The 72,089-nt window shown below is 36.2% G+C and overlaps 3 protein-coding genes across 3 annotated transcripts; 2 read left to right on the plus strand and 1 right to left on the minus strand.

The window, feature by feature from the left end:
* The first annotated feature begins 8,987 nt into the window (after positions 1-8,987).
* LOC137737960 (non-functional NADPH-dependent codeinone reductase 2-like) lies at positions 8,988-12,214 on the plus strand. Its single transcript, XM_068477550.1, has 4 exons — positions 8,988-9,357; positions 10,211-10,448; positions 10,559-10,738; positions 11,766-12,214. Exons 1-4 carry the CDS (start codon positions 9,032-9,034, stop codon positions 11,994-11,996), a joined length of 975 nt encoding a protein of 324 aa, XP_068333651.1. The 5' UTR covers positions 8,988-9,031; the 3' UTR covers positions 11,997-12,214.
* A 13,182-nt stretch (positions 12,215-25,396) lies between these two features.
* LOC137736656 (ethylene-responsive transcription factor ESR1-like) lies at positions 25,397-26,713 on the plus strand. Its single transcript, XM_068475891.1, has one exon. The coding sequence runs from the start codon at positions 25,397-25,399 to the stop codon at positions 26,693-26,695; it is 1,299 nt and encodes a 432-aa protein (XP_068331992.1). The 3' UTR covers positions 26,696-26,713.
* Positions 26,714-48,244: 21,531 nt separating this feature from the next.
* Positions 48,245-51,203, minus strand: LOC137737531 (BTB/POZ domain-containing protein At1g67900-like). The gene is made up of 4 exons (XM_068477044.1): positions 51,034-51,203; positions 50,854-50,923; positions 49,452-50,726; positions 48,245-48,965 (listed from the first exon to the last, which is right to left on the minus strand). The coding sequence occupies exons 1-4, from the start codon at positions 51,090-51,092 to the stop codon at positions 48,468-48,470; spliced, it is 1,902 nt and encodes a 633-aa protein (XP_068333145.1). The 5' UTR covers positions 51,093-51,203; the 3' UTR covers positions 48,245-48,467.
* Positions 51,204-72,089: the final 20,886 nt, after the last annotated feature.

The raw sequence follows: 72,089 nt of genomic DNA on the forward strand, positions 1-72,089 counted from the left end.
AGAAATATTATCTCGAATTGCAGATCGAACAATATGCCAACACGAATCTTATCTATGATGTTTATGATATTAAAGAATCATATGGATTGAAGATTATGAGTTGAATACTCAAATGATTTAGACACTAAGAATGATCATTTATCTTCGTGAGGGTAAAGATAAATTGATATTTGGTCTAGAAGTATCATATCTTAGTGAAGTATATGCTTTATTGTATTTTGCACAATACATTGAATGAAATAAAACTTATATATTGATATCTCCGAGAAATTACAAATATGCGCATACACTTGAGTTAAAACAAATAAACAGGATGAAGAGTTCACAAAGGTTGCTCATGTGAAGCCTCAGTACTCCGCAATACCCCAAAAAGGGGAGGCACTGGAGATTGATCATGTGGCACCCCAGTACTTGACAAAACACTATAAGGGGAAGGCATCAGTTGCCTTCGGAATCTAGCAAAGAACCTCTGATGATCACTTTGAATCCGACTTTCGGATTCCTGTAGCTAGTCGAGATCTCTTTTCATGCTCGTCGAGTAATTATTTGCAAGCACGTGTAACACTTTATTCTCGTGCTTGAGCCCTCTGATCTCTTGTTTAAGACTTGCCACCTCAGCCATCAATGATTCAACTTGGTGAGTTCGAGCAAGTAGGCGTTGGCCTATATTGGATACAGAGCCCACACATTGAACATTGAGAGCCAATGAGTCTTGAACGGCCAACTCATTAAACCGTTTTGAAAGGATTCTGTTATTCTTTCGAGTGAGAAGATTCCTAGCTACCATAGTAGCAATTATGTTATTCTTCATTACAAAGTCCCCAACCGTAAGAGAACCATTAGAAGATAAGAAGGACGGACGCCATATACTATCCTGACGCTGCTCGTCTATATCACTCCTAAGACTCAAATCTAAGCAAATGTTAGATGGGTAAACCATTTTCAGAAATGATGAAAGAAAAATGAGGTCAAATAAAATCTCAGAAGTGCAAAAAAGGGAAAATTTCTACAGGTAACAACTTTTTTAGCATACTTTTGAACACAATTGATGTCTCTATAAAAGAAGAGACAACAGAGCCACTTGTTCAAAGATCGAAGGAGCACCGCTCTCCGAATTTCAAAAACCAGATTTTTAGGATAAAGTTCGTCAACATTTTTCAGACGCAATCATAGCTTTTTCGGACAAAGTTGAAAATGTGTAAATCTTATTGTTCTAATTACACCACAGTTGCTAACAAGAGTAAATGCACATCACCACTACTTGCTATTGAAAAATCTCTATATCTGTCGATCTTTGTTCTCCATAATAAGGCAGATTTGCAAGAATACCTAACTCTTCCTTATCTCCGAGAATGCATCTTCAACAAAGCATCTCGAAATACTCAGTTTTCTTCATCTCCGAGAATACCCCTTCAAAATTAGTCACACCAGAGCAAGATTATCTCATATCATCAAGGACGAGGGCAAAAGTATCTTATATCATGCAATCTCCCTGTCCTTTTCTTTGTCCTTGTTCTCACTTGCAGGATAAGGAAAAAAAGAGTGATTTGGAACTGATTGCCCGGAACTTTTGCCTGGTTGCTTACCTTGCTTTGCTCTCGAGTACTCATTTTCAACTATTGATATGATGTTGGTTATTTACACTGAAGCTGCCAAGCATGACAAGTTGTTGAGAAGTAATGTTCTGAATGACCATTCAAATGCAAGGGTTGCATTCCACTACTGCATCAGGGGACAAATACTACAAGAGAAGATGTCACACTTACATATGGGAAAACTAGGGAAAATATCACTTGTACAAGAGGAACATATAAGGCAAGTGAAAATGATACATTGAAACATGTGGAGACAAGCACAACAAAACACGTGCTAGTTCATCCCTGACAAAGCCTAAGATCACTTGTCACATGAAGCTCCTCATGATCAAATTTCATTCAAGACCAAGCCTAGACGACCATTGAAGAAATCACAAGTCCGATTCAAGATCAAGTGTCCACCACCCTTGAATCAAATTCAGCTCCAGATAATAGTAAATTCAAACCTTTTGGAGGAAGTCTAGCAAAAAGCCCTCCAACCTAGTTCAAGAACAAGCTTATGGAAAGTTAACAACAAGTAAAGCACCTCTTTCGGCAACTCTTCTTGCTAAGAGACTGAAGCAGAATGATCAACGATCAGTCTAAATGATTTGAAATCAGGGGGAGATACTCATCAAGGGGAGCATTCACAACAAATCAAGATTTTAACGAGTCAATCGAAGACTTATGGTCATTCAAGGGGGAGTGTTGTGAATAATATATGGATGGCCCACATGAATAGTTTGTTACTATTTATTCACAGTATTTTCATTATTCATTTGTGGAAAATTTGTAAAATGAATAGTGTTCTCTTTGCTTATAAAATGAATGAGGATATAGAAGCCAGATAGGCTCACAGAAGAGGAAGAGAGAAAAGAGAAGAAGAGGAAGAGAGAAAAGAGAGGAAGATGAGAGGGGATAATAGAGAGAGAGTTATTTTGTACTCATATTATTCTAAATTATAATAGAAGCACCACTGATGCTCCGAGGACGTACTCCAGTTACACTGATTGTAGAGGAACCTCGTAAATTTTGTATCTTATTTTATTTATTTCACTGCACACACCATCGATTTTACAACAAAAAGAGATGTGAGCACTGCATGTTATTATCTTGAATATCGTGTGGGTAAATTAGTCAATAGATTAAGATATAATTAAAGTGGCTTAAGGTTTGATCATCCTCCTGCCCTACCCCCACCACGTGTGGTTCTTATTATCTGGTCCTTGTTCGAAATTGAAATGTGGCACTAGAGGCCATCGACTTTTGACAAAGAGAGAAAATAACGTTTTGCAGTGATGTGCGGAAAAGTGGTAATAGATTGTGTTGGATCCCACGTATAGGCCACGGAGAGCAACAGCTGTGAGCTGTGTCTCTGATTCTGCATTCTGAAATGTATGAAATTTTAAGGTCGATCAAACGGATAGGTTGGATTTTTTACCATTTGTTTGGTGTAGACTACTTCCAACGGATTAGGATTCGATTGAAACGTGAAAACAGAACATACAAGGGTCGATGGTGTCGTCCAGGGCCGCGAATAAATGGGAGATTGGATTACTAGATGTTAGTCACGCTATAATGGTGATATATATATATATATATATATATCCGTGAAATAGAAAGTTTACTCGAGACAGTGTGCACATACACTCGCGCTGATTTCAATCATTTACCTATGAATTCGTTCGGTTGGCTGCGTGCGCATGACACACAACTACCCCACCGGTCAACTACCCAGAACTGTGTTCTTGTCTGTACAATAATTCCATTTAGGTCACCCGATCAAACTCAAACAGTCCTTCTTCAAAAGATGGCATCCTTCCAAATGGCAATGGACATCACTCCTCTATCCCTCTCTCCAAACTTCATTCTCCCAGAGAATCACAGGCCACACCTCCCAAATGTTTCAGCTCTGGAATCAATCCCCACCATTGATTTGAATGATGTTTTAAAAAACGCTAGGCGTTAGTCGGGCAGCAAACTGGACGGCTAGGCGGGTACCTAGGCGGACTAGACGGATTTAATTAAATCTATTATATTTCGTATAAATAAGTGTCTGTTTATATTTAAAATATATATGATTTCATCATAAATTACAAAATGGAATGTCATATATTTATGAGCTATTGGAACATAATGAAAACATAGAGAACAAGTATATAATATGTGTGTTCCTTTAAGTATTCAACAAGTCTCTTATAATTTATTGAAAAAATAAAATGCAAAATCAAAATTATTTATTTTCTGTCTAAGTGAGTTGCAACCTAAGATGGTGTTTAGGCGGGTTTAGGAGGGCTAGGCAGGTGCCTAGGAGGTATAGGCAGGCACCTCAGTAGGTCTAGGCGCCCTTTCTTAATTTCAAACACCTAGGCATTAATCGGGACGGTGACCAACCGCCTAGTGCCCAAACAGAACTTAGGCGACGCTAGGAGGGGATTTTTAGAACAGAGGATTTGAACGACCAAGGCAGCAGCAACAATGGAGATGGAGTACGGATTTTTCCAGACCATCAACCATGGAGCGCCTGAGGAACTCTGCAATAAAATGATGTCTGCCGTGAACCAATTTTTCAAATTGCCTCCTGAAGAAAGGCCAAAATACTTTACCACAGATCACTCCAAGTAAGTGAAGCTTTTCTATTACTACCTCAAAGTTGAAGGGCAAGAGCAAAAGGTCACCATGTAGAGTGAACCCTTCTCTCATCTTTGGCTTCCTCTCAATTCTTTACCTGAAAATCCTCCCCAATACCGGTACCAGCTTAATTTTATTCTTTTTATATGAGCGATATGTTATACTTTAAACTAATCTAAATTGTGGAGAGGGAAGTTTGAGCTCTAAGTGAATAACCAATGAGCACGCCCATGTTTGCCTAGCAGCTTAATTTTTAGTTTGTGCTAATTTTATGTAGTTTTCTTGGGAGACATAACACAAATGTAACTAGTGACTGCTTTTAATAAAAAACTGGGCAAGATATCAATAAAGGAGCAGTACACCGTAAATTATATACATTTTATGGTCTATTTTGTGTCATCTGATTCTAATTTTATTAAAAGTTTGTAACCGGTTCTAATTCTATTTCTTCACTTTGTGTTTGGCGGTTTTGGTTAGTGAGGTTTATGCTGAGTATGCAAGAGAGATTAGACATTGATGAATAGGATTTTGGGATTGATATCCCGAGGGCTTGGGCTAGAGGACTGCTCACAAAAGAAAGTTGGGTGAGAATCCTACTCTCAAAGCACAAGGAAACCAGTATCCACCATGTCGCTCACACTTGGACTAGTTGTCAATACCGCTCTCAATACACTCACATTACTTAGGCAGACAGAGGGAGTGACTGGCCTTCAAGTGATCAATGATAGGCAATGGGTTGCTGTTGATTCTCTCCCCAGTGCCTTTGTTATCAATCTAGGTGACCAAATACCGGTGACTTAAATAAAACCGTTTACAAACTTTTAAAAACAAAAAACAACAGATATAAACAAATAATAAATGAGCACTAAACCGTGATTTATATGCAGTTTTTATTCTATATAAACGTGTTTCACAGTTTATGGGTTAATTTGATCCATCTCTCTTTTTTATGTAGGTTTTGAGTAATGGAAGGTACAAGAGTCAGTGTGCACCACAGGGCAGTGAGTCGAGTAACCAACAAAATTCAGCCCCGTCTGTCACTGGCAATGTTTTATGGACCCAACGGGGACACCGTGAATGGTCCAATTGAGGATTTGATTGATGAGGAGCACCCTGCATTGCATCGGAGCTACAAGTATGCAGTTTTTTTTAAGAGTTCTACAGGCAAGAAGGAACAAGAAGGCTTTCAATTATTACTAGGAAAAAATGATTAAAAGATCTCTAATTTAGTTAATTTAAAAATATATGATTTTTAGACAATTTAGATTATTGTGCAACATTATGGAATAAGAACCAAAAAAAAAAAAAAAATTTTAATGATAAGATTGTTAACAATACATTTGTTAACGCTCAAAATTGGGACATCAACAAAGATCAGTATGATTAACTCTTGATGAGCTTGGGATAAAGACTTTAAGTAGTTGTCAACAAGATTTAAGTGGTTCATCCCTAAACAATTGGCTCTGTCCACTGTAGTGCTCTCTATATATTGATATAGGTTACAAGTGTTTTGTAATGGTGTAATCTCTTCTGTTCATTTTTTGACCGACCGCTTGTAAAAGTCATGGGCTCCAAGTCACCATTCTAGCATTATGAACTAGATATGTAGACTTATCTTGTTGGCTACTCCTCCTTACTCAGTTGACACGCAGAGATGAATTGACATCTGTTGAGGGCTAGTTGCGAGGTATTCTGGGCCAACACATACTGAGTGCTATGCTAGGCTTTGGGTGGTTGAGAAAACACTGCCTCGAGTGCTTAGGGCCTTCGTGCTATAAATTTATCAGTTTACCAACTTACTTCAACCGATTGGAAAGTACCTTTTTGAATAACGCTCGTATTCTTTGTTGATACTTGATCCAGACCGTTGACCAATCAGAGTTCATTCGTCTTGTTCAAATAGCTCAGAAGCCCAAACTCTAATTTTCTTTTCCTTTCATGGGCTTTCTCCAAGTCATATTATATTAGGATTAATTACACTAATACACTCTAAGGTTTATCGAGTTTTCACAAAACTTTCTTCCGTTTGAGATATTACACTAATATCCCCTCAGGTTTTAATTCTTTTTCATACAACCCCAGTCAAAATATGTTCATGAGTTTACTAATTTATCCTTATTAATTACTTAAAACTAATAAAGAAATACTTTATAATTATATAAAAAAAATGTTATAGAACATTAAATACTTCAAAGAAACACAAAAAGAAAACCATGAATCTCCCCCGTCCTCCAAGCTCCAACCCCTCTCAGTCATCCAACCCCCACCCCCTCCCGCGGCGACTTCCCCCGCTTCCGCAAATCCTTCTCCGCTGCTTCTATGATTTCTTCTTCCTAGTTTAGTGCGGAATCAAATAGTAGGGATTTGATTTTGATTACCAATTATTATTTTATTGGATAAAGTACAAAAAACTACTTCAACTATTAGAATCACGATAGTTTCATACCTCATCTTTTAAAATTGACAATGTCATACCGCATCTTACGAATTTGTGACAATGTCATATCTCCGTCTATTTTTTTGTTAGTTTTTCTGTTAAGTGTTGACGTGACTTGATTCGGAACCTACTTTCTATTAAAAAATTATTAAAAACTAAAAAACAATTATTTAATATTTTTTTAAATATTAAAATAATAATAAAAAGTAGAAAAAAAAAAAAAAAAAAAAAAAAAAAAAAAAAAAAAAAAAAACCTTCATTTCATCCCTCCACTCCCCCCCTCCTCCCTCCTCCCTCCTCTCCCCATCTTCATCTTCTTCCTCACCTGCAAATCCCAACAAACAAAACAAAAAATAAAAAATAAAAAAAACCTAGACCCCGTCGACGGGAAGATGGGTGCGCAGAGAAAGTGGAGGATGGGTGCGGAAGAGGATGTGGAGAATGGATGAGAGTAGTGGATTTGGGGTTTGATGGGTTTTCAAAAAAAAAATTTGGTTTTTTTTTCCTTCCTCCTTTTTTTTCCTCTTCTTCTTCTTCCTCCTTCTCCTTCTTCCTCTTCTGCAGGGGAGTTGATGGTTTTCATAAAAAAAAAAAATTTCTTCCGCAGGAGAGTTGATGGTTTTCAAAAAATAAATTTTTTTTTCCTTCCTCCTTTTTTTCCTCATCTCCTTCTCCTTCTTCCCTAGGGGGGGTGTTGATGGGTTTTCAATTTTTTTTTTTTTTTCCTTCCTCTTCTTCTTCTTCCGCTCCGACCGGGGGTGGGGGGGGGGGGGGGGGAATTTTTTTTTTCCTTCCTCCTTTTTTTCCTCTTCTTCTTCTTCTTCTTCCTCCTTCTCCTTCTTCTTCTTGTTCTTCCGCAAGGGTGTTGTTGGGTTTTCAAACTTTTTATTATTATTATTATTTTTTTTTTTTTTGGGTTTGTAGGCGGGGGGGAAGAAAATGAAGATGGGAAGAAGAGAGGAGGGGGGAGGGGAGGGACGAACTGATGGTTTTTTTTTTTTTTTTTTTTTAACTTTTTATTATTATTTTAATACTTAAATAATTTTAAATAATTTTTTTTTTTTAATTTTAATAATATTTTAATGATTTTTTAATAGAAAATGGACCCCAAATCAAGCCACGTTAGCATTTAACTGAAAAGTAAACGGCCAAGTAACGGAAGGTATAACATTAGATCAAATTCTAAAGATAAGGTATGACATTGTCAATTTTAAAAGATGAGGTATGAAAGTGTCGTGACACCAATAGTTGAGGTAGTTTTTTGTACTTTACCCTATTTTATTAGAGGGAGATCGTTTTTTGGTTTGTTAAAAGTTTGAATGGGTGGTGGTGATGGAGGAAGAATGAGGATATGAAGATGGAGGTAGAGGTGGTTGCTCGATCGGGTGGGAGGGAAAGAAGAAGATGAACAACTTCTTGTTTTAATAAAATACTAGCAGTCACCCCACACACTTTGCGTATGCAACTAAGTTTGCCCTTTATTTTAGTACAACTTATCATTAATGAACGGGATGACATTCGAAAAAAGCAAAGAAAAATGAAAAAAAGAATGAAAAGAAAAGGAGAGCTTGGAAGAACGTGGGGAATGCAGAGAGAAGAAGAGGATGAGAGAAGTGGGGTTTTTTATTTAATTTTTATTTTGTAAATAGGGTATGTTATGTTTACATGGTTGTGAGGTTGGTGTAAAAAACTACAAAATTTATTTTGGGTGTAATTACTAAATTGTTCATGTTTTTTTGTTCAATTTTGGTAAGAGGGTTAGAATGGTAATTTTATGGAGTTTTAACTGACAAATAGAATTTTATTAATAGATAGTTTAGATTATTTTCAAAGTAATAATTAAGTTTTTTTCTTAATTTGTTTTGTCCACATGGTCTTCTTCTTGTTTTTTAAATGTTTAATGTTTTATATTTTTTTATATAATTATAAAGTTTTTTTATTAGTTTCAAGTAATTAATAAGGGTATTTATAAGCTAAATTTTGACTTAAAGTGTTGTATGAAAATGAATTAAAACCAAAAAAAATGTTGTGTAATGTCTTAAACATAAGGATGTTTTGTAAAAACTTGATAAACTTCAAGGAATGTTTATGTAACTAACCCTATATATTAAGGGTCTAAAACGACCGTTAACATTAAAAAAAGTAGTCAAATGGAATTTGGTTACCCTTTGAGAGTTACATAATCGTTGACGATTCAGTTTTCTAATGAAGTATTAATAAGGGAGTTTGAGAGTTACATAATCGATGACGATTGCAGATTGAGAGTTACATAATCGATGACGATTGCAGACCCAAAAATACCAGAAAATCTTGCGGTTTAAAAGCAAACTTCGCCTGGAACTAAAAATCAAACAAGCAAACTTCAATTCAATACTCTGAGTTTTCAAAGATGGCAGCGGCAACCCAAATCCCGGAAGTGGTGCTCGACTCCTCCGCCGGCCCCAAGAGCATGCCCGTGCTCGCCTTCGGCACGGCGGCCGACAACTTACAACCTGACACGTTGAAAATGGCAGTGGTTGAGGCCATCAAGCTCGGCTACAGGCATTTTGATACGGCTTCGATATATGGCTCCGAGCAGACTCTGGGCGAAGCCATTAAGGAAGCTCTCGAACTTGGCCTTGTTGATTCCAGAGACCAGCTCTTCATCACTTCAAAGCTATGGAGCAATGATGCTCACCCTGATCATGTCATTCCTGCTATCAAGAAATCACTTCAGTAAGTACTAAGTAGTTATGGAAAATCACTACTTATCTATATCTGACTGCGACGGCATCTCAAACTAATCGTATACTGTTTCGAGTAAAAGCTAAAGTGCATTGTAGAGTATAATTGATTTAAAATAATGTCACCTTAGCATTCCATGTGTAGGTAAATTTTTTGTGTCCAACAGTCGAATTTTGGAACCCTTACACTAAAGTTTGTACTTGGACCAAGTGCCACCCGAAAGTAGACCAGAGATCTTAGATTTTTAGGACTCTGCAATAAGTAGTTGTTGTGAGAATGTGACAAAGTCCTACATCGGTGAGAGACAAAATCATGTAAAGGTTTATAAGAGGTTAAGTTACTCCCATATTGCTAATTGGTTTTATAGTAGAATCTCAATTTCTTCATTGCATCAGAGCAGGTTAACCTACGTGTGAAGCTTAATGGCCACACGTGCTTCACTTCACCCCGATTGTGTTGTCCACATGTTAGGGTTGAAAATTCACCACATGTGAGAGGGTGTGTGAGAATGTGAGGACAAAGTCTCACATTGGTGAGGAACCAAACCATGCAAGGACTTATAAGAGGTTAAGTTACTCCCCTTATTGTTAATTGATTTTATGGTAGAATCTTAACCTTCTTCAGTTGTCGCGTTAGGTCGAATTAACTAAAAAAGCGTGTGCGCTTTTGGGAGAGAAGGGGCATGTTGCCCTAAAGTATTTCTCAATATAAAGACTAGTTTATTTGTTAGTAGGTTGATCAGTCCACCTAGTTTAACTCTCGAACACAATAATTTCTTCTCAAGACATCACTTTGACGAAATGGAGTTTATTAGGTGATGATTTGATTGTATGATAATGTGCAGGAATCTTCAATTGGAGTACCTTGACTTGTATCTGATTCACTGGCCTATCAGTGCCAAGCCAGGAGAATTGGTGCACCGATTAGTAGACCTTATGCCTATGGACTTCAAAGGTGTGTGGGCAGCCATGGAAGAATCTCAAAGACTTGGCCTCACCAAATCCATTGGAATCAGCAACTTCTCTAGCAAAAAGATTGAAAATTTACTCACTTTTGCTTCCATTCCTCCCTCTGTAAATCAAGTAAGTCCATTTTTCAACCTACTGAATTGCTTCATTTGTGTCTGAAAATTGATTTTTTTTCCCTTTTTTCAGTCTTTAATGTGTTAGTGTGTGTGCATGTGTAAATATAGGTTGAGTTGAGTCCATTCTGGCAACAGAAGAAGCTGAGAGACTTCTGCAAAGCCAATGGTATAGTGGTGACTGCATTCTCTCCTTTGGGTGCAATTGGTTCCAGTTGGGGCACCAATCATGTTTTGGAAAGCAAAGTGCTTCAGGATATAGCAGAGGCTCGGGGAAAGACTGTTGCTCAGGTTCGGTCACATTTTTTTTTCTTGATGATATTTTGGGTCGGGGTTGTGTGGCTCGATACAAGTTATGAATGTGAATGGGGTTAATCCGGAAAAGTACCACAACAATATACAAGTTATGCACTCTATAAACAACATTGATGCCATTTGAGATAAAAATTACATGCATTTGGATGCCTGTGTATACGTTCATTGAGCCTAATCCAACTCAGTATTAGACTTGAGTGATTAAACTGGTGCCAGCAGGGGCGAATTTGATGAAGGGCCAGGGGCTCTCAATTTTTTTTGGGTTCAACAAATTTACACTTCATTTTTCGTGAAAGAGACGAGTTCAATAGAAGCTAAACAACATCGATATTTTTCTAGTACAACTCTCACTCGATTCTCATCCAAGACCACTAAGGAAAAAAAGTATATGTTTTTAGCAAAACGACACCATTTTTAATAAAGTTTAAAGTTAGTCATTTTTTCTTAAAATAAAAAAGGACTCATTAACCAGCCCTTTTTCCAGTAATCTTATAAATTTGAGCTCTCAACCATATACATATTTGATTTACTCTTTGTTTGGCCTATAACAATACTGACCTAAAGACACAATTAAAGAGCACTAAATAATGGGGATGTACACTAAGCACACGATAGTATGGGTCGGTTAAGTGTTCGATGAAATGCCTCATCGAAAATATTGAAAGAAAAAAAAATTTGGCGTTGCACGATATTGTTGGGATGCAATGAGGATAGCCTGCATCCACTACTACTTAGTCATGTCTATGGTTAGCTCACTTTCTAGCTTCGCCGCTAAATATCGATTGGGTAAGATTTGATGGTGGTTTGCACAACATTCATGTGGTTTATGTAGTTTACATAAGAGAATATCTAACTAGGAAGTAGGAAAAAATAAGCATACACAAACGTGATTAACAATTTCTCAATCAAAATTAGGATTAGTACCCACCATTAATTTTCATATGTTTACAATTTTGTGAATCAATGGACTGAAACTTGGTGAGTTTTTGGTAAATTTTGGCAGGTTTGCATTAGATGGGTATACCAAATAGGGGCAACACTAGCTGTGAAGAGCTACAACAAGGAGAGGTTGAAGCAGAATCTGCAGGTGTTTGACTGGGAGCTATCAGAAGATGATCTTGCCAAGATCAATAAAATCCCACAGAAGAAGATGCTGCCTAGAGAAGACCTGGTTGCAACCGATGGATCATCTCCATACAAGTCTGTTGAAGAATTATGGGATGGAGAGATTTAAGCATTTCTCACCTTGTTGTGTTTGTCTGCGTCAAAATAAAAGCGCGAGTGAGGATGTGCAGGATTTTCCAACATCATAATTATAAGAAAAAAACTCGTATCGTTTCCATTATTACCAATTGATTGTAGAATCTGAACCACAACTTTCTTCAGCGAGGATATTGTGTAATGGGATTATTCTCTTTCATTCTTTTCAAAATGTATTCCTTTCTTTTCTTTTTTACGCTGTCGTTGAACTATGTAATTCGTTACAAAACTTTTGCCAACTTCATATCCTCCTTAGTTTCTTGGTTTCGAGAAAATATTTTTTATGGGATGAAGGCCCACTTCTTTCGCAAACTTTATAACAACTATATTGATACTCGGTACATTTTGGGCCAACTATATTCAAATTCCTCAATGTTTTAATATCGTCAGCCATTGATTTAAGGGAACTTTAACGAAAAGTTTCCTGTACTGTTTATTTTAACTAAAAATCATATTTTTACACTAAAAAGTCAATCTTAGTACTATTCACTTTACCCTTTATTTTTCCTTTATCGTTAAAATTCAAAGTTTTCAAGTCATTTTCATTAGTTTTCCTTTCATTTAAACCCAAACCAACCCTAAAATTTGTGGTCGAGTTTCTTTGAGGAACCTATGTACGCATGAATTGCTCCTTTTCTTCATGGCCTAATTTGTGTAGTTTACAGGACCGGATCACTACCTCGTTGCCCATCCTGGGATGTCCCTCAAATCTTTACTTTTTTTTAACAAACGATATTATTTATACTAAAAAAAAGGGTGAACTTAGCCTCATAATGAGCTAGCAATAATGTGGTTCAAATTCTCCTTTGGTGAAAATCAACTCTAAGACTTCTTACTTACAAGTAAAAAAGAATACCACTAGACCTTACCTTACCTCTCAAATCTTTACTTAGTTCTGAGTTCCGACGTCCTTTGCCTTTTGCCCTTTGTTGTCCTGTCTTTTGAATACATACAATATTATTCACTCTTGTCCTCTTTCTAGTCATAAAAATCATCGTTTTAAATTATATTTTGCAAAACAAATGATGTGATAATTGATTTTTAAATATCTTTTCTAATAATTTAAGAAAGAATTTAACAATCAATTGTTATATCATATTATTTGTAAATATGATATAAAAAAAATGATCTCTGTAGCACCACCCCTATCCCTTCAAATTCTAGGCAACTCTTTTTCATATAATACCATCCATACAACATGGAGCCTTGACACTTCTCATGACTAATGAGCCGCATGGCCGATGAGTCTGACAACATTATTATCAACTAATTACTAAAGTGGAAGTTAGCTAATTGTAATTAGTTTAGTGAAAATCATCTTTGAGTACTAAAAATTTTTGAAAAATAAGTGGTCAACTACTGCAGGTGCAGGGCATGCAGCCGCCATATTAATAAAGAACAATAGGGGCACGATGAGTACTCTACTAGCACTAGAACTACCTACCTACCACGCTACATGTTGGCTTCTTTTGGAGCAACTCCAGCTATTGGTAGCTAGCGTGTGAAAAGGCACGCATGATTGTTCAATCGGTGCACCCGTGGCGCATGATTGCTGGTGATTTACAAGAGGCAATATCATGGCAGTATATAAGGACTTGGATTCTCTCCTGAGCCAATAGAGAGGATTTTCTTCATCAATCATCGTGGGTCGTTAGATTTTTATCTAACGGCTACAATCATTATAACTTTAAAGAGATCCCCTATTTGTAGCTGTTGGATAAAAATTCAATTGCCCACGATGATTGATGAGGAGGATCCTCTCCATTAGCTTAGGACAGGATCCAGGTCCAGTATATAAGGGATTAGGATCCTTTCCTGATCTAAGGATGAGGATCCTCCTGATCAAGGAGTATGGGCCGTTGGATTTTCATCCAACGGCTACAAATAGGAGGGTCTCTTTAAAGTTATAATAATTATAACTGTTGGATTTTCATCCAACGACTCACATTCCTTGGTTAGGAGGATCCTCATCCTTAGATTAGAAGAGGATCCTGATCCGTATATAAGGAGCCAACAGGATCCTCTCCGGATCTTTTGGTGAAGATTATGAGAATTTGCAAATTATGTTCATTTATTATATATCGTGTTATTAGTTTTTATCAAGTAATATTTGTGTTTAATTTTAAATAAAAATATTTATAATAATTTCTCACATCTTCTCCTTATAGAATCCGAATCCTCGCTGGATCACTTTTGTAAAAATCTCGAGGATTTGTAAATTATGTTCGTTTATCGTATACAATGAAATATTATAAAATGTGGTTTTTTAAAAGTATGTTTTTTCATGTATTCTATGCCACTTCGTAGTTTAGCATTAGTTTTCATACTAATGTTATAAATGGAATTTTAATGAAAGGTTTCCGGTATTGTTCATTTTAACGAAAAATCATATTTTTACACTAAAAAGTCAATTATGGTACTATTCATTTTACCCTTTATTTTGTCCTTATCGTTAAAACTCAAAGTTTTCAAATCTTTTTCCATTAGTTTTCCTTATTATAAAATATTGTATTAAATACATAAGGTTGCGGAGAGTTTGTAGAGAGTTTCATTTTTGACAGACTCATCTATAAAATAGCAAACAAGCTTGATATTAAATACAACAAAAATACTACTCTTATCACATATTTATACTATTCATTTATATCATATCTTTAATAGAGATGAGACTCACATGTGTTAGTGGATTCTAATTTTATTAGAAGAATGATATAAATACATAGTAAGTGTATGATCTTCTTTGATTATTTTTTTAATTTCTTGCTAGTTATTCTTGTTCTTCAAGATACATACAGTACATGACGGGGAAGTAATTCAATTACTGGATGCAGAACTGGATTTAAAGCACGAGTTGAAGATTCAAACAACTCATTGAGTTAAAAAACTACACATGCATCGTTATTCTGCTCTATCAAAGCTGCCTAAAACAGAAATATTATTAGGTGCTTCTCTGATTCTCTGTTTTTTTTTTTTTTTTTTTTTTTTTTTTTTTTTTAATAAATGGCTTTAAACTAAAACGATAAAAATGTCTTAAAATATAGAGCAACCTTATTTTTGTTTATTTTAAAAGAATTCGGCTAAAATAATAAAAAAAGGTTAAACATTGAGGATAAAACATTGATTTATTTGCGACATAACAGCTACATACTGAAAAATCGATCATTTCTATTAATTAAAATTTCAAAAATAATTATTTCGGTCTATTTCGCTAATTTTAGTGGAGTCCTTGACCTATTATATTTTGTGATAATGGTTGCATTTATACTTCATAAAATGCCATGGACCTTTTAGGAGTAAAAGCTAGGCCGTATAAGTATAAAGTGCTTTTTGGGCAAAAAAAATTCAAACTACTTTTGCTATATTTGTGTAAGTTTAAATTTGAAGAAAATTACTGTGGAGCGATCAAATTAGGGGACAATTAGATCAGATAGTCTGTTAAATTTTCAGTCTTGCATTTATATCGATCTTCATACAAGTGTAAATACTTGTTCTATCTAAAAGGGAAGAGAGATTTCTCAGTGTGACTGGAATATATGTTTTAAAAAGTTAATAACTTGAATATTAAAAGTTTCTACTATTTATATAAAAACACGTGATATATCATTCATGTTATGATCATGACGAAAAATTTCTCTAAAGAGAAAAGTTAATTGCACTACTGTTTAATTGCAATACTAGTTACATCTACCCCAATTGGTACAACTGGTGTGTACGATCAAAAGTTCCCTAGACTTGGGCATGTTCGGCAGGTGTTTAATTGCACATTAATCTATATGATTAACTTGCATTATTATTAAAAATTTGTTTCAAAAATATTTTACTTTAAAATGCTTTTAGTCATTTAAAAATATTTTTTAAATGAACTTTTAGTTTATTTAAGTTAGTTAGAACAGTGTTTAGCATTCTTTATAATTAGTTTTGAATCTTCCTTAATATAGCTTGTGTTGAGAATGAATCATACATTGACGAGAGGAGAGACTTTGTATGTACTTATAAAAGGTTGAGCTACTCTTCATACTGCCAAATGATTTTATGGTGGAATCATAACTTTCTTCATAGCATCATAGCAGGTTATCTCACGTGTAAGCCTAACGGCCACACGTGTTCCATGTCACCCTACTTGTGTTATCTACGTGTTAGGCTTAAAAATTTCCCACACATGAGAAAGCGTTTTGAAAATGAATTCCACATTAATAAGCGAGGAAACCTTGCATGTACTTATAATAGGTTGGACTACTATTCATATTACTAATTGATTTGTACTTATAATTTGTAAATAAATAAAAAAAATAAACAACATTGTATTGCATGTTTCATTATTTGGACAAAGTTACTGAGAAATCACCACTTGTGAGCATTGGTTCAATCTCAAAACTCCAAATCAGATATGCAACTTAAGAATGCATTAGTACCGTAATTAGGAGACAGTACGTCATAAATAAAAAACCCAATGACGTAAAATTAGGCAGTAGTCAAATTCCAATAGGTTAATCATGGATCTCCAACCGAGTTGGTCAATTTTTTTTCCGAAAGAACTTTGAAAATTCATCAAGGGGACCAAACCTGGCGTTAAGTACAGAATAGCTTAGGGCGGCAACAGCTAACCATAACCCTTCAGAGGAGGTGAAAAGCAAGCTTAAAAACTAAGCCGTTTCGCGGCGGATCGAGATGGGATTGGTATAGGGAGAATAGACGGTAAGATGACTCGTAGTAAGATCTAATGAGGACAAGGAGAACATCAATGGACAAGAAGTGGACTAGGGGATGGGGATAATGAGAACAAGGGCAAACATCAATGGACAAGCAATGAACTAGAGGGGGAGGGGATGGTGTCAAGCGAAACGTCTGGACACATTCCTCTTTTATATTGCGATGCAACCCAATCAATTGCAGAATTTCAGAAATAGTGGCTAGCAACAACTTAACAATATATTGTTTCAAGTAAAAGAAAAAATGAGGCTTTAGATGCCCGCGTTCTCTAGCCATTATTGTTTTATAACTGAAAACTTATTGGTCTCAATGTCAAAAAATGTAGCCACACATAGACATTCTCCATGTCAAAAGAATATAGCAATCTCAGTTTTGTTCAAAAAAGAAAAATGTACCAATCTCAATATAGAAAGGAAAAAAATGTTAAGTACCCACAAAATGTACCCGCGACCTAATTTAGGGTACGTATCAGAATTTAAAATTATTAGTTCAAGGAAAAGACTTAATCCACTTACATTACAGTCTAGTGATATTTCGCTTCACTTGTAAGTAATATGTTTTAGGCTCAATTCTCGTCAAATGCGAATTGAACCACATGAGGCTTAGCTCATTCCCACCCACTTAGTATAAATAATATCGTTTGTTCAAAAAATAAAAATAAAAACTTAAAAAAATTAAGGATACAAATAAAATTTTAAAAATATAGGCACAAAAAGAATTTAAATATATGGATACAAATAAAAATTAAAAATAAAGCGGAAACAAATTAAAAAATAGTTGCAAATTAAAAAATGAGTATAAATTAGAAATAAAAATATTTGATGGAAAATTTAACCATAAATATAAATATACCATATGTTACGTTTTGGAAATGATTAAATAATTTCAATAATAATAAATTTACATGTCAGCTTTTAATTATAAAATTTAAATATCCTAACATGTAAATTTAAGATTATTGAAATTGACATGGATAAAAATCAAATGAATTGATCAAAAATTGAAAATTAATAAGATTTCAATTAATAAAATAAAATAAAAAACAGGCGAAAACCTAATTTCTTAAAGAAAGAGGGGAAGTATTAGTGGCTTAATAAAACGAGGGGGAAATTTATTATCGAAGTTTGATTAAAATACATTGGTTGGTCCACACTCCACAGCTTTGATTAAAATACATTGAAGTAGTTGACCTAAACGAGGAGACTAATCTCATTTTGATATTTCGTCGTAATTTATTGTATGCATTTGCTGCTAGCTAGGTTTAGGTTTAAATTTGTAGGGTTAATGGTACTTTAATTTACCAGTTTCGTATCTGTTGCTATATCTTGAGTAATTGAATTGCATCCAAACCAAAGTATGCCGGAAAGATGGCGACCAAAGAAAAGTAGTGACAGAATATTACTGAATGAGAGTTTGATAATATAAAATGAGAATGTTAATGGCATTCGCAAAGTAACATCACCAAAAGCAAGGAGCAGAAGATATAAAATAGTGGACTTGGAGCAGTCTCGGTAGTAAAACACGTAAACAAGCAAAATTTGGATGGGGGATATGCATGCATGCACGCTTTTGCTTGCTGTAGCCTGTAACACGAACCCTGAACCCAGCTGATTTTTAAGGAAAGCCATGAGATGATCACAGAATGGCACTGTGCTGTGCCGTGCTGGGATCCCCTGCGCTTTTCCCTTCCTGTTCCTTCTGATACAGACGTACCCAGTGCTCCCAACAGTGGAGAACCGTTAAAAGCTGTAGCCTATGTCATTAATTATTCACTTCATTATTTATTCTCAGGGGCATAAACTGTCTCTCCCATTTTTTTTGCCCTTTTTCTGGAGGGCAGGGCAGGTGGGCGTGGGTGGTTGTGTTTTCTATGGTTCGAAGCTCTTGGAATTGATGTAATATTTTTCATGTTTTGCTGTTCGTGTTCATGTTTACGGCCTCCCACACCCCACCTTCAAGACTGCTCATCAAGAGATGTGATGTAGAATTCCATCCAACAACAAAACATTCTAGCTAGATCACACATACAGAAGGGTCTTTCGTAGTGTTGCTTAATCTCACTGTTCATTCATTCTTAAAACATAGTGTTCGTTTTATAAATCATAAGTATTTTTCAGATTTTAAGTTTCATTCTGTGTACATTTTTTTTATACATTTCTTGTATATCCTCATTTTTCTCACGTATTTGCTCATCTATATCTAATGAATATCATTAAACATTTTCCCGAAAACAAGCTAAGCAGTAAAAGTTTTTCTGAGTAAATAATTAAAAGAAGTAAAGAATGGGAGGATGATATATTTGGTGAACAGTAATATTAAGGAAACTAAATTTGTAAATAAAATTTTGTAAATTAAATGACATGAAAGTTAATGGTTGAATTATTACTTAAACGTTGATAAAAATGTTCATTATTATTAATGATACATCATTTAATTTGTAAATTTTATTTATAATAAAATGAATTTCAAGACATTCCTTACCACTCCAAGTCGACCACAACTACAACCAGCAAAATCTTGATTATTGAGAAGCTCAATTTATAAAACATTTTGTAGTAATATTTTAAGATTCGATAATATATGGAAGAAGAAAAAGGTCATAAAGTCTCTGACCTTCTCATTTCCCATCATCCAACTGCAAACAAAAAGAAAAAAAGCTGCCCAAATTACTTTCCATTGATTCTATTGCCCCTTTTGACTGACAGCCTTCGATCTCCTTGTCGTTAAAATCTTTGCTGCTCCCCTCCTTTTCTTTCTGGTTAGGAAATACTATTCACCGTCGTTTACTCGCTCTCTGAAACCTCTCTCCTCTCTCTCTCTCTCTCTCTCTCTCTCTCTCTCCTGTACTACTGCTAATATTATTTTCTTTTGTGTCGGTGTTCATGTGGCAATGCACATATGATATGCTAGCTAGGGTATATAATATTTTAGTCACGTACCCTGAAGTGACCGTCTAAAACAGGGAGCTACCAGTATTTTGGATAAAATCTCAGATATTTATTAGCATTGCATGAGATAACATGTTCAGATGATCATACCGTATATGAATTTAAAGAGTGATAATCTTTGCTTGCGACTTGCGAGATCATTATACAAGACAGACGTGCATCCTGGTTTGACATGAACAAGATAGATGTAGATACATTCATACAGTCACTCAGGTAGTGTGATTCATGATATTTTTTAGGATAAGGATAGTGATTAAAACTAATAAAGTTTTAAAAATATCCTAAATCCTAAATATATATTATATAAAAGAAACACGTAAACAAAGTTTCTGATAAACAAAGCTTGAGACTAAAGTTTTGGAGAAACATACTAGAGACCAAACATACTTGGGATCAATAAGACATTTGGTCAAAACTGATTCTTGTTTGGTTTAGGCTATCTCCAACCGAATGAGGGTCAGAGTGCTCATTTTAGCCCTCTGACCTTCCAAGAAATTAATATTTTAATAAACAATGCAAGACTATATTTCTTACCATCTCTAACCGATGATCAAAGGGCCATAAGGCCAAATATAGCTCTGTGACAAAAAATCATTTCCAATCGAGGGTCAAATGGCCAAACATAATTTATTATTTAAATTTAAAAACTACAACAACTTAAATTTAAAAACTACAAAAACTTAAATTTAAAAACTACAAATTAAATTTAAAAAGAAGCATAGAGTATGTGTTTAAGTTTCATGTTGTTAAATGTTTTTTTTTTATGTTGTATATTTTTATGTTGTTTAATGTTGTTTAACATTGTTTAATGTTGTTTCATGTTACTTAATGTTGTTTAATGACTTAGGAAGTTATAGGAAAAAAAATAGAATTTAAAAAAAAATTTGTAAAAAAAAGAAAAAAAAAAAAAAAAAACCAAATACGACGGCTAGCTGTTGCATTCAAATTTGTGCCCTGTCCCGAGGCTGGCTTGCTGGCTAGGTTGCCCTTTGGTCCTTTTTTGTCCCATAGGGCCCATGAGCCATTTGGCCTAACCCTCGGTTGGAGACGGTTTCGGGTTATTTTTAGTCATCTGGTCCTCTGAACCCTTTGGTTGGAGATGGCCTTACACTCTTCGAGCTATCCGAAAAGTTTAGAACACATTCACTTTTAGAAAATGTCAGTAAAAAAAAACTTATAAAAGTTATTTCTTGAGAAAATTCTTACTGGTATTTTAAAATTTTTATTGTGCACTCCAAATTTTTATATTTATAAAGAAAAATATACTTGTGACAAGTGAACAATTAAAATTTTTGAAATGTCAATAATAGTTCACTTTCTTAATTTTAATTCTATCATTTTTCTTGATTAAAATTCTTACTTTATTTTTAATTCTATAGTGTATCATTTGATAAAAACTAGTTTATTTTCTCATTTATTGTACAAAAACAACCTTGTACTGTTACACACTGTTGTGGTTCATATAGAACAGCATCCCTATCTGTAATATACGGCAATGAGTGCAATAATCAGAGTTGATTACTTGATTAGATATATAACTAGGTCGGTCCTGAACAGTCCACTATGCTGGGAAATTCTCTCTCCCCTAACTGATATTGAAATTAAATATCTCAACCTATATTCCAATTATTGGTACCGGATTAATTAAAAGTTTGCCAAACTTGCTGAGAGCATGAACTGGGTACTTTCTCAATGGATTCTCTTGGCTAAACCCTAAGGTTTCCTTTTGAAACTAACGGGTTGTTTGGTGCCCTTTGTCCCTGCCTCATTTCTTTTGGTGTTCTAGGATATCCCTTGTTTGGTTAAAAACATAAGGGCTCGTATGATCTTGGACGGAACATGCCCAATTAGTTACATTGGGAAGGAAGAAGTTGTACCGTATCTGTGAATATTTTTTTGGTTGGATAATACTTGTGTCCATTCCACGGGGCACCTCATTGTCTGATTAATGTATTTCACTCACGCAAATATCATAATTCAAATATTTTATTTTGCTAAAAATTATTTAAAGTTGTGTGTGTAAAAGACTCAAACAAACTTACGACCGTTTAGTCATTCATATATATTAAATAAATGAACAACTTCTCATATAATGTTACTCGTTTCTAGACACGTTTATTTGTTCTCTACATAAGAACTTGTGTATATGATATTAAATAGGGAATTTTAACAAAAAGTTTCTGGTCCTGTTTACTTTAACAAAAAATTATATTTTTATACTAAAAAGTCAATCCTGGTACTATTCACTTCACATTTTATTTTGTCCTTATCGTTAAAACTCAAAGTTTTTAAGTCATTTTCATTAGTTTGTCTTATTAAATAATGGTTATTAAATGAAATATTTTGTTTATTGCATTTGTGAAATTAAATTGAGGACAATATATTTGCATTCACCTTTTGTACACCTTGTTCATCTATGTATTCAACGGTTGATCATTAGATTAAAGGGTCATATTATACAAACGACTGCTAAATTGATTGATTTTTTTTGTTTGGCAGAGAATATCTTTGAATGATGATGAAGACAATGAACGTTATCAGCTATAACAATTGTACAATTAAACTACGTCAATCACGACTGAACAAACAAAAAGATGGACATGAATAGACACAAGTATTTTCCTTAAAATGAAGCATACACACGTGTAACAAAGATGTATACTCGTTTTTAAGCTAGGGCAAAGACTTGTAAATAATGAATTAAGGTAAATAGAATAAAGATAATTAAGAAGAGCATTAGATTGGTAGACATTTAACCTCCTTTCCTTAGTCCAGCCAAACAAACACACCCTTAGTCTCCATCTCACAACCAAACAGAACCTAATAATAAAACAAAACTTAATAAAAGAAGGCCTAAGAGCATTTCCACGTGAATTTGGATGACTTATGAATGTTACTATTCAGAAGAGTTATTTATTTTTAATGTACAATTCAATTATTTAGTAAATTATTGAACAAATGAAATTAATTTAGAATAGGTGACTACAATTATTGTAAGAATCATTGGATTAAAAGTAAGAATTTGAAATGGACATCTGAGATGTGGCCACGTACTAGTGACCATTGGATGCCCAACCGACTATTGTGGCAGGCTTCAAACGTTAGTTTTTGTCGGGCCATTCTCGTAGGTGGGCGCGTGTAGCGCATGCTTGGTGCAAAAAAAATAAAAATAAAAATAAAAATTTAATGTGGACCCGCTGACGTCAATGCCCTGGATTTGGACTTGGACTTAAAATCAACATGGCGCCAGCCATGGCTGGTTAGCCTTGATGACCCCAAAATTGGTGGAGGTGTCGTTTTAATTGGATTTGAAATCTAGACATATTAATTTAACATGGGTAAAAATACTCTAATAACAAAAACCCTTTTATAAAGAACCTAAAAACACCCTAACTTTAAATCAGACAAGTCCATGTGACCATTAAATCCTTGGTTTTCAAACCCTAACTCATCACGCTAATGCAAAAAACCGGCGAAGCCATTGAAAGTTTGGAACTGTAAATATGGAAAATTTTGCCAACATGCATGAAACCAATAAAAAATAACAAAAACCAAAGTAGGAGGAACAACTTCTGAGCGCCGCCAATGTATTCATTCCGAATGTTAATCACAACGGACAAAGAAGGAAGTAGAGAAAGAACTCTTGGTTCTATAGACCACCTTTGCGCGTATCGGTCTCACCCTTCACGTGGGGTATAATTTCAATAATGTAAATACATATAAATATATATATGTATATATATATATATAATTCATGTTTTTAGATTATATTTTATAAACTTAAGATATGACGATTTATAAAATATAATTCACATAGATAATCTTTTTAACATGAATTAAATTATATTATTAAATTGAAATACCACTTTGACTATGAAACAGTTTTATATAAATTATTGTTTTTCTTCTCCAACTCCCTATGGCTATAATTTATATTTCTTAATTTATTAAAAAATTAGACGGTAGCAGCAGCTACTTTTATATGCTTGTCCAGGACTCCAGGCTCTTTCATAGTTTCATTGCCTGTTGCCATTTCCGGAAATGTGGTTTCGTTTGGTTCTTTGCTTTTCTTCGTGTTACTAGTGTTCCAGTTTTTTAAGTGGAAATTAAAATAAAAGAGTTGAGATTGAAAAGCAACCTGTAATTTACGGCAATATCATTAATATACAATCAACATCAATCGTATTCTTACTTTCCCTTTTTTTTTTTCTGTCACCTAAGATCAAAAGATAAATATAAAATATTAATTTAATAGCTGATGTGATAAGTTTCAAATATTAATTTGAAAACCGATAAATATCAAATCATATTCTTATTATGTGTTATTATACAAATTCCAGGATATGTATGTTAAAAAGTTAATAACTTAAAAAATAAAATTTCTCATCACTTTACTTTTATAAAAACATGTTTCGATCATAATAAAATTTTTCTCCGCATGTTACTCTCAGCTGTCAAAGGAAATGTCCATGCGTAACAAGAATATGTAGAGAAAATAATTTTTTGTATTATTTATCATGCCGGTAAAACTCCTTAACAAAAAAAATTAAAATTATTTCTTGAAAATTTATAAAATGAAATGAGAAATATTGAAGCATGGTGTTTGAACTTTGGTTCAACTGGAACATCACTTATGAATTAAATATTCGTGAATGTTATTTCTTAATGTGTTATATATGAAACAATGCTTATATTAAATAATATGATAAATAAGAGACAAATGTTGTAGGGGAGTTACTAAAAAGGATCACTGCTCTACATTTTTATAGAGAAAAGTTCCTATTCAGTCAAGGTTTAGGAACCAATACTTCAATTTTCTCTAATCAAAATGATGTTTTAGAAATTTTATAGTAGTGCAAGTGAATTTGCATCTCGTATACACAAATCAAGCTGTTTGAATTTGATTTTAAAACGTATTTTTATTGAACTAATATGAGTTAACAATTGTGACACCTTTATACGTTATAAAAAAAAATTCATGAAATTCATATATTACACTCAAGAATTAAACTAGGGTTTAGGGTACTCTAATCCACATGTAATTTTTCTTTAGGAAAACTAGTTTCATATGTTCTATGTTAGTGGCAATTTGTCTAAGCAAACTGTAGGTGGTTCGTTCTCTTACGCCGATTTTCATCCAACAACTTCTGGGTTGAAAATATGAACAAAGATGGAGGAAATGACCACGACCTCTGCGTCAGAGACGGTTGGGCCAGTGGAACACATCATAGTCGTTAGAATTTTACTCTGAAAAATTCAAACCAACCCTGATGATTCTCCTTTTTCGAATTTTGTGTCACATTTCCACCACCATATACATGCAAACAACTTTTAATGTATGAAGTATTTACAACACTAAACATTATTTTCAAAATTTAACAGACTGTTAGATTGAATAAATTGAAAAAGTTCAATGAACAAAAAAATTTAAAAATAAAAAAAAATGTAAAAGATAAAAAAAAAAATAGTGCTCGAGTAGCACCATCTTATTATAAAACGTTAAATAGTACATCGTGTGATTTAGACTCAAATACTCCATAAAAATTTCTACATGCCTAGAATTGAAAGAAAATTAAAAATCAGTCACTTTCCAGCTCCTTAATGGATATCCAGCTATAAATACACCTCCCACAACTGTCTTCCTACTCATCATCATCATCAACAAACCCAACGCACATAATATCACAGATACCCTTTTATCTCTCGCACAACAAAAATGGAAGAAGCAATCAGAAGGATGGACGAATTCACTCACTCTTCTGAACCCGACCCGATCACTAAAGAGCAAAGGAAGTCAACGACTGCCGCCACCAGTAAGCGCTCGCTGAGAGACACTGCGACAGCCGCTTCCTCGGGTACAATGAGATACCGCGGCGTGCGACGCAGGCCGTGGGGTCGTTACGCAGCGGAGATCCGGGACCCGCTGTCCAAAGACCGGCGTTGGCTGGGGACCTTCGACACGGCAGAGGAAGCCGCCTGCGCCTACGACTGCGCCGCTCGTGCCATGCGCGGCGTCAAGGCTCGGACCAACTTCGTCTATCCTCCTTCCCCGCCTACCGATGTCGTCGCCGATCACCCCTTCCCTCCTTTCAGCTACCACATGCACTCTCACCCGTCTGCTAAAACCCGTAATGGTTACGGCGGCGCTAACTACTCTCCTAGTTGGAATTCTGTACCCTTTTTGCAATACCCATCTCCTAATCAGAACGACGGCTACGGTGGCGCTACTACTGCTGCTGCAACTTCTTCTTTCAACATGCTTTTCCTCCGGAATTTCATAAATCCCTCACAAAGCCCATCTCCCGTTTACAATAACCAGTTTCCGTACAAGATAAACGGCTCTTCTTCTACTTCTTGTTCTTCAGCTTCTTTGGTCAACCACCCCTCTTCTGGTCCACGCCATGAAGCCAACATCTCCGGAAGTACTAATTTCACTACTGGTTCTTCTTCTTCCATGGCTACTACTCCTACTTCTACTACTACAACTCTTCCCTTCATGGATATTACTTCACCTCCTCCCACAAAACCCACCTCCAACGACGATCAACACTACTCCTCCGACTTCTTCCCCACGGAGCCGTCCCATTCCGGGTTTCTAGAAGAGGTGATCGACCGCTTCTTCTCAAAACCCACCTCCAAGAAACTATCAAATGATGTTCCCAAATGGACTGACGACTACGCCCATCCTTCCAGTGCAGCTCAGACACCTAGCTTTGATGGGTCTTCGACAAGGTCCGTTGGAGGGTACTCAAAAGACGATCACCGTCAGGTAAATGTTTGTTACAGTTTCCAAGAGCTGCTGCCGCTGCCTCAGCCGCAGAAGCTGGAAGGATGTAGTTTCAACGAATTAATGGATCATCATCATCAACAACAGCTAGTGTCACATCCACAGGCAGTACCGTTTTACAACGATCACGCGCCGTTGGGCGGCGGCTCAGATCACTCCATGGGAGTGGATAACATGTTTCAGTACCCTGAGGTTATGGGTGAGTTTGCAGCCAGGGTCCAAAACTAATAATTCCTATATAGTTTCCTGCAAAATGTTCCCATATGATAAGGTAGCTTAAGATAGCTAGAAAAAAGAAGGGTATGGATGTAACCAGTTTGCATGCAACTTTCTATTTTTCTTCCCAACTAAAATTAGGGTTTCTGTTTTTGTTTTATTTTAAAGAAGGTTAGCGGAAACTGTTTCCGCTGCTTAGTTTTTAGTGAGGAACAGACAGGAAGAGAGAAAAATATCTGAATTGTTATCGTATTTTGATTACATTATGCAAATTCTGGGTTTCTTTTTATGTTTTATTTTATTTTAGTTTTGGAAATTTGTCTCGTTTAATTTTGCTTTTGTTTTTCAGAACTGTGACACCAACTGTTCGGTCTGTTCAGTTGGCCTTAGAGTGATATGGTTGACATTGAAATCTCGGAACTTGTAAGGCCATCATTGGACTTTTCGGCTGTCTTCATTATTCTTGTATTGTTGATACCTATATATTCAATGAGCTCCAAATCCAATATTCTTGAACTCAGCAAGCGAAAATAAAATAAAAATTAAGAGTGAAAATTGGAGAAAATGAAGTAGAAACAGTTTGTTCTTCACTCTGTTCCAAAGATTGAATCGTCTGAAAAAAAATAATAAGTGAAGTTGCATTTGCCTTGCTTAGCTAAATAGAACACCTCCCTTGTAAGTTAGGGGCATAAATACGTTGAGTTCAAATATTCTACATCTAAAATTCTACGTGATCTTGGTGACTTATCTACTTAAGTGAAACATGTTCTTTTAACTTTATTTATCTTAAGTTTTTAAATTTTTATTCATGAAATAATTTGAAGAGTTGACACTGTTAAGTAAATTTTAAATGAATGACAAAGTGTCAACAAATAAGATAGGACACAAAGATACCACGAGTTTTGAGGGCAGAAGATTTAACCTAAAAAATGTTACATAAGTTCGTTTTAGGACAAAGTTTTTCTTTCCTTGATTTCTCAGTAATCGGTCTGCCAATGGCGAAATAGTAGTGCCTCTCCCGAGTCGTTTCCAGGCCAGCCACGGTGTTGGGAGAAATGACTTTCACATCTCATTTTCCTCTAGTGTATTTTCTCTTCCTCGCTAATTTTCGAAGTTCATCTACATCAAGTAATTTCTAAAACAATTTTAACGAGCAAAAAAAGAGGGAAAAAATCAATGCAAACACAAGCAAAATATATATTTAACTTTTTTCGAATTTGTTAGATTGCTCAGGTTTTGTGTCAAACCCTGGAAACATGTATTTGGCAGCTTTCTGGTGAAAATGAATCAAGTGGTCGCATGTACCATCAGGTGCCAGGTGGGATACCCTTTTAAAAAAAAGGGCCCTGACTAATTAGGGTTGAACCGACCACCACTAACCAAGTGTTCAGTACTTGCTGTGCTATTTAGGCAGAGGAATAAGGTAGGAATGGTCCTCCAAGCCCCAGCAATTAATTTTGTATCCAGAGTTTATTGCCTACATAAAATAATGCAAAGCTCTTTTTCTCTTGGCCTTTATTTCCCTTTTATATAACTATTGTTACCGAACCCCTTCTCTACTGTTCTATTTATAGAACTAAAATTTACCTACTTAGTCACTCAGTGGTATTTTTTTTTTGCTTAAAAATGAGAGGTTTTACATTTGAATATCGTGGATAGCAAATTCGATATCAAATTAGGCTACCCATTGTATGGCTTAGTCGAACTCTCCATCCCTTTAGTGTAAAAATATCGATGTACTAAAAAATTTACCTACCCAAACTCTTTTAATATATATATATATATATATGATATTTTTGGGTCGACCTGACAATTTCATGCTTGACATGTTAATTTAACGTGAAAAAAGGGATTTCGAGAAGAGGTTTAAAGGGAATCGTTCAAGCACCCACTAAAATAATGGGTTTATTAAGGTCTACCCATTGGTAACCTGTTAAACTAAAGCCCTAGCTCTCTTAGTCTCTCCTTCAATTTATGCGGCACGTAGATGTATTGTTAAATGAAACGATTGTGTATAGTTGAATTAAAACGAAATTATGAATTTAGATGTTAATGTTAAGTATAATTTTCTTTTTTCATTCGATTAGTTATTGAAGTAATATATTGTCCTAAACGGGTAAAAGTAATACGGGTCGGGGTAGGTAAAATATTAATTTTAACATGTTGAGTTTAGTTTTAAAGTTTAAAGTCCGTTAAGATAACATGTTTGACATGACATAATCCGTTAAAATAACGAATTTAACACGAAAGCGATACGAATACAATACACACGATCTGTTTGACAGGTCTACTTTTGGGACAGCCATATCCGTTTTGTTTTTATGAAGAGGGAAACTTCATTAACAACAATACATGGGATACATATAGTGTTGCGAATATTGTTAATTATGTGGCGGTCACAAATACGTATCTATGGCCAATATTTAATATACTAATATTTTAGTTCCTCATTGCTGTGAACTTTGAGCCTATAAATAGGCATGCTAATGAGAATAAGACACTAATTTCTCCTCCTACTCTCTCTTTCTCTCTCTCTTGTCTCTCTCTATTTTATACTTTATTTCTAACATATATCTCACTTTCTTTTGAAAATTATATGTTTATGTTTCATTTTATGGATTTCGGAGTATGCATATATACTTAGAAGATGTTGTCTACAAGAATATTTTTTAATTTACGCAAGAATTCAAATTTGTGACCGCTTCTAATATTGAAAAGAAACAAATCACTAAAACTTATACTCATGTTTATGTCTCATTCATATTTGTTGCGTCATGTGCTTGTGCCACACGCACCTGTCAGGCCAGTGGCCCGACAGTAAAGTAGGGCATGGAGCCAACCTCAATGGTCAGCAACGCAAAGAACGCAACTCTATGACACGTGGCACAATTCTTGCCTTTTGATTCAAACTGTCACGATTTATTTCAAGATAAAAATTATAAAAAAGGGTAAAAATTTAGGACAAATTAGAATTTTTTTATACGTAGAAAAGAAAAAACTTCGACGATTCCCTTTTGTCTTCTATAAGTACCAAATCATATTCTTCACTCCACACACCAAAATCCATCCTTAGTTGTGGCAAAGCTACGAGTTTAATTCGTTTCGTTGTTCACTTTTTGAAAAGTATTCAAATCTTAAAGCGAACACCAAAAACAATATTCACCAAAAATAAAAGATGGACACAAAGCGCAATTATAGCAACCTATTACAAATTAATCTCGTCCGTTAAATGGTGAGTAGATCGGGACGACTGCGAAGTCGAGTAATTTGGCATGTTTGTCGAGAAAAGCAGGTGAGGAACCGGTGACGTGCAGAGCTCAGAGTGAGTGAGAGTGTGGTGGGTGTTGTTGGACCATAGACTGAGGGATAAAATACCGAGTGGCGGTTGGTCGTGGTTTGCTGGGGTGTAGGATAAGGAGGAGGAGGGTGATGGTTTCGGTTTGGGTTTCGGTTGGGGTGCAGGATAAGAAGGAGGAAGAGAAGGGTGGGGATTAAGAGAGGAATGGTAGAGGAGGTGGTGGTTGTGGAGAAGGGAGGATAAAAATGGGGGAGAGAAAAGGGAGAGCCAAAAAGGGTGTTGCAGAAGGGAGGGAGGTGGTTGGGGGAAGGTAGAAGACGGTAGTTTTTTTTTTTTAATATTGAAGTGGGCTCATATTGACACGTGACGCTCAGTAATTGTCCACGTGGATGTCACGTCATCAGTTAACAGAAGTTCTAACAGAAAACTTAACGGAGGTATGAAACTGTCCCAAAATTAGGACTTGAGGTATGACTCTGGAATGAAAAAACTTGATGTATCAAATGTTTAAAACCGTGAAACTTCAGAGTAGTAAACTGAGATTAACCCTAATTAAAAACTCTGACTTTAATTAGAAATAGTGGATTTATTGTTCCCTTACAATTTAATTTTTAAGTTGAATGCTTAAGTAGTGTGGTACAAACCTTTGCATGACAACAGCCTACAAAACTTTTAGCATTGCGTAAGCAAATTGATATATAATCTTACTATAGATTCATTAAAGTTGTAATCGGGACTGTTGGTTGCATTAGATTATGCTTGGATTCTTATTTGTATGGTGTAGATTAAATATAGGCTTTAAATTGTCTCTGAGATTTGCATAACTAATTAGTTTAGTCTCTAAGATTTGAAATCAATAGAAGTGGTCATTGAGTTTGTCCATCATCACTCATTTTGGTCATTTCATGAAAAATTATATCAAATAAGGATCAAAATGATAAAAACACCATCAATTTAATAAACAATAGGGCGAATGATTTGACAAAAATTGTGAATATTTTTCATGGAATGACCAAAATGATTGATGGTAGACAAACTTAAGGACTACTTCTATTGATTTCAAATCTTAGCGATCATTTTAACTAAAATGCCTTAAATATATTTTTAGAACAGAAAAGAGGGACTACTTTTCAAATGACCTAGTTAGTTTAGGGTTTATTAGATAAACATATTTTTAATTTGGTTTTAACTTTTGTCCTTGAGATATGAAAAAATGATAAAAGACGAATGGTTATGAGAGGGTGTGTACATGAAGAAAATTGGGTGTGAAAATCATTTCTCTAGAAGGAGACGTGAAGGAGGCTAGACTTACCTTATTTCTTGTACGCTTACATGCATAGGGATGCACCTCACAAAAGCAGCTAAAGATCCCATTTCCTCTACCTGTTACGTGTTTAACTCTTTTAAGTTACCTGTTTAGTGCTTTTATAAATGGTTAATAATTGAGATCAATAGAAGCTGGACCACGGTTTAGGAGTAAAGGTTAGACACTTGGACTTCAACGGTGAATGTACATACAGATACTGTTTAAGAGCTCCTAATGACTCTACTAATTAGCTACTTCACCAAGAGAATGGCCTTTATTAGGTTTGGAGGGAGCTCTCTTGGACCAAGTTTTAGGTCTATGTAATGCCCTTAACAGAGGATAAGTGGTGGGAGTGGATTAGTATGTTAATCCTATCTCTTGTTTGGTTGAGATATAATATCATTACTCCGAACTCACGACCCCAGGCTGTGGACACATAACCCTGGACGGTATGCGAGAAGCTCAACGCCGTGCACCATGCTCATGAAAATCAAATTCAACTATTCTTGTTAATCCCTCCCCTTAATCATGTCTAGCACTAAAAGCATCATTGGATAGATCTGTACACCTCTTTTCTTCACTTGCATATCATTTTTTATTTTTTTTATTTTTAAGCAAACGATATTATCTACACTAAGGGAAATGAGATGAGTTTAGCCTTACAATGAGTTAGCAATAATATGGTTCAGATTCACCTTTAGCAAAATCAAACCTAAGATTTCTCACTTACAAATGAAGAGATATACCACTAGACTGTAGTACTAAGTGACAAAAAACAAAAAATCTAGAGGACGGGAGATTAGTGCCGTGGCATTATAGCCAAGTTCATACCCATCTCATCGAAGTTTCGAAGCCCAGTTAATCAGAAAGCTCAGGATTGAGTTCTCCCGATCTTTCAGAAAGCTCTGCTGTCAGAAGCCCAGTAATCATGAATTACTGTGGGCTAGAAAGTTTAACAGATGGAGATAGGCCTGGCCCATATTATGTAAGCCCAATAGTACAAAACAAAATTGCCCGATCCAATTTCTTCCCATTGCTTGAGAAAGAAGAAGCAAAAAGAATTGTTACACTCACCGCATTTGTAACACCTCTTTAATAGAGATGGGAGAAGGAGTGAGAGAATATATATATATATATTTTTTTTCCCAGAGCATTTACCTTTTCTGTCCAAATTGATGACAATTTAAACCCTAAATTTGAGGTATGTTAATTTGTAAATGTATCAAAGACTATTTTAATCCATTTCCTATACAAGTGTCTTTAATTAATTTGTAACATGTGTTATGAAGGACTTTGTGTTGTCCCAACTTATAGGATCAGAGCCTTTCTGTGAACCCTCTTCCTTTTTTCTTGCAACAATCTTTGCATTCATGTGAATGTACAACCTAATTGGGGGAAGTTGATATGAATAAGCATTAGAACCCTTCTATATACTGGTTTGTGAGAGTGCCTGCAATTACACAGCACCCTCAATCATCTCTCTCAAAGAAAAAAAAAAATACATGCACCCCATGATAATGTGTACCATGATAATTTGTGGGGTGTCCCTACATAAGGACGGGTCCACATAGGGACCAGGGAGGTCCCAGGACCCGTGGCAATCCTAAATCGTTGCTATAAATTTTTCAGGGACCCCTCGTACTCGAGCATGAGGTATGTGTAGGTTTCAGTGGCTGTCTTCTTCTCGGAGAAGATGACTGCGCACGGAGAAAAAAGAAATAGGGACCCTTCCTGCCTCTCTCTTCCTTGCTTCTGCCATGGTCTCATCCGTTGGTGCCACCCACTTCTCCTCCAACCTTTCTCTGTCGTCTGGCGGGGGCAGTACATGAGCCCAAACTTTCCCAAATTATTTCAACCATCTTAGTAATTTTTCTTGTGGGTGAAATTTCCTTCATAAGGTTAGTAAGATGGATATGATATGTCATGGGTTGGTGAAATTTGGTGGTGGAGCTGCCATGGCTTCGGGAGAATGGGGAGGGAGGCGGTTGGTGGAGGTATGGCAGCTTTGTTCTTAGTGAGAGAGAAGGTGGATGTTTGGAAACTAGTAAAAGAGAAAAATGGTGTGTTTGGTTAGAAAGATAGTGGGAGTTTGGGGAGAGTTTTATTTGACCGGTGTTTTAAATTGGGGTGTGCTGTCCACACACCCTCTTAATTTGCGGCCATCAGATCGACTGAATTAAAGAAGATCAAATGACAGAAATAAACAAAGGGTGTGTGAGAAGCAAAAAGGGGTGTGTGAATAGCACACCCCTTTAAATTTAGTGCTTCATATTAGATAATCAATAACTTAGGTGCTCCCTAGTAACTTATGAAACCTCGTAATGGACACTTGAATTATGATTTTATAATTTGTAATATTGTTTTGCATATGATTTTTGAATGAAATGTATTATATTTAAATTTTCAATGTTATTTTTGTCTATAATTTTTTTGACCTTTATAATTGGGACCCCCCGAGTTTAAAATCCTGGATCCGCCACTGTCCCTACATATATAGTTATCTCCATTTGAAGAAAAACATTATTTGAAAAAAAAAATTGGGTAGAGGTGATCAACAGTGAAATCTCTTGTGTTATAAGTATTTTTATATTGATTTTAGATATGCGAGTTGTCGTGATCAGACAATATGTCAAAGTTTCTCTTTATCAATTTAAGAGGGTAATATATATCATCTCATGAAGTTTCTTGATTCAATGCAATTTAAAAAAAAGAATAGTGTTATTCACATACTTATTTTTATCTTTTACGTACTCTTGTTAATTTTTAATTATTGATCTTCTTTCATCATTCGATCTGACGATCACAAGTTAAAAAAAAAAACAAATGTAAGAAGCAAAAAAAAAAGTGTGAATGAAATAGAAAACTTAACTAATGCTCGCTCTGTTATGGATGACGATGATGATGGGTTTTTACAGGTGGTTGTGCATTATCAAAAGGTGATAGTGATGTAGGTGGGACGTTAATGGATTATATTGTCACACCCGTGGAGAGAGAGAGAGAGAGAGAGAGAGAGAGAGATTGCATGGCCTCGCCTCAAGGTTTTTAAATCAAAGTGTAGATACCCTTTACCTTTACTTACCTTTTTCTTGTCCCTCGCTTTCCGTCCATATAATTCAAACTAGTAGTAGTAGCAGATATAGATCCTTCAAGCAAAAATTTCTCCAACAATATTTTCGTACCAAAATTTTAATTATTGGTTCCGTTTCTATCTTGTCACACCACTCACTAGTTTTCCGGATCACCAAGTTTTTATTAGGTGCACGATTTACTAATTCTTTCTTCTTCTTCTTCTTCTTCTTCTTCTTCTTCTTCTTTCTATTTTCTTTGTTCGCTTTGGGTCCTTCTTTTTCCCATATAATTCAAGGTGTACTGATCGAGTCTAATGGAAAGTCACGAACAAGTAAGCAAGAAGGACGTGATGAAGGTGGAGATTCCATCGGATAATCAGGCTGATCAAGTCGCGTGCGCCGTGCTTATGAGACAGCAGAGCATGACCAAGAACAATTGCCTTTGCTCCCCGACCACGCATGAAGGTTCGTTCCGTTGTAGGCTTCACCGTTCCCCGAGCCTCCAACGGACCAAAAGCATGAACTATGCTTCGCCCCGAGGCCCAGCGCCTAAGGCTGGCTTCTAATGCAACTCACCTCTGCTCATCACCATGATCCTAAGCTTGTAACGCCAACAATGATCTAAAGAAAAATAAGAGCGTTAATATATGGCATGCCTCTTTGCTAAAGTTTGGAATTTTTGTATTTTCTGTGTACTTTGTAACCATCCTTATTTTGTATTGAGAATTAAAAAGCTGGCATTTTATCAAGGGTTTCATAATCGCTGCAAAACTAGCACATTTGTAGTATAATTTATATAGAATTTCTATATATTGCACGAAATCTGGCTGGTTTTTTATTTTATTTTATGGTTTGTTTCTTATTGCAACACTTGAAGCTGTGTGTCAATGTTTTTCTATACAATTTGACATTCGCTTCCACACAATTCTGGCAAAATGTAGAGGAAAACTATAATGACCATGATGACGGTAATCATATCAAAAGGAGCGTTGGAGCAGTTATGTTTTTATTCAAATATTCAAATATATATTTATGTTTTGTTTTATTAGAAATATTAAGTATATAATTGTTAATTGTTATTAACCTTATCAGTTAATATGGAGTAATTGGTACCACACAAATATGTTTTGTGATTCCTTCTTTGTATAGAGAAGAAGAACAAGTCTTAATCCATAATCATTTTGTATTGATTTTTTTTCCATTTTGGATCTCATTGGTTTTAAACCCAAATAACTCCTACAGTTTTGATTCCTTACGGTTTTGTAATCCCAACATCTCTTTATATATATAGGCCCTTTAAGGGAAATGATCCCCATTTTTCAAAGAAAATAGGGACACCCTCTTGACCATTAGATTTCACTTTAATGAAATTCTATGACTGAGATTAAATCACAGGCCACAGAATCTCAACCGTATGATTTCATTAAAGCCAAATCTAACAGTTAAGAGGATGTTCCCATTTTTTTTGAAAAATGGAAGGCTACCTATATATATATAAGTCATGTGAATTGTAGAAAGGTTTAGTGAAACAAACAAGGAAGAAGAAGTTTTACATATATTGGTTTGATAGCAACATACCGAAAAGGTGTAAGTTCAAAGGTTCTTCTGGTGTGCAAGGAATAACCTCATAAGAAAAAGAAGGTTATGAGTTGTTTTATCCTGGGGACGACATGATATTTGTGAACTGCTTGCACGCTTTGGGCAGAGTCGCGAAACGTCTTAAAGAGAGCGACTTAGTCTGCGACTCATCCCAAGAATCATTCACCACTTAAGGCTTCTGCATTTTTCGGGTAACTTCGTTCATTTCTATTTCAGTTTACAACAATTTTAAGACGAATTCAATATGCCGTGCATTATAAGGAAAACTTTGCTTCTCAGGAAATCTTGTTGAAGAGCAACTGATTGCAATGATATCAGAAATCAACTTTGTTGATGGATCCGAGGGGTGGTGGGTGGACACTGGCGCTTCTCGCCATGTTTGCTACAATTGTTCCCTTTCAAGACCTATTCTGTGGCTAAGGGAAGAAATGTGTTGTTGGGTGATTAGCACTCAACTGATGTTGCTGGTACTAGAGAGGTGGAGTTGAAGTTCATCTCTGGAAATACCATGATACTGAAAGATGTGATGCACGCTCCAACGATAAGGAAGAATCTGGTCTCGGGCTTTCTTCTCAACAAGGCTGGATTCACTTGAACCATTGGAGTAGATACATGTACTCTTACTAAAAATGGGGTTTTTGTGGGAAAGGGATATGCTACTGATGGAGTGTTTAAATTGAATGTTAATAAAATGTCTACTTCTACTTACATGTTGTCTTCTTTTAATACTTGGCATGCTAAACTTTGTTATGTTAACAAACGCTTGGTTAAGAACATGAGTCACTTAGGCTTTTTACTCAACTTATCATTGACTGATTTTGAAAAATGTTAAGATTGTAGTCAAGCTAAAATCACTAGAACTTCGCATCAATCTTTTAATAGAGTATCTGAACCACTTGACTTAATTCATTCCGATATATGCGAATTTGATAGAGTGTTAACTAGAAATGGAAAACGTTATTTTATTACCTTTATTGATGATTGTTCGAATTACTGTTTTGTCTATCTTATGAAAAATAAAAGTGAAGCTATTGACATGTTCAAAACTTTCTTGACTGAAGTTGAAAATCAATTTAATCGTAAGATTAAAAGATTTCGTAGTGATAGAGGACAAGAATATGAATCCACTGAATGTATTAGTTTGTTTAATTCATATGGTATTATTCATGAAACTACTGCTCCTTATTCTCCTAAAATGAATGGTATAGTGGAAAGAAAAAATCGAACTCTTTGTGAATTGGATGTTGCTAATTTACTTGGTTCTGGAGCTGCTTCTTATTGGTGGGGTGAAATTGTGTTGACTGTATGTTATGTGTTAAATAGAATTCCTAACTCAAAAACGAATATCCCTCTTTATGAAATTTGGAAAAATAAGAAACCAAATGTGTTGTATTTCAAAACTTGGGGTTGTTTAGCTTATGTTCGTAAACCTGATCCAAAAAGATCGAAATTGGCTAGTAGAGCATATGAATGTGTTTTTATTGGTTATGCATGTTGTAAAATCCCGTTCCCGGATTTCACTGTAATAATCTACGTATTGTTATTATTGAAATTTTATGTTATTTTTAGGGAATTTATATTAATTTATTTGAATTTAGATTTGAATTAAACTAATTACGAAGTTTGAAGTTTGGAAATTAATTAATTTAAAATCTGTAGTCCTTTCGAGGTCACAATTAATGTTTTCGAATAAATCTCGAAACCATGAGGGCATATGCGAAAGTTGTTTGTGAGTCCGGATTATAACAGTATAATTACAGACATTTGAAGCTGTTTTTCTAAACTTTAGATTTTAAGTTATTTAAACTCTCACCTTGTGGGAAAGAAAATGAATCAGATTAGTGATTGTGGACCAATTAGACAAATGGCAGGAGGTCAATTAGGCATGTGTATTTGTGGACCAATAAGAAAATAAGGTGAGGAAGGCAGCAACCAATCAGGGAGGAGGGGGGAGAAAATAAAAAATCCCGACTCTCATTCAGAGGAACTGTCTGGAACTTTCTCTGTTTTCTACTTCCAGATGATCTCATTAACTCCAAGTGGGAAGAAGGAAAAGGATTCTCAAAACTTAAATCCCCAGAATTGTAAAATATTGAAGGGGAGGTCCACACTCTCACTCTTGCTCTGAGGCAAAGCCGCAAAGGGAGAATCTCGCTTCAATTTGCAACGGTGGTCATCCAATTGCAACAGCAACAACAAAGGGTGCTGGCAAGTGGTGAGGTTTTTTATTTTTTATTTTTTATTTTTTTTTATAAATTTAGAATTATGTTGATGTGTATGATTGTGGTTGTTGATATTTTGGGTGCTGAAGAGTGTGAAACTGTGGGTGCTGGCAAGTGGATATTTTTGGTTGAGTAGATAAATTCATGTATGCTTGCAAGGTGTTTGATTTATTACCCAAGAGAACTTACGCTTAGTTTGTTCTATGAAATTGTTGGATGTGGATGCTGAAACTTAATTGTTAGTAAACAACCAAATGTTAATGCGGATCTTTATTAAGTTCTATTATTGATAAGGTTATTAAATTGAGTTAAACCAAATTACTGTTTTGTTATATCGATTAACAAGCAAATGGTTTTACCTTCTGGACTTAGAGTTTTGTTATATGAAATGCTACTTTCGTTACCAAGCATCTAGACCTAGAAGGGAATTCTAGTTGAAATAACATCCTTGTTAATTTTGTGCTTATTTGAGTGTGTTTGGTTGGGGTTTGAGAGTTTAGATTGTTTACTAGTATTTATATTCAAATCAATGGTAAACGAACCAATTTCTCTTAATATATATATTTTCCGCATTTACATGTCAAAAAAGGGTAGTGGCAGGAGTGAAGAGGTAGTGTTTTAAGTTGAAAACCATTAACTTTAAGTTGGTTTATTACAGGATAAAGAAAGAAGGTTACGAAGCATAGGCATAAAACTTTACAATGTTGATTGCATAGATGAGAAATAATATGTATGGTTACTAGTATGAAAATGTGACTTGGTTTTATAAATGTGTTTTCTATGAGAATGTGATTCTTTTATAATTGGCCATCAATCTATTTTATCAAATGTGAATTGATTCATGGATTGGTAATATTTAAGAAAAGGTGATTTGAAGTGCATATTGAAATGTTTATGAATTGTGTTATAAATAAACATTTGAAATGTTGAGAAATGCGAGGGCTAGTAGGGGACCATTACCCTAGTGTCACGGGGTTAGGTGACACCGAGTCTGCACCATGTAGTAGTGGTACATGGATGGTCCTACTTGGTGAATCTGCGATGGGGGACCATATTATTTATGGATCGCGCTTGGTTAATCTGCGATGGGCGATCCTTATAGCCATGTATACTTGGGAGTGATCATGTTTGGTTAATCCGCGATAGGTGATCACTACCTAACAGTTTCGTACGTGTGACTTTGCTTGGTTAATTCGCGATAGGGGACCATATTTTCTATGGATTGTGCTTGGTTAATCCGCGATAGGCGATCCTTATATCTTTGGTATAGCCATACACACACATTTAGGGGTGATCATGCTTGGTTAATCCGCGATAGGTGATCACTGCCTAACAGATGCGTAGGAGTGACTCTGCTTGGTTCATTCACGATAGGGGGTCACTGCTTACTTGGTTACTGCAGGGGTGGTTCTACTTGGTTAATCCGCGATAGGGGGCCACTTCCTATTTGGTTACTTATGTAGGCTTCAGCCGAACTGCGTCCCTCTAGCCCTAGTTTTTAATGCACATATGAACGATGGTTTTTGGGAATCTTGGTGGTTTGAATGGGAAAACCCGTTGAATGTCTGGATGACTCATTCGAAGTTTTCAGTGACTTGATTATGATTTCATAAAGCATGATTTCATAATCGATGTTTATAGATTGTGATCGATGGTCTGTTTTTATTGAATATCACATACTTGTATTATTGTCACTCACCTGAGCTTCACAGCTTAACCGAGTTCTAATTTACCAATGCACCATTCCCTTGATGTAGACATTGATTTTACATATGACAGGTTTGGGTAGATTACGAGAAACCGTTTGGTATTTTGGTTCTGTTGAGTGGTTCGGGACCCGATGTTGTTGGATTCCATTGAGTGGTCTGGAATCTGCCTAATAGATGCGTAGGAGTGACTTTGCTTGGTTCATCCACGATAGGGGGTCACTGCCTATTTGGTTACTGTAGGGTTGGTTCTGCTTGGTTAATCCGCGATAAGGGACCACTTCCTATTTGGTTACTTATGCATGCTTCGGCCGAACTGCTTCCCTCTAGCCTTAGTTTTTAATGCACATATGAACGATGGTTTTTGGGAATCTTAGTGGTTTGAATGGGAAAAGCTGTTAGATGTCTGGGTGACTCCTTCGGAGTTTTTCAGTGACTTGATTATGATTTCATAAAGCATGATTCTATACTCGATGTTTATAGATTATGATCGATGCTCTGTTTTTATTGAATATCACATACTTGTATTATTGTCACTCACCTGAGCTTCACAGCTTAACCGAGTTCTGATTTACCAGTGCACCATTCCCTTGAGGTAGGCACTGATTTGACATATGACAGGTCTGGGTAGATTACAAGAAACTGTTTGGTATTTTGGTTCTGTTGAGTGGCCCGGGACCCGATGTTGTTGGATTCCATTAAGTGGTCTGAAATCCTTGCTCTTGTTCATTTCCATAAGGTTATCTTAGTATCCTAGATTCGAGTGAATGAGAATTACCCATAATAGATCTTGTGTATACAAATTAGAATTACCATGTTATTACTCATAATCCAAGTAGGGAATTATATAGAGTTCATTGGTTAAATTCGTGAAATGATATGTTACTGTATTCATTGATTAACGTAATTAAATGCTAAGATCCTGCATCTTTGATTCATGAATTGATTAATTGACGGGTTTGTGAAATGACGATGGATATGATTGTTATTAGTATGATTATTTTAGTTGATTGATGTGACTAGAAAATAATATTGTGCTTTGTTGATTCTTTAATTGGTTACATGTTATGTATTGTAATTTTATGTGGAGAAACATGATGGTTTATGTGATGGATGAAGTGGAAATGTTAATGGTCATGTGGGATTGTTATGTAACCCTTAACCTAGTAATTTCAAACATGTCAAGTTCTAATAATTGATTGGTGAGTGCTATGATTTTCCACTTAAAAGTACTGTGATAAAAGTTGAGGATAATGTTTGAATGAACTACGAATGACTTGATCCCTATTTCGGGTACATACGCAGTCTAACGAGGATGTTAGATGCAGCCATAAAGTCTACGAAGAATTATTGCCTAATTGGATCTTAAGTTGTGTTTTGCCATTTCCCGAAGGCGGGGTATGTTAGAGTTACGGGTATTTGGTGACGTCACCTGTCAATCCTGGACGTATGTCGGGATTGGGGTGTGACACATGTAATAGCAAAGCATATAGATTTTATGATTTGAAAAACCATGTCATAATTGAGTCACTTGATGCTGATTTTTATGAGAATAATTTTCCTTTTAATCTTCGAAATAGTGGGTGTCACATCCTGATCCAGACCTCCACCACATCTCGGGCTTGACTCCACCGTAGCACGATATTGTCCGCTTTGGGCCCTTACCACGCCCTCACAGTTTTGTTTCTGGAAACTCACACGAGAACTTCCCAGTGGGTCACCCATCCTGGGATTGCTCTCACGCGAACTCCTTTAACTTCGGAGTTCCTACGGAACCCGAAGCCAGTGAGCTCCCAAAAGGTCTCGTGCTAGGTAGATATAGGAATATACATATAAGGCTTATAGGATCCAACTCCCCTGGGTGATGTGGGATGTTACAATTCATCCCCCTTAGGGGCCCGACGTCCTCGTCGGCACATATCCGGCCAGGGATTGGCTCTGATACCAAATTGTCACATCTCGGCCCAGGCCCTCATCACATCCCGGGCTCGACTCCACCGTAGCACGATATTGTCCGCTTTATGCCCCTACCACGCCCTGACTGTTTTGTTTTTGGGAACTCACACGAGAACTTCCCAGCGGGTCACCTATCCTGTGATTGCTCTCATGCGAGCTTGCTTAACTTCGGAGTTCCTACGGAACCCGAAGCCAGTGAGCTCCCAAAAGGCCTCGTGCTAGGTAGAGATGAGAATATACATATAAGACTTACAGGATCTACTCCCCTAGGCGATGTGGGATGTTACAGTGGGGGTTCTAATTCTTCTAAAATTTATTAACCTATTGTTGTAGAACATAGTCAAGCTGTATTAGAACCTAGGAAAAGTAAAAGAGTTCGAATAGCTAAAGATTTTGGGTCTGATTTTCATGTATATAACTTACAAGAAGATCCTAATACAATTCAAGAAGCTTTAACTTCTTCAGATGCAGATTTGTGGCAAGAAGCTATAAATGATGAAATGGACTCCCTGGGGTCAAATCAAACTTGGCACTTGGTGGGTCTTTCACCTGGTTGCAAAACAATAGGTTGCAAATGGATTCTTAACAAAAAAGTAAAACCTGACGGATCAGTTGAAAATTTTAAAGCCCGACTTGTTGCCAAAGGCTATAGACAAAGAGAAAATATCGATTTCTTTGATACTTATCCACCTGTAACTAGAATAACATCTATTTGCGTAATGTTTGCTTTAGCTTCTATTCATGATCTTGTTGTGCACCAAATGGATGTTAAAATAGCTTTCTTATATGGTGAATTAAAGGAAGAAATATATATGGATCAACCAGAGGGTTTTATTATTCCAGGACAAGAAAATAAAGTTTGCAAGTTAGACAAGTCTCTTTATGGATTGAAATATGCTCCTAAACAATGGCATGCAAAATTGGATTGTTTGGTTACTTCGAATGGTTTTAAAATAAATGAAAGTGACAAATGCATCTATTATAAGTCTGAAAATAATATGTGCACTATAATATGCCTATATGTGGATGATTTGCTTGTTTTTGGTTCAAATATTCATGTTGTGAATAATGTCAAATCTTTATTATGTGCTAATTTTGATATGAAAGACTTGGGTGAAGCTAGTGTTATACTTGGTTTGAAAATAACTAGGTCCGAAAATGGGTTTTCTTTAGATCAATCCCACTACATAGAAAAGGTTTTAAGAAAGTATAATTATTTCGATTGTAAACCAGCATGGACTCTTTATGATCATAGTGTAAAATTGTTCAAGAACACTGGTGACACTGTTAAATAATATGAGTATGCGAGTATTATTGGTAGCCTTCGTTATGCTGCTGATTGCATTAGGCCTGATATATCTTATGCCGTATGAGTTTTATGCAAGTTTACTAGCAGACCTAGTTTGGAGCATTGGCATGCTATAAAGAGGCTTATGAGATACCTTAAAAGAACGATGAATTTCATATTACACAATGAGAAGTTTCCCGTTGTCCTAGAAGGTTACAGTGATGCTAATTGGAATACCTTTTTTAGATGACTCTAAAACCACTAGTGGATATATTTTTAGTATTGGTGGTGGGGTTGTGTCATAGAAGTCTAAGAAACAGACTATCTTGACTCAGTTTACTATGGAGTTAGAATTAATAGCGTTAGCTACGGCAAGCAAAAAAGCAGGATGGTTGAGAAACCTACTGTTAGATACCCATTTATGGGAGAAACTGACTGTCAGATACCCCTTTATGGGAGAAACTGATTCCAACATTTTTGATCCATTATGATAGCACATCGGCAATAGCTAAAGTGCAAAACCATTATTATAATGGGAAAAGGCAACAAATATGTCGTAAGCACATCACTGTAAGAGATTATCTCTCTAATAGAGTTGTACGAGTGGATCATATACAGTATGAAGAAAACTTGGTTGATCATTTAACGAAAGGACTAGCACGAGAAAAGGTTTGGAAAACCTCGAAAGGGATGTGACTAAAGCCCGTAAAACATTGAGTCATTTGTGATAGCAACCCAACTTATAGACTGGAGATCCCAAGAAATAAGTTCAAAGGGTAATAACAAGTCACAAGTGATATGAGTGAAGTCTTGCTCATTTTAATTTGGAATATTATTCCATGTCAATCCCTAAGAAGCATGACATCCTGAAGCGTTTTTAGGTTGAGATTTTTCTTCTCTTAGTAAGGTTTATACTCTATGTTGAGTGGGATATCTAGCTGCAGGAATATCCTTAATAGTTTTCCCTATGTGAATGTGGAAGTAAGGTCGTTTCCTATGAAGTCTTGGGCAAGTTTCTAGAGCATTCACTATACTGGGATACAAGCACATGGCCGTAATGTGCTGGCTTTTTGAACTTCACCTTAATCAAGTTGTGTGTGAGGTGTTGTCAGAGATAGAGTTCAAAACTATAAGTTATTTTAGTATAATATGGATCACTAACACTATGTGTAGGTTCAAATTGAGAAACACCTTTACTTATGCATAGCTTTATGATATGTTGCTTGATATACGGTTTTTAAATAAAAACAAGTGGGGGATTGTTGGAGCAGTTATGTTTTTATTTAAATATTCATATATATATATATATATATATATATGTATTTATGTTTTGTTTTATTAGAAATATTAAGTATATAATTGTTAATTGCTATTAACCTTATCAGTTAATAAGGAGTAATTGGCACCACATAAATATGTTTTGAGATTCCTTCTCTGTATAGAGAAGAACAACAAGTCTTAATCCAAAATCCTTCCATAATCATTCCGTATTGATTTTTTTCCGTTTTGGATCTCGTCCGTTTTAATTTTTCCTTATGATTTCCGACGGCTTTGAACCCAAGTAACTCCTATAGTTTTGCACCCCAAATAACTCCTACAGTTTTGATTCCTTACGGTTTTGTAATCCCAACGTCTCTTTTATATATATATATATATATATATATTTGAAGGTTTTTCCGGTATGCAAGGAAGAACTTCATCAGAAAAAGAAGGTTCTGGGTTGTTTTATCCAAGGGACGACGTGGTATTTGTGAAATGTTTGCACACTTTGGGCAAAGCCGCGAAATGTTTTAAAGAAAGCGACTTAGTCTACGACTTATCCCAAGAATCATTCACCACTCAAAACTTCTACATTTTTTGGAGAACTTCATTCCTTTCTATTTTAGTTTACAGAAAGGACAACGATCGCCGTCACAGGCACGGACATAGCAGGTGTCCTCCAGTAAAGCCAAACCGTACCGGGATATTTTGTAACTGTAGATTATTATTGTACTACCTCGACGTGCGATCCTGCACATCTCGCACATAATTCTTTTGGCTTATATCCAGCCAAATAACACCATGTTATGAAGCACCAACTCAAAGGTTACACACGCGAGATCAATTCCGTCCATCTCTGAAGTCCTTCCCCAAACAGCAAGATGTTTGTTTCTGCATGCAGAATTCGATCTCAATGATACATTGGCATCTGACTCAGTATATTCCTAGCATTGCAACAATAGCAATGGCATTCCTATTGCTCTAATCATTTTGGATGGCAACCATGGAACTTTACATATCAACAGGAGAAGGAAAGTGACCCCAACTTGTTCTTGCAGATTGGAAGTCTCAACTAAATTGCCAAAGATGGTTAAAATTAATGCAAGTAGGTAAAATCCAAATGCAAGCAAGGTAACATTTGTCTTCGGTTGAATCAGCTTCTACAGATACTCACCAATATCTGTCGTGGGAGAGTTATTGAGATTATTGCCAAGATATGAGGTTTTTCTTCTTTTATAAACCGTAAAGTCAATTTCACTCCAACATTGCTCTCATGAGAAGTGACTATGAGGTGAATTTATTAATAAAATAAAATAAATACAATATATCAAGTGAGACATGAATCCAAACCTTGACTATTAAAAAATTCATAAAAAAACAGGTCAAAATCTGTTGCAACCCATTTGTCCCACATCAAACAGAGGGAAAGAGAAAGCGCCATTTAAATATAATTACCCCACTCTAACTAAAATTTAGGCCCTTTGTGATAAAATTTCACACCTGATGGATTTGGCAGGTGGTAAAGTGGGGACACTATCGGTGTTGATGGAGTGGGCCATTGGCCCGTCGACTTGAAAAAATCTATACGATATCACAGTCAAGGGACGGGCTCGTACTGCCACGTGATTGGGTGGGCCCCCATTTGGCCCCACTTGTTGGGTGAGTCCTGACATGGCTCCACGTAGGCCAAAGATGCCACGTGATTAGGTGGGTCCCCTTTGGCCCCGCGCGATGGGTGAGCCTCGACTTGGCTTTGCATGCTTGCTGATGTGTGGATCTTCATGTGTGACCCATAAAATGGGGTCTCGCGTGCGGGGGAGTGTTGCAACCCATTTATCCCACATCGGACAGAGGGAAGGAGAAAAAGCCATTTAAATAGAATTACCCCACTCTAACTAAAATTGAGACCTTTTGTGATAAAACTTCACACCTGACAGATTGGGCATGTGGTAAAGTGGGGATAATATCAGTGTTGTTGGAGTGGGTCATCGGCCCGTTGACCTGAAAAATTATACATGGTATCAATGACTATGAGGTGAATTTATTAATAAAATAAAATAAATACAATATGTCAAGTGAGACGGGAATCCAAACCCTGACTATTAAAAAATTCATAAAAAACAGGTCAAAATCACTTTTAGCAAAACCTATAATAAGGAAGCTGAGAAAGGTTATGAGAATAAGCAAATGCAGCATAAGAAAGGCATGAATCCCACCAATAAACATCGAGATGATCAACACCACTATTGGCCAAACAATATGAGAAATCTGAACCTGCATGGAGGATAATAAAACTCGACAACCATGTCACCTAACAAAAACCCTCCAAGGGATCGATGTCAAAGGGCGAAGATGAAGAAAGAAGGTGAACAACCATTGATGAGTCACACTCAATCCATAATGAATGCCAACCTCTATCCCAAGCTAAGATACAACATGAATAACAACGTGAAGTTCAGTGTCCAAAGGAGAAGCCAAACTTATTCAACCCACAAAACAACCAAGAGAATATCCCGAAAGATACCACCAAATGCAGCCAAATTAACCAGGGAAACCTCTTGCAATATCATAGGTATTTACTTTGATCCAATATTGAGATCGGGAGGGTGCCACAACACTTTCATGATTTTTTTTTTAATCTTTTGTAGGACGTCCATGAACACAATAGAAGGAAGAATGCAAAGCTCTTCCAAAGAATTCTTCATAAAGCCGGAACTGAGATAATCAATTTCAAGGAGTTGAAATTTAATATTCTAAATTGTATTTATCTTCTCTATATTGAAGAATACAAATAAGATTACACACAACGGAATATACAAACGAAGTAGTAATTCCCAAAAACTCTAATTTACAATGTCAACTAAGCTCAGTTGCGCTGAGCTTACATTAACATCTGGCACCAAAGGATGAAAGACTACCATAACTGCTTAAAAATCTTGACCTTCTTCGGTTCATAATCAAGTAATTTTGGATTAGATACTTACATTCTAATATGGCCGGATGCTCATATTAAAACAGGAGTAGCCTTTTACTAGGTGCCAAATAGGCTTTAGCATTATGATTAGTTCCATGCAACACAGTACCAGGTAGTTTGATGTCATCTTCAATTTGACAAAAATTGTAAAAAGCAAAAAACATGAAGTGAATGTGTCGGCTAGATGATGCGGTATGCTTGTTGAAATTTAGATTTTGTTCCAAAGTAAATAATTTGTGTCTCTTCTTGTATGTTTTTTGACTTCTTAGCTTTAAATCCTTTCAATGTGCTTTGTTTACAGCACCTTGTCTCAACTTTCCAAAAGATTTCCCTAAACCAACAATTAAAAAAATACATAATTATTTTTCTTTATTTTGAGAATATAATTTTCTGCTACTCAGTGCTACAGTTTGGTTGTATTCGTCTTCACATAGAAGTGAGATGTCTTAGATTCGAATCTCATGGATGACAAATTCGATACTAAATTAGGTTGCTCATTATGTGGCTTAGTCGAACTCTTCATCTTCTAGTGTAAAAATATCAATGTATTAAAATATATATATATATATATATATATATACACACATATATATATATATATATAATTTTCTATTAATCTGAGGAATTTAATCTGCATAAATTCCAATACTACAGCAGTGCATTTAGTCAGGTACGTGAATTCCCTCTCACAGCACAGGAATAAAATCTGATTAGAAGGTGGGGATCGAATGGAGGTGCAGCAAGGAGACAAAGACAGGTGTTGCAGATTAATTGACAATGACAACAAAATTGGTCCCCCAGATGGTCTGATCTAGTACAACTGATTGAGATTTGCTGCTGCCAGTTGATCATGCCCTCAAAATCTTCTTTCTTATTACAAAAGATTACATGAACATTAATTAATTATTGATCCTTCTTAATTTTGTTCCTAGTAAGTTTACAAGGAATGAGGGAAAAAAGCATACTATTGTATGCTACTCTCTGGAATCTTACCACATCCGAGCTTGAAGAGAAACTTACTTATACTGAAAATATTATTGTCACTTACTTACGTCAAGAAAATCACTTTGATGAAATGCCGGATGGATCAAATTAAACAAAAATCACTCAGTTCTTTTCACAGCTACTTCTGTTGATGGACCACAACTTACTCAACATTCTTTTGGGTCTAGTAGGAAGTGAGCAAAGAGATTTCATCTTTGAGTTTCTCCCAATTCCATCCGGGTGCATATTATTTTCGTCCAAATCATCATCTTCCGCCAGCTTCATTTGTAAAGTTGACATCCTCGACTTTGGCGATTTCAGGCCTGAAGCGCTCCATTGGTCCTCTGCTGGAACAATGCTAGCGTTGCTTAGCGAGGGCGGAGGCCTCGATGGATCAATGTTATGTGACGCTAGCAGTTCCCTAATGTTGCTAGGAAGCTCGGTCACTTTGCCGCCGGCCATGGCGGCTCGGGCTTGCTCAAAGAAGAGAACTTGGACCACCACTCTTAGTGGGAGTAGCTCATTTTGTGCAGCATGCATGCAGGCCTCCATTGAGAGCTTTTTGCAGTCTAGAATTCTGCAAAGCCTCTTCCTTTCACTTTTGTTTAGGTCTGGATGTGCCTGATTTGTAGGCAATAACAACTTTAATTAGCAAACTTCTATAAGTAACATCAATAAAGTCCAAATCAGAGCATGGAACAAAATTTAATGAAAAAAATTATGATCATTATGCTATTGAAAATGTGGACTCACCCCTTCTTAATTTCTTGTGGACCTAATCCTTACTGACAAGAAGTTATGAAGATGACAAGATTTTAAGGTCAAGAAAGTTGGTTATCTACTGATTGTGTCCCACATTCGAAAACGTGACACTGAAATATACCTAGAAATCTAACACAATAGTAGTTTACCAATGGAAAAAAAACGTACTATCAAATATGTTATGGATAATATGTCAATGTTATTGTCGCCAAAAATGTATGGACAAGTTATCTCTTCGTTTTCGACAATATCAATGCGCTTCTGTTCTTTATGGACATCTTGCGCGGATAACTTATAATACGGTAAAACATGAATGTAGTTTGAGAACTAGTATATTGTTATTACCTTGAGGTAAATGTCAATTGCTCTGTAGAGATCATCATGGTCAAGCCTTGCAAACTCTGGTATTGCCTCAGCAATTGCAATGAATTTTGAGAGGGACAAATTGACATCCCTGGCAATCTCCTGAAGATATTCATCCATAATCTTTGCCACCTTCAGCTTCGAGCTATGTGACGCCGAGGAAGATTTCCGGCTTTCCTGAAACTCAAAATCAATGTTCTCCGCAGAGCGAGACCTCCTCCTCCTTTCAAAACCAAGCTTGGACCTCGGAGGACTAGTTGGGGGACTCTGCCCCTGCAGCAAGAACTGCTCCAAAATTGTCATGACTATGTCCACATCATATCGTGTGGTGCTTTCGCACGACGCACAGGGGATTAGCAAGTCACTGACTGTTGCATCATCCAATTGAAGCCCTACCCTTCTGGCCAACTCCATTTTTGAAGAAGAAGAAGCATTGAGGATGTTGGCTGCCTTTAAAAGTTTAAGCAGAAAGCTAGTGGAAGCAGCACATTTTTCAACCGGAACTAAACTTACAATGGACTCCAAGATCAACCTATGCTTTGAGATTAAATCATTAGCAGAGTTTGAATCCGAATCCAACTCTGCTTGTCGATTATCAGTGTCGTTTTTCGATATTTTAGGCAACCATCGAGCAGCATAAATTTTCAATGCATCTCCAATGAGACTAGAGGGAATTTTTCCACCAGATTTTATTGCAATCGTAGTTCTCCAGTACAAGTCAATCCCCAATTCTGCAATGTCCTCAGCCCACCATCCCCTGCCTTCTGGCCTACCGTTATGCCGGAGGCTCTCGGCGCCATTGCAAGACACAATGTCGTCTCTGCCCCTCCTGGAGTAGCTGTGTGACAGGCTTACTTTGGAAGGGTTTGTGAGGACTTTTGTGGCAATTGCTTCAATGCACCTGGATGTGATTCCGAGCTCCTCCGACCACAGAGGAAATGCCTTTGTGCTCTGAAGCGTGGCAATTGAATCCCTCCAACCGTGGAGGATGCAGGAGTTGAAGAACACCTCGAGTTTGTATATAAGGTTTCCCTTCTCGACATCCTCGGTCATCTGCAGGTACTCGGCGGCACAGCGAGAAGCGACAATGTTGTAGGCGCTGAGAGTGATTGTGATGCCGTAGCAGAACTTTGCGCAGAGCTCGAAAGCCTCGACGCCACAGGGGAAGTCGTGGAGATGGATTAGGTGGTGGCTTGAAGATTCTTGGTACTCAGAGCAGAGCCTCTGCAGCCTCAAACACTTGGATAACAGAGGAAACTGCGTGACAAGTGGGAAAATGAACAATTTAGAGAAACCCCATGTGTGATATTGAAACTAAATTACATCAAAACATAACTTTAAGAAATCCCAGAACTTAATTTTGTGAAAAGTAATAAGTGTGAACCTTGTGAAGCAAATATCTGCTTCCTTTCACTTGAATTATGAGATCGCTTGAAACTTCAGAGGAAACTGACCTGAATTGAACCCAAAAAAAAAAAAAAAAAAAAAAAACCTTTTAGTACCTTTGATCAATTGAACAATTTTTTTTTCCATATTTAACCAGAAAATTCATAACAAATCTTACCTTACAGCCTCAGTAGTGTAGAAATTATCCTGCCGGGATCCAAGTTTCATAAACTTCATGGCTGATTCCTCTGTTTTCTTCTTATGACATCATAAGCTCCTTAACGCATTTGAAACTATACAGATATGTTAAAATTCCCCCTTCCCCCTAGTTAATTAGAGATTAGTCCAAAGAGAAAATGAAGGATTTTTGTTGGATGAGATCTGATATGTATCCAAGAACAGAGGAAAACCAAGAGCTCTTGTTTTGTGGGTGTGACAGTAAAGAGTATTCAAAAATGACAAAACTCAAACTCAAAGGAGGATCAAATGGAACAACAGCAAAGTCCAGGTCCTCTCAGTCAAATTCAATACCCCATGTGACCTGGACATGCAAACAAAGAAACCCAAATCACTCTGCAATCCCAACCAAATCACACAGACACAGAGCAAATCCCCAACAGGTCAATCAAATTATTTAATTATTTTTTAACAAAAAACTAAACCAAAGCTGCTCTAAGCAAGTAGACAAATCAAGATTATGCTTACAGAAAAACAGAAACTTCTGCCAAGCACTCGTGAGTAAGAAAACTTTTCCTAGAAAATGAAATTTTTTCTGGAAAATGTAGGGGTTTTGGTAGCTTGGAAGGAAAATATGGGATGGCCATGAAAGTGTGCAGTACAAAAGGTAAGTCACACGTGCTTGTCTGGAGCCCACTTGTGCCCTTATCTCTCATCATTGCCACACCATTTTTTTATTTGTGAGGAGTAAGACCCCTCCTCCTTATCAAAGATTTTTCAATATTCACGAATCATGTTTTCGACATACTAAAATATTACTCATCTTCATCCCTTCTTTAGATTATTTTTGTCAAACTCTATTTTATACACAATATTGTATGTCTCCTTGCTTCGCAATTATTAATTTTTAAAAGGGAATACAAGAGAGGGATTTGAAATAATTGAAAAGCTAAAGAGAGATGTGTTTATGAAATAAAAAAACAAAGATACAATAGGAAATTTTTTTTGGCAATGCCCCATGAATTACGAGCTATTTAAAATTTTAATTCATGTTAATGTTCTTTTCTCATAAATTTTTAATTTTTGCCCCACCCCCTCTTCCCATTAGCATATTTACATGGCTACTTTTTTTTTTCTTTCTGCTGCCAAACCCAGACATTTGCCTTTTTTCTTTCTATTGATATGCATAAGCAATAAATCAAACAATTCATCCTCTTATATTTATCAACAAGCAAGGAAGTTTATAATCTAAGAACATTGGTATGAAGTTTTTCCTTAGAATTTTCCAATTGCAGAAAGTTTAACAAATCATTCAGGATTGATGAAAAAAAATTGAAACCCAAATACTCATCTTCTAAACTTTAAAAAAATTGAAATCAAACGAACAAAATATTCATAAATTGAGTCATACCTTAGTTGGAGGATTCAAAAACTTCAAAATCATCATCCATCAATAAAAAAAAACTTGGTTTTCTCTACAAGACGTATTAGGGTTTTAGCCAGAATGAACATAGGATAAACAAGAAGTGATGGTAGGGTTTAATGAGTTTATTGATAAATTTGAGTTTTATTATTAATTTCATTTTGTACTTAATAGTAATTGTGCAATAGGGTAAAATAGACAATTAACAATTTAAATTTAAGTTGGGTGTAGAAAGAGGTTACATGAGTTCAAATAAAATTTCCCCTTCGCTTATTAAATATGACATGTTGGTGGCATATATGCTTCTTAGAGTTAATTCATGTGAATTGTACATGAAGAAATGTACCAAAAAGTATACGACAAGATTGACGGTTTGTATGACATTGATACAAATGAACATTTAAGGCGGCTGAAAACCTTATCTCCCAAATCCCTATCTCTAAATTTCTCTAAATTTATTTCTATCTTGTTCTCTAAATTTCTCTAAATTTATTTCTATCTTGCAATTGGAGGAGCTTGTTGAAATCTTCCCAGTTGTTTTGGCTGTTTGATTGACATCTTTACTCACTATCATTCACGGTTAAATTGTTAGAAACAAAGTTTTATTCATATCTATGTAAAGGCTAGTTGCAATTGCCAACGGTGCTATTTCTTTGAGGACTTACAGAGGTGATAGCGACCCCTCTTTTTTTAATTTAACAAAGTCCAAAATCCAGGTTATTTTTTTAATAAACAATATTATTTGGGAAGGAGTAGGTTTAGCCTCATAATAGGCTAACAATAATGTGGTTTAAATTCGTATTTGCCAGGAATCGAATCTAAAACCTCAAGTAAAAAAAAATACTATTAGACAGTAGTACTAATTGATCAAAATTCAAGTATTATCTCTAAAGCTTTCCCAGTATAATAAAGAGGGATGCTAAACGCAGGAATTGGATACGTGTATCGCTTTCAAGATAGGCTTTTTTCAATCAAGGCTTTAAGCCTTTTAACCGTTATCTTCTCCACCTACAGTCTGCATAGTCCACACCGTATCATATAAAATGCCTATTCTCTTAACTACCCTTGTTTTTGGCTGCATCATCTAAACTACCCTTTTTCTGCATTTATAGCATATGGCCCATGAATGTGAAGCTTTGAATATTACTGGTGTGTGACATGAAGAAACATGCATGAATTATGAATATATATGGTGTTAGGATAATACTTGCATTCAATATAATGTAGGGTGCTCATATTTTTCTATTTGAGAATATTGTTTTTTGACAGAACGAAGTTAAGAATTGTTCAATTTCTTAATTTTCATTTGAACATCAATCCTATAAAAAACCATTTAAGTTTGAGATCACTTAATCATCCAAACACATCAAATAAATGGACGATTTATCATGAATATATTATTTAGTACTTACACAGTAGATTTATTCTATACATTTGAATGACTAAATGATCTCAAATTGAAACAAATTTTTGTGGGGAGATTTTCAAATGAAGATTAAAAAAATTGAACGATTTCAATTATGAATTTTGTACAAGTAAGATACTTTATTTGCAAGAGGGGAATGAGCTCACCCCGAATGAAGGAATGCAAGTATTATTCATTATGTTACATATAGACAAATGAAAGCTGTTTTTGGTCCTAAACTTCCATCAATGAAGGCGAAAAATGCATAAATTTGGCGGTTGAAGGTCAATATTTCACATCGGATTATTAATGGTTTGAGATATTTTTTTCTTTTTCTGTTCATATATACAACAGCAATGTAGGGCCATACGAGTTATGATCAAGTGATAGTTGAACTAATTTCATAGAAAGCAACATTGGTATTGTTCATCCACAAGTTTTCTCAGCATGTTTCCTTTTGCCTTAAAAAAGTTTGGGCGGGGACGGACCTTAAGAAGGACTCCCATGTCCGATTACCACCTGAACTCGCGAAAAATGCACTGATATAATTATATTCCTAACACTGTCTCGCCCAACTCCAAACTCACTTTAACCTATAAAGCTAGCATCGTCCAAGGACGAGAATCGCTTTAAGGATTTAGCCTATGCACTTCGTGCGGGTGTGAGGAGCATATGCATCTTCTCCAATCATAAATGGTTGGTTACATGCAAACTAATTATACGTGAAACGTGTTAGAGAGGTCGATTTATCAAAAGAGAAATGTCGAAGCGTTTGTCTACTTGAGTGTTGCACCATATTCAAGCATGATAAGGGAGAGAACAAGACCCATTTTATGTTAAGTCTCGATCAATGCCCACCCTTGTTTCATTTCGTTTTAATCCTTTGTCACAATGGTCCATGCCTACCTCAAATTTGGGGAATTGGCAATTGGGACGTTTGATATTTTGAGGCAAATTAAATGGCAAATGAGAAATATGGGAGAAATTTTACGTTTGGAAACACTTGTCAGATAGTGTATCATTTCAAGTGTTATAATATGAGTGAAAGACGGAATTTATGTCTTACGGTTAGAATATATTAATCTATAAATATATTTTTATATTATAATTTAAGTAAAATAATAACATTACAACTAAAAATATCTTCAAATTTAGGGCAATTGGCAAGTTTGATATTTTACCAATAAGTGGAGGGTAAGGTGTAGAATGAGTGGTGTTGAATACTGGTAAAGGTCATTGCCAGCATAAGTTGATGTCCACCCTACGTGAGAAAGAGGGTTCACCTCAAATGGCGTCATGGTATGGTCCTCTTGATGCTGCCCAACGGGGTGGCCAACCGACAATATGGGGCCCCAATAGGCTCGGATTCCTCTACATACTTCACTACTTTCTTTGTAAATGGGACCCTCGTGGTATAAGACTTGGGGCCCTTTTACAGTTTGCATGTAGAAGACGACTGCAGTTGAGCTTAGATCACACATTCACTCCCTCTGAGATTCTTACTCGAAAGTCTAAACCCTAATAAAACCAAACCAATGATTTTTTTGTGTGATTTTCTCCACAAAAGTCACCAACAGATTCATTAATTACCAATTGTAATGGACCACAATTCGATAAAGAGATTGTATAAAACGATGATCTTTAAGTAAAAGCAAATTAGAATCCACAAAGATTACGAAAAAAACTAGAAGTTTATTGAATGAATAATATGAGAGAAACAAACCCTAGACTTTTTAAGATTACAAATCGGGAGCAAATTTGAAAAATAACAACAAAAGAAAAACCAAACACGTCTTAAGATCTTAAAAGGCTGATACAAGTTAACAACATAATAATTATAAAATTTGGCCTAAAATCTCATATATCACAGGCTTCATAAAAAATCAATGAGTTGTATTCGTGACACCATATATTTTCTTTGACATAGTTAAGCCTAAATTGAAACCGAAACCTAATTAGGCAAAACTTTGGATCTTTCAAATCTGTGCTTTTCAATTTAATCTTCAACTTATTTTGTCTTTTGATCTATATTAAAATGTATTGTTAACGTATTAGTGTCGTCACACTATAAATTTAGATCACACATTTGACAAGAATTATCAATCAAAACAACGGAACGGTGAGGCTATGACTTTAACTATTTATCTAAGCAGAGATTCATTAAAAACGCAAGGACCCCGCGAATTGTATGCATATAATCCTGTTTTAAAGTGAGAATTTAAGAGAAGGGGCACCACTATCCCACATTGGAAAAGCTGAAACAGACTCTGGTCCGTGCGTTGAGGGGAGAAGACGGTCCCTGCTGAAAATATGAATGATGCAATTCATACGATCTCGAACACAACAAGATTGCACCACAAGAATCGTATCTGGCTAACTGGAATACGTACAAAATTTGATGCCCCAACAAAACTAATAAAAAGACCGATGAAAGTAAGAGAGACAGACAGAGACAGTGATTACACACAAAACTGTGCGTGCGTGACATTTGATCTTTCATGTGAGCCGAACAAGGCTTTCGTATCTTATCAGCATTTCCTTGCAGGGATTTCAAGGCTTTAGCACGATTTGGAAAGGTAGGATCAGATGTATCTTACAGGTGCAAATGGAACTGTGGCCCTGACTGGCCATATTTAATCAGTACGTCATCTCATTTTCTCTTGTTTTGTTAGGATTTTGATATTTTTAGTGCCTAAATTTTCACTTGTGTTCTAATATAATTCAGGAGGATATATTTTCATGGAATGGAACACCCTAATGGTGGAGTATTCATTCCATGAAAGCTGATCTCCTAATTCAGTAAATAAACAATATTTTGTTTCAATTTAGTCCATGATTAATTTGTTAACCATACAGTAGTATTGTTTTTCAAGGATTTAATGTTTTTCACTAATATGTTCTCTCAGGCTATCCAAGACATAATTTTCGTGATGATTAATTCTGCCTCTTCCATATAATAATATTTAATTTCTCATGCTGTGGGAGATTGTAAATTAACAGAGAAAGCATATAATTATTGCATCATGCTTATTTATTTTTGTATATAAAACATGAGACAGTTGAGTGCAATTGGCGTGCAAATATCACGTTCATAGTTCCTCCCCCAACATGGTATATATATATATTTTAAGTAACTATTTAAGAGGTCAGAATCTAACGTCAAAGAAACCGGAAACAGAACAATATTTGGCTACTAAAAAATAAGTAGGAATTCGTACTAAAAATTCTTAGTGTTTTAATCACAGAATTTTGTGCTTATAATCAGAACCGTTCATACTATAAATCACATTGTAAAGATCATCTCTACAAAAAATAAATTAAAACTAAAGTCATTTAGTCAATCTATTGTAGCAAATACATAGTGTGACATCCCACATCGTCCAGAGGAGTGATCCTTATATGTATATTCTCATCCCTATCTAGCACGAGGCTTTTTGGGAGCTCACTGGCTTCGGATTCCATGGGAACTCCGAAGTTAAGCGAGTAGCGCGTGAGAGCATTCCCGGGATAGGTGACCCATCGGGAAGTTCTCGTGTGAGTTTCCAGAAACAAAACCGTGAGGGTGTGTTGGGGGCCCAAAGCGGACAATATCGTGCTATGGTGGTGGAGTGGGCCCGGGAAGTGGTCCCTCCCGGGCCGGGATGTGACACATAGACGGTTCGTAATGCTTTTATCAATTACGTTCATTTGTTTTTAAGCAGTTTGATGACTAAACAACCTTAGTTTTAATTGATTTTTTGCAGAGGTGATTGATAAGATTTTTACCACCTGAAAAAATAGGGATAAAAACACTTAAAAATATTTGCAAAAGTACAAGGTAGTTGTAGTATAAACGGTTCAAGCAATGTCATTTTCCACAGGGATTGAATAAATAATTTGTATGTAAAACCAACTCTTATTTAATTATTTGAAACAAAGTTTGGAAAATATTGATTTTTAGATTTAAAATAATAAAAACGAATTTAAATTAAAAACAACTAAAGAAATTAATTAGAGAACAATTTAAAGAAAATCAATTTGTAAAAGCCCTAAAAAACACTAGGGTTCTGCCGCCACCTTAACAATCCTATGTAGTTTTTCCAATTACTTATGAATTACACATGCATATTTCGAATGTTAGGTTTTCTTAATATATATCCTACTTGGAACCTCCAACATAGAACGTATATCTAACATGCAATCCGTTTAGATGTTCGGATCAAATACGAACATGAAAGACTCATTTAGTTTTGTGAAAACCCTTTGAAAAATTGTGCAACCCTTAAGATGTGGTGTTTATCCTAAGTGAAATTACAATTATTACCCACAAAAAGCTAGCGCCAATTTCAAGGAACCTTCCGACCAAAATTGCATCAAATTACTTTTCTAAATATCCTAATGATCGCAAATCACTAAGACAATTAGATAGTTTAAAACGGTGATTAATAAATCAAAACATACATGCATAATATCATAAGTAAATTGAAAAGAAACTACATATTCTTGCTAAGGCTTAAGGCTTCGCCCTAGCAAAAGAAACTAGCTATGAACAATCATAAAACAAAATATTATTAAGAAAATGGAAAGAAAACACCTAGAAAATAAACTTGAATCGTCAATCCAAAATAGTGCATGCATTCTCCTCTTTTCTTCTATTCTAAACCCTAATGGCTAAATAACCTTATTTATACTAATACAAAATAAAACCATAAAAAGTCTTAGAATAAAACTAGGAAACATAATAAAATAATAAAACAAAAAATAAAAGGTTTCCTATTTGAACTAAAATTCAGACTTCTCATTAAATCAGACTTTTGACCGAACAAATCAAATCCGATTTGGTCCCAAAAATCTCTTTTGAAAGCTTAAGTCATCCCCTACAAATCCTCAGAATGAATATTCCTCAAAATATGCCATCTTGACTTCCAAAATATCCAAAATGTCCAAAAACGTCAATCTGGGAAATCTGCGCGCTGGGCCTTTATTTCATTGCCACAGTCAAACAGCTAAGTAGAAAAATCTGAAACTTTGAACAATCATCTTGAAAGACTCACGAACATCCTCCAATTAAAATCACTCCAAAATTCATCCGTTTGATCACTTTTTACTCCAGAGAAATTTGAATGTCCATTGAAATTACGTAACAAAGTATCAAAATTATACTAAAATAACCAATAAACTATAACTAAGAATAGGTAAAATATGGACTCATCAATGATATTTATAGGGTTATTTATAATATAAACAGTTCTAATTATAAACACAAAGTTCTATAAATTGACAACGAACAATTTTGAGTAAAAGTTCCTCATCTTTTAGTAGCCAAATATTGTTCCCGGAAAAAATCCAAAATGAAAAGTTAATCATTGAGAATGCTATGGAGATTCTGACAAAAAAAATGCTAATGATATTCTTTTAAAAGATGGATTTCAATAAATTTTCTGTCATCTCATTTTTTTTTCCACAATGTTTTATAATGTTTGGTACGGAATTAACGTCTGTAAGATGACAAACAGTTTATAATTAAAGAATCTTACTTTAAAAGAGTCTCCTTAGCATTTCTTTTTACGCATTTAAGGGATCCCACATGACTGCCAATGAGCAGTTGCAGTAATGAGAGTGTTGTTCGATCGAGTGCAGTAATGAGACGTGAAGAGTAAAGCAGCAACAAAATTTCAAATGCACAATGATACATGGCCTGTCGTTTGAAAATTTGGTCTCTAGTTCGGTCGAGAATTTACGCTAAAATTGGAAGTGGAACAAAGACGAACCCAAAGAAAACGAGGAGAGTTTCGAGGGTTATAATGCATCAAAAAGGTTATTATGATCACTAATTAAGCGATTAAGGAATGCATGATCATTCACTCTTGCATAATACCAATAAATATGTTATAGTATTTTAATATTTATCTCTAATTAACATTGAATTCAATAATCGGTGACCATAAATTCTTGATCATCTAAAAATCAAAAGAACGAGTTCCCATAATGTTCCAATGTTTTTTTTTTTTTCATAGGTTATTAAATCTTAAGGATCGAGTAGGGCCAGCATGAATAATATGAAGTGTTTTCTTAGAAACTTCTCTATGTTACATTACAAATTTCAATTGTCACATTGTTCTACAAAAGCAAAAGAATAATGACAGAGGCTACAACCAGTGTTTAAAATATTGGTATCGATGAAAATATTGATAGACAAATTTGTGGAAATATCGATGGATATATCGTATATCTATATCGATTGCCTTCAATGAAAATGATGGAAATTTGCTCAAAAACATGAAAATTTAAAATTATTTTTTATGGAATGTCATATGAGGCCACAACACACGTATGAATCAATAATTAATGATTAGATATTGTGTAAATAATAAGTATGTGATATGCGAGAAGAAAAACTTCCTTCTAATGACAAGTTTTATTGATTGAAATTTTCATCATGAAAGCAGTACAAGTTTTATTGAAGTAAACTAATACCATAAAGAAAGAAGGGTTTTTATCACAAATGGTCCCTGAAATTGACCTACTCTATCAAGATGGTCCATGAAATTGAAAATCAATCAATGTAGTCCCTGAAAATAGATGTCGCAAATTAAATATTACCGCGTCAGAACATAACAGAAAATTTGACGAAATTATAATAGAAGGACCACATTGATTTGTGACACCCATTTTTAGGGACTACATTAATTGATTTTCAATTTCAAGGACCATCTTGATGGGGTGGGTCAATTTCAGAAACCATTTGTGATAAAAACCCAAGAAAGAATTTAGAAATTAAAGAATAAATAGGCTCATGGATATTTCTTGCAAACTTTTTACAAATTGTCTACAAACATTGGATATTTTTTGAAAATATCGAGGAAATTGACTTATTTATGGAAATATCGTGTATATCGGGTGAAGTCTAAACTTCACCCCCCCCCCCCTCTTTTCATATCGTTCTCTGAATTTTTGGATATTTCCATGGAAATATCGAGCATATTCAGGATATTTTAAACATTGGCTATAACTTGCTAGTCAATGTGTAGAAAATTAAAAATACTTCTCCATCCTAAGATCGAATCTACTCTTTCCTTTTCACTTATCACATGACAGTGTACAACGAAAATTGCATGATAAATTAGAAATAAGCTTTTATTTTTACTATATAAGATTATAATTCTTTTTGGAAATATCAGAAACATGAGTCACGTGATGTATCTTTTTACGTGTTATAATAAGTTTTTATTTATAATAATGATAAAGTTAAAGTTATATACAAATAACCAAATACCATATACAGATATGAGTAATGGTGGAGATCAGAGGGGCAACTAGTCCAAATCAAGAGGTTAAAAGCTTGAAAATCACAATTGTAGTTGGTAAATGATGAGCGACATCTCGCTTCCCTAAGATACCCACCCTCCCTTTGGTTTTGTCAAAGATTCGTGTGCAAAGCATGTAATGGGCAGGATGAGTGTGACATGACAAATATGTTTTTAGCTTTTGCATATTATTGAATATTGACCTTAAAAATAAAATAAAAGGTGATGATAATCTCTTCTTTATGTGCAAGCATAATTAGTACTAATCCAATTATCATAAGCATGCTTTTTACTCTCAAGGCTTTCTTTGACATAAAGAATCTACATCATCATGCATACCATCTTTTATTTCTTGTTTGCTGGCTGGCTTGAAATTCACACTCGACGTCTGTATTAAATTATTAATGCTCAAGGTTTACCCAAAAAAAAAAAAATTATTAATGCTCAAAACCCAACGAATACAATGGTACTTTTGCGCGCAGTTTTCACTTGTTGAATATAATGTAAATGTCTTCATTTTAGCAAAGATATCATTAATGTCTTCTCATCTCATTTGACCAATGATTTTCTTTTGTTGTATATAGGACTACCTAGATTTAGGAGTTAAAAATAGGGGTAAATCTCAGTTTACTATCTTTAAATTTCGTGATTTTCAACATTTGGTACATGAAGTTTTTTTTCGTCTCACAGTTATATCTAAAGTGTTAATTTTGGGACAGTCTCATACATATGTTAGTCTGAGTGTTAAGTCTCCCGTTAACTGATGACGTAGCGCTCATATGGACAATAACTAAGCACCACGTGCCATTAAGGGGTCCACGTGGAAATTAAAAACTCAAAAAAAAAAAAAAAAAAAAATGCCCACCCTTCTTCTACCTCCCCCCAACCCCCTCTCTCCCTTCTTTCCTCTGCAACCCGTACCCTCCCTTTTCCCCTCTGCAACCCCCACCCATACTCCCTCCCTTCTCTCATCTGCAACCCACACCACCCTCCCTCATCTCCTCTGATCCATAGCTTGCCTCAACTCCTTTAGCCATCACCGTAACCACTGCAGCGACATCGACATCAAAACCACCATCAGCAGGATAAACTGCCTCGTCGCAGCCAAAGTGCCAACATCAACAAGATGAAGGGGATGTTCAAGTCATGCCCAAAACCCCCGCTGACATAGTTCGGCAGACCCGAGATCTCCTTGTCTATGCTTAGCGCACTCCCGATTCTCGTGAAAGCAAATGCGAGGAAAAATTACATATTTTCCTTTCATTATTGATTCTGTCAATCAAAATCGATTCAATTCAATCCGATTGAAATTTTGATCAGATTCTTCCTTGCTTCTATATTCTATTATCTTAAAACATTGAGAAAATTAGGATCGGTAGTGTTTTCGATAAGCAAAGTTGATTGGGATCGGTTGAAGATCAAAGTTTATATTTTTGAAGTTTTTTGTTTATACGGATTTTTGAAATTGGCGATTTTGAATTTTGAAATCGTTAAATTGGTTTGTGAATTCTTCAGTCTAATTAGTTTTTTCAAATGCAAATTGTGATCATAGGAGATGAGGGAGGGTAGTAAACTGAGATTTACCCTAAAAACAAATTAGGAATTGTTTGTGACGTGTCTTTACTGACTATACATAGAGTTTAAATTTTCAGCACATTTTTTGTGTGCAGTATTTATAGTCTTTATCTGTCTATTATTGATTGACAAGTATAAATAAATTGAACTTTCATTAACTTTACTGTCATGAACTTAACACGTATCAATCAATAATAAAGGCTACAAAAAAGCCGCACACAAAATAGAAGCAAAAAAATTAATCTCCTGAACATTGTTTAGAGTTTTTGACAAGTGTTTACCAACTACCTCTTAATATGTGTGTGTGTGTGTATTTTAATGATAGAAGAGATCATAAAATTGACTTTCCCTTCTCCAATGTTTTACTAAGCTGAGCATCTGCAAAAGCTAAATGAAACAATAATTGACTACTCAAAGCGAGGAACCGAATTGCATATTAATAGTGCCAAGGCTTTGCAATTGATCAAGGATCATGAACTTTTTTTATGTTATTGTTATTAAGGGAAGAGAGATGATTCAAAACTATTACAATAGTTTGGAAGATGGAGAAGTTTCGAACTCAGAACGAGTGGATAGAAACTCAACACTCTGTACGAAGATGCTGAAAAAATCACAACGGTACTTTCTCCATTCCTTGACAATCAAGACTACAAATTGAGAATTAAGCATGTACGTACTTGCAAAGTTTGGCTGCCTTCTCCATTCCTTTATCATTTTTTATAGTTTATGTAGATTTGTGTTACTCCCAATGGGGATACTTGCCATCTTTATCGTGATGCCGTTCTAAGAGTTGTAGCTTTCTTCTTTAGACATGGATCAAATGTTAATCTCTTTTGTTTACTATAAACTCTTTTTGCCTCGTAGGTGCATTATCATTGCTCTAATCTTTGATCATACCTCGGTCTACTTTTTCATTGTTTGGTATTCAGTCTACCTGACGTCTCGAAAGCAGGGCATTAGTAGTCAATATATGTACACACACACGCGCACATGCATAGAGGAGCGCTCAAACGCCTAGATGAGCGATTAGTGTACCAAACTATTGCTATTTTTTGTCGAGGTTGTGTGATTCCGGTAAGTGTTGGGTTTTCACTTATGGATCATAGTTTGAACTCTATCCTCTCCTAATTTAAGTAATAATTTCGAATTCTTTCATTCTAGAAAATAATAATAATAAAAAAATACTCCTACTTTTTTACTTTTTGAGTAAATATTATTTAGAACATGAGGAAGATTTTAAGTTGAAGTTTGAGTAGTTGAAGTAAACTTTGTTCATGCGCCTTCGAGATATTTCCACTAGTATGTTTGTACGTGTACCATATTCTATTTCCCGCAAACTCTAATGGCGTGTTTACAAACCCATCACCGAAATCAAATTGCAAAATTAAATGTCGATTAAAGAATTCAATTTCTCATTTTGAATGAATTGGACTCATTGATTGGAGGTGGTTATCCAATTATGAGAGTATGGAGGAATTGGAACCAATTTTTCTTACCCATTATGTCCTTAGGTATTTACTATAATTTCACTTTTGACGGCTACCACTATCCACTGCTAGCAAAGGGCTTTTTTTTTTTTTTTTTTTTTTTTTTTTTAAACAAACGATATTATCTACACTAACAGGGAGGGGATGGGCTTAGACTCACAATGGGCTAACAATAATGTGGTTCAAATTCACATTTGACGAGAATCAAACCTAAGACCTCTCATTTACAAGTGAAGAGAAAAACCATTAGACTGTAGTACTAAGTAGCGCTAGCAAATTAATGTTTTTTCTTTTTTGGCAAACGATATTGTTTACATTAAGGAGAGAAGTGAACTCAGTCTCACAAAGGGTTAGCAATAATACGGTTCAAATTTGCCTTTGGCGAGAATCAAACCTAAGACATCTCGCTTACAAGTGAAGATGAATATCACTAGACCATAGTACTAAATGGCACAAATAACTAATGTTTATAAGGTAATTATTTTATTAAGGTTTTATTATGTTCCAAAAAATAATAAGGTATTTTAGTGTCATAGTCACTTATATTCCGATTCAAATGAATTAGTAAACAACTTATATGAACTCAAGTTCATTCTTACTCCGATTCCAGAATATTTAAGTAAGCAGTTTCAATTGAAATTTGATTATGTTTCCTCCTCATTTCAATTTCTTCTCAATTTAATTCCTCCTCAATTGAATCTTCTTATTTTGATCACGATTACGTAAACGAGCCATTTTACACATGTTTTCGCAGTGTGTGCACTCCGCCAAAATGGTGGAAAGTAAACAAAAGAAAAGCAGTCCATCTTGGTATGGATTTATGTTACCTTTATTAAAGGTGTTAGATTAACATCATCCGAAGAAAATATACTAATTCCTTTCTCTATGTCGGCGTGGGGTTAAAGATAAACTCGATCTTGATGATCACGAGATCAAGCGTACGTGTCATTCAGCTTCCGTCGCGCTTTCGGGTATAAAGCTTTGAATTATAGAGGAGGATTATCTCCTCTCCTTCCTTTCGTTTTTATTTTTTATTTTTTTTATGAAAGGTAAACTTTATTAGATTCTAACATAAACGTTTATGAAAAAATGGCGAAGTGTATGTATGTAGAAAGAATAGATTTTCAACTGTTGTGTATTGAAAATATTACAACCCTAATATATAAACTAGCACTAGCCTTCACAAGGCAAGTTTACAAAACATAACCCAGTCAAGATCCTATAATCAAGCTTCATAGTCAACGTGCTATACAAGGCAAACAACCCTAGAATGAATCAAAGAATATTTACAATTAATACAAGAATTTCAACACTCCCCCTCAAGTTGGAGCATGCATGTTTTGGATGCCCAACTTGCTGAGAAGAGAATGAAACGTTGCCTTTCCTAATGCTTTTGTAAATATGTCGGCCAATTGATGCTTTGAAGGTGTGAACCTTGTTGCAATCATTCCTGAATGTAACTTTTCTCGGATCAAGTGACAATCTAATTCGATATGTTTAGTTCGCTCGTGGAATACTGGATTAGCTGCAATGTGTAAAGCTGCCTTATTGTCACAGTAAACATGAGCTGGAGCTGCATGGGAGACCTGTAAATCTTGTAACAGATAACGAAGCCATGTAAGTTCACAAGTGATTGCAGCCATTGATTTATATTCTGCCTCTGCAGACGATCGTGAAACCGTATGTTGTTTTTTAGTCTTCCAGGAGATAAGTGATTTCCCCAAAAACACACAATAACCTGTCACAGACCTTCTAGTCGTTAGACATGATGCCCATGAAGCATCACAATAACCACTCAATTGTAATGCATCTGTAGATGGAAAAAATAGACCTTGTCCTGGAGTCCTTTTGAGGTATTTCAAGACTCGTATAACAACTTCAAGATGAGGCTTGCGTGGTTGGTTCATGAACTGGCTAAGATTTTGGACAGAAAATGTGATATCTGGCCTTGTTATGGTGAGGTAAATGAGTTGTCCCACGATCCTTCTATATCTGGTTGGATCCTTCAATAATTCACCATCCGTTGGCCTTAACTTCAAATCTTGTTCCATGGGAAAATCCACCGGACATGCCCCTAATAGTCCAACATCGTCCAGTATGTCCAAAATATATTTCCTTTGTGAGATAGAAATGCCTTGTTGTGAACGAGCCACTTCGATCCCAAGAAAATATTTGAGAGGTCCGAGGTCCTTAATGCGAAACTGATGATGAAGAAATTGTTTTAAACGTTGAATAGCCTCATGGTTGTTCCCTGTAATGATCATGTCATCAACATAGATAAGAACCACTGTAATGGACTGCACAGTAGTGCAGGTGAACAATGAGTAGTCTGCAGTTGATTGTTTGAACCCCACGAGTTGAATGGCTTGAGAAAACTTTGAAAACCATTGACGGGAAGCCTGCTTCAAGCCATAGAGGGATTTATGGAGTCGACAAACCAAGTTCTCCCCCTGTCGACGAAGTCCAGGAGGTGGAGACATGAAAACTTCTTCGTCCAAATCACCATGGAGAAAAGCATTCTGGACATCGAGCTGGTGGAGGGGCCAGTGACGTTGAGCAGCCACGGCTAATAAACAACGAACAGTGGTAAGTTTGGCCACGGGTGCAAATGTTTCAGAATAGTCTAGGCCTTCAATTTGCGTGTAACCTTTGGCAACCAAACGCGCTTTATAGCGCTCGATGGAGCCATCAGAGCGATGTTTGATCTTGTAAACCCACTTGCTGCCGATAGCACGTTTTCCAGGAGGCAGGGAAGTGAGTGTCCAGGTATGGTTTTGTTCAAGTGCAGCAAGTTCAGACTGCATGGCAGCTTGCCAATGAGGATCAAGGTTGGCCTGGGCAAAAGAAGTAGGTTCGACGCTACGAGTGATGTTATTGACAAACACTTGGTGAGATGGTGATAAATGTGAAGAAGAGAGATAATGAGAGAGGAGATAATGAGAGACGTGGTGACCTGTGAACAGTCATAATCCTTCAATAAGACAGAAGGTTGCTTGGGGCGGAGGCCGCGACCAAGGGCAGGTGGTGGTGGGATAGAGTTGACAGGGCGTGGAGAAGGAAGAGAAGATGGGGGCGATACAGGTGATGGTGGCGACACAGGTGATGGTGGAAAAGGGACGACAAGTACGGCAGGTGAAGGAGGAGAAGTGGTTGGACTACAGATGGTGGGAGAGGAAGATTCTTGTGGAAAGGTGGAAGAATCTGAGATGGTGTCGGTGAGGGGAAGAGGAACGACATGCACAACTTCATCAGGTTAGGTGTCGGAAGGATGATGAGCAAAAGGAAAGATGTGTTCATGAAAAACCACATCACGACTAGTAAAAACTTGATGAGTGTGAAGATTGTAGAGACGATACCCCTTTTGTTCAGAAGGATAACCAACAAAGAGACATTTGTGAGCCTTAGCATCAAACTTGTGTTTAGGAAAGGTGTGTGTAGCATAGCAAAGGCACCCAAAAACCCGTAAGTGCATATAAGTGGGTGGGCTTGTGTAGAGCATTTCATAGGGTGTTTTTTTGGATAAAACGATGGTGGGTGTGCGATTGATGAGATAAGTGGCAGTGAGAAGACTTTCTCCCCAAAATGTGAGGGGAAGATTTGCTTGAAAACGAAGTGCGCGACCTATATTAAGGAGGTGCCGATGTTTACGCTCCACCACCCCATTTTGTTGATGTGTGTGTGGGCAAGTATGTTGAAAAACAGTTCCTGAGTTGGCAAAGAATGAACGCATGGATAGGAATTCTGCGCCATTATCAGTGCGTACTTGTTTAACTTGACGCTGAAATTGAGTGTTGACATAAGCAAAAAACAGTTTGATTTTCTCTTGTGTTTCAGATTTTAAATTCATGAGAAAAAGCCAAGTAAATCGGGAGTAATCGTTAACGATGGTTAAGAAGTATCTAGCACCTGATGAAGAGGGCAAACGATGCGGACCCCAAATATCACAATGTATTAACTCGAAAGGTTGTAGACTAGAAGTAAAACTTAAGGGAAAAGGTAACCTTGTTTGTTTGGCTACTGGACAGACATCACAATGAGAATCAAAATTAAAAGAAATATCAGGAATGGAACTAGATAAAACATGGGCTGGACCAGTGGAAAAATGTCCAAGGCGTTGGTGCCAGACGTTGGATGGTGCGGATGCAGAAGCAGCAATGACCCCAGGCTTATTCTGTCGAAAGACGAAGTCTTCTTTGACTGGGACTAGGTAATACAGGCCATCACGCTCCTTCCCCAATCCAATCATCTTCTTCGTTGCCAAATCCTGTAAGAGACAAAAAGTAGGGAAGAAAATGATCAAACAATTTAATCCCTGAGTAACTTTGCTAACTGACATCAGGTTAACTCGAAAACCAGAGACACAAAGGACATCTTTTAGGTCTAAATTTGGAGTGAGTTTGATTGAACCAAGACAAGAAATTGGTGCTTGTGACCCATTTGGCAGATTGACGGAGGAAGAATGTGGGCTCCTTTTGTCGTTTAAATTGAAAGAAGAAGAAATGTGATCTGTAGCACCACTGTCAATAATCCAAGAATCTGGATTATTTGTGGAAAAAGAATAGCATCGTGCATTAGGTATACCTGCTGCATTTGCAAAAATCTGATTTTTACCATCACCACGAAGAATAGCTTTGATTTGGTTGATCTCGTCCATTGTGAATTTCAAATCAACAGGTTCTTTGGTAGTGCTCGACTTGGCTTCTTCTTTGTGGGCATTATTGGCTGCTGCGCGCCTGGTTTTGTTTGGAGGCTTTACGTCATTCCCGTGAAACTTGTGGCCAGGAGGAAAGCCATGAAGGTAGAAACAGTAATCAACTGTATGAGTATTTCCATCGCAGTGAGTACAATGAAAATCCTTACCAGTGTTTGCCTTGCCACCATTGTTCGGCTTGTGAGACTGCTTATTCTAGGTGGTCTTGGATACGTGCATGGCATGTGTAGTGTTACTTTCACCACTTTCTGCCACCTCTCTTTGTTTTTCTTCTTGTAAAGTCAAAGAATATACCTTACGAATGTTTGGTAGTGGCTGCATTAAGAGGATTTGTCCACGAACAGCCGAATAAGAGTCATCCAATCCCATGAGAAATTGAATAACATGTTCCTGTTGTTCTCTTTCATTGATCACTTTCATCGTTCCACATGTGCAGGCTGGAATTGTATTGTAGGACGCTAGTTCATCCCAAAGTCCTTTGAGTTTGGTATAGTATGCCGATATGGACTGTTGACGCTGTCGATGTTCAATGATCTCTCATTTAATTTGAAAATTGCAAGAAACATTTCCTTGCGATAAACGTTCCTTCAAATCCTCCCATATCTCAGAAAGTGAATCCGTGTATAGGACGCTGCTCATCAAATCATTACCAACAGAACTAACGACCTATGAGAGAACCATATCATTGCACCGTTTCCAAATGGAATATTTGGCGTCGGTTTTTGGCGGGGCTTCTATCGAACCATCCACAAAACCAAGCTTGTTCTTGGTGCTGAGGCTGATTGTCATCGCACGACTCCATGTGGAATAATTGTCACCATCCAGTGGTTTGGAAACAAGGTTAGACTCGGGTGATCTAAGTGATGGATGTAGAATGGATCAGTGATGTCCATTGTTGTTGTGAGTTGTGGTTTGTGTTTAGGAGTTTCTTCGTCACTCATGAAGAACAACGAGATCTAGTGGAAGCGTTTCAGGCACCAGGAAGGTGCTCTGATGCCATGAAAAAATGGCGAAGTGTATGTATGTAGAAAGAATAGATTTTCAACTGTTGTGTATTGAAAATATTACAACCCTAATATATAAACTAGCACTAGCCTTCACAAGGCAAGTCTACAAAACATAACCCAGTCAAGATCCTATAATCAAGCTTCATAGTCAACGTGCTATACAAGGCAAACAACCCTAGAATGAATCAAAGAATATTTACAATTAATACAAGAATTTCAACAGTTTACATCTTGAGCAAAAATATTAAATAAAAACATTGGGTCAATTACATCCCAACGAAAAGCACCTTCATATGAGGCCACATATGAGACCACGACATGGGCATCAGCATTTCCACACTGCTTAACAAAACCAAACCTCACCCTTCCAAATTGAGATACCAGAAGACGTATATCATGAATAACGCATTCCAAAGTAGCATCGATCATTTACTCTCCCGTAAGCATTCGAATAAGAACTTGAGAATCAGATTCAAGTTCCACATCCGCATAACCCAGCTCGCAACAGACCCGCAAAGCTGCACGGATAGCAGCAGCTTCTGCCACTGCTGCCGAGTTAAAGAATAGCCCCCCTTCCCCACCAGCAGCTTGTAACAAGCCAGCGAAATCCCGCAAAACCCATCCATAACCACTCTTGCATGTCGTTCCACACCATGCACCATCACAATTGATCTTCATCACCCCAAAATGAGGCCTCTTCTATCGAACCCGTAGCCCTGCAAAGCTGTCTACATTCCCCTTCGTGGCACCACCAGCCTCACTCCTCTTATTGCATTGCCCAGCTCTAAACTCCAAGATATGACCCCTTACCAAATTCACCATCTCCATGGGATTAGCCAAGATTCCCTTAAACACCATTTCATTCCTGCTCTTCCATATGCGCCACATGATAAACACACACTCCTTCATCAATTCCTCTTTTCGGTCATTACCACGAAACCGGGCACAGAGCATCTGCCAATACTCGCAGAAATCCTTGCCTTCCAAAGATGCCACATCCAGCTGCAAGGAACAACAATACTATAACACACGACTAAACTCACATTGGAAAAACAAGTGATGCTCCGTCTCCTCCGCTTCTCCACATATAGCACACTTACTATCCACTTGCATTCACCGTTTAAAAAGATTACATCGCACCGCCAAAGAATGGTTACAGCACCTCCATATAAAGAATTTCAATTTATTTGGAACCTCTAATCTCCATATATCCCTCCAACTCCGGTCCCCCACATCCTCCCTACTCCCTCCTCTCATCCCTTTTCTTCCAAACTCCCCATTTTCCCCTATCTCCACGGCAACACCATAACCCGTTCGAACTGTATAGGCACCATTAGTTGAATAGTGCCACATAAGTCTATCTGGGAACCTCATTAAGCTTACAGGTAGACCAAGTATTACATTACCTCCTCAAAGACCCTCTGTATAAGATCCTCCTTCCACACCCCACCCCACCCTAAACCACCCCCCCCCCCCACCACCCACCCCAACAAACCCAAAGAACGGCTTATCTGGGAAGTACTTAGCTTTAAGAAATTGAATAGCGACTCCGGGTTTAGAAGAAGTTGCCAGCCAATCTTAGCTAAATAAGCCAAATTAAAAGACAGTAAATCTCTAAACCCAAGCCCTCCGGTCCTCTTCCTTCGTTTCAATTTTTGCCAAGAAACCCAATGCATGCCACCCCTCTCTTTATTCCCTATCCACCAAAACTTTGTTATCGCCGCTTCCAGCTCCTTACACAGACCAACCGGAAGCTTAAAGCAAGACATCGCATAATTCGGTAACGCCATAGCCACCGATTTAATAAGCACCTCTCTACCTGCGGGGGATAGAAATTGTTCCGCCTATCCATTGATTCGTCCCTCCAGAGCCTCACGAACCCCTTCAAATACCTCCTTTTTAGATGATCCAAAATCCGCAGTTATCCCTAAATACTTACCAAATTCCTGTCAACCCATAATATTGGTACACGACGCAATTCTCTTCCTTCTTTGCTTCGTACAATTGGCCCCAAAATACAAGGAACTCTTCTCTGTATTAATAACTTGCCCAGACGCTTCCCCATAACACTTCAACACATCCATGACTGACATGACGTCATCCTCTTCTACCCTGCAAAAAATAAGTGTCATCGGCAAAGAACAAATGGGATACTGCGACCCC

Source organism: Pyrus communis, chromosome 6 (genome assembly GCF_963583255.1).
Source record: "Pyrus communis chromosome 6, drPyrComm1.1, whole genome shotgun sequence".
Taxonomy (NCBI): domain Eukaryota; kingdom Viridiplantae; phylum Streptophyta; class Magnoliopsida; order Rosales; family Rosaceae; genus Pyrus; species Pyrus communis.

Coding starts and splice junctions, on each gene's coding strand:
- LOC137736656 (XM_068475891.1), top strand. CDS start 25,397: ATGGAAGAAGCAATCAGAAGGATGGACGAATTCACTCACTCTTCTGAA.
- LOC137737531 (XM_068477044.1), bottom strand. CDS start 51,092: ATGAAGTTTATGAAACTTGGATCCCGGCAGGATAATTTCTACACTACT. Junction 50,727..50,853: donor GCAGATATTTGCTTCACAAG/GTTCACACTTAT, acceptor CTTGTCACGCAG/TTTCCTCTGTTATCCAAGTG. Junction 48,966..49,451: donor CAATTGACATTTACCTCAAG/GTAATAACAATA, acceptor CCTACAAATCAG/GCACATCCAGACCTAAACAA.
- LOC137737960 (XM_068477550.1), top strand. CDS start 9,032: ATGGCAGCGGCAACCCAAATCCCGGAAGTGGTGCTCGACTCCTCCGCC. Junction 9,358..10,210: donor GCTATCAAGAAATCACTTCA/GTAAGTACTAAG, acceptor GATAATGTGCAG/GAATCTTCAATTGGAGTACC. Junction 10,449..10,558: donor TTCCTCCCTCTGTAAATCAA/GTAAGTCCATTT, acceptor GTGTAAATATAG/GTTGAGTTGAGTCCATTCTG.